We start from the raw sequence: 72089 nt of genomic DNA on the forward strand, positions 1-72089 counted from the left end.
CAAGATAGGAGCGGTGGTTAGCTTTGTCTTCAAGATTTGAAATGCGGATTCTTGTTCGGTCGCCCAAATGAATTTCTTTCCCTTGTAGGTTAACGCGGTTAGAGGACGTGTAACCAAAGAGAAATCCTTGATGAATCTACGATAGTATCCGTCGAGACCCAAAAATTGACGAATGTTAGTAGGAGTCTCCCATTCACTAATGGCTCCGACTTTTGCGGGATCGTCTTTAATACCTTGATCACTTACAACATGACCAAGAAATTGAACTTCCTTCAACCAAAATTCACACTTGGAGAATTTGGCATAGAGTCTTTCTTCTCTCAAGAGTTCAAGCACAAGTCGGAGATGTTGTTCGTGCTCTTCTTCGCTTTTAGAATAGACCAAAATATCATCAATGAACACGATAACGAATTTGCCGAGGTATGGTTTGCACACGCGGTTCATAAGATCTATGAACACCGCCGGTGCATTAGTGAGACCAAATGGCATTACAAGAAATTCATAACTACCATAACGAGTCCTAAAAGCGGTCTTGGACACCTCCTCCCCCTTAACCCTTAATTGATGATAACCCGAGCGGAGATCGATTTTCGAATATACACGAGATCCTTGTAGTTGATCAAAGAGGTCATCGATACGAGGAAGAGGATATCGGTTCTTAACCGTCAATTTATTTAGCTCGCAATAATCAATGCACATTCGTAGGGATCCATCTTTCTTCTTAACGAACAAAATCGGAGCGCCCCATGGTGAATGGCTAGGTTGGATAAAACCACGGTCAAGTAGTTCTTGAATTTGACTTTGCAATTCTTACATTTCGGATGAAGCAAATCTATACGGTGCACGTGCTACGGGTGCGGCTCCCGGAATAAGATCGATTTGGAATTCTACCTGTCGATGAGGTGGAAGACCCGACAATTCGTCAGGAAATACATCGAAAAAGTCACTAACAGTTGGCACATCATCGATATGCTTCTCGTCGATCTCGACTTTCTTTACATGAGCTAGAATCGCGAAACAACCTTTACGAAGGTATTTTTCAACTTTAAGGCACGAGACGAGGTTGAGTCCGGTGCAACTCTTATCGCCATAGACAATCAAGGGTTCACCATTCTCGATAGGAATTTGAATCGCTTTAAGATCACAAAGGATGTGAGATTTCGTTTTGGCTAGCCAATCCATACCAATGATTACATCAAAGCTCCCTAGTTCTATAGGTATCAAATCAATTTCAAACTCTTTACCCATTAAGTTTAACGTACACCCCCGATAAAATTTGTCGGCACTCAATAGTTTTCCCTTGGCCACTTCAATGGTATAAGTAGTATCTAGTGGGAGTGGTGGAGTGCTAAAAGAATGAGTCAAAGTCTTGGATACAAAACTCTTATCGGTACCCGAATAGAATAAGCAAGAGACATAAGAATTGTTGAAAAGAAACGTACCCGTGACTAGTTCATTGTCATCTCGGGCTTCCAAGGTGTTAATGTTGAAAGCTCGGCCGCGCGTATTGGGGTTATCTTTCTTCTTCGGGCATGCATTTCTATAATGACCCGTTTGGCCACATTCGTAACAAATGACTGTTTTTGGTGCATTGGGCCCCTTTCGAGCGACGGGGGCGGCACTTTTACATTCGTTGGCCTTATGAGCAATTCCTTGGCACCGATGGCAAATTAGCTTGCCACATTCACCAAAGTGATGCTTGTTGCATTTGTTGCAAAGAGGTAGGTTTTCGGTATAACCCTTCTTGCCGTCGGAGATGAAAGGCTTCTTGGAAAAGTTGTTGTTGCATGATTGGGGGGCTTCCCATTTTCTTTTGTTGTTATCCGACTTATCCTCGACTTTAGGTGCCGGCACTACAATTTCGTCCACCGTTTCTATCAATTTGCGGGCCATGTTCAAAGCTTCTTGATGATTAGTGGGTTTGGATGACATTACTCCGTGTTTGATGCTCTTTGGAAGACCATCCATGTAAAGTTCAACCCTTAAAGATTCGGGGTTCACAAGGTTTGGGCACATCAAGGCTAGTTCGAAAAATCGTTGATTATAGGCCTTGAGATCATTTCCGACCGCTTTCAAAGTTCTTAGCTCTTGTTCGAGCCTTCGGGTTTCTTCACGAGGGAAATATTCGGTGATCATCTTTTCCCTTAAATTTGCCCAAGAGAGGGCGTGAGCTTCATCGGTACCTACCGATTGTACATAGGTGTTCCACCACGTAAGAGCGACGCCGGCAAATGTGTGAGTGGAGTACTTGACCTTGTCTTGGTCCCGACAACCGCTTATGCTAAAGACGGCTTCCATTTGCTCAAACCATCGGGTGAGCACAACCGGTCCCCCGGTTCCATCGAAAGTGTGAGGTTTGCACCCCATGAAAGCTTTATAGGAGCATCCCTCGTTTGAATTACCGGCTCCATTATTGTTATTGTTGTGGTTGTTGTTATTGTTGTTGTTGTTGGATGAGTGTCCGGCCATGGCCGCATCTACGGCGGTGGCTATCATTCGTTGTAGAGCTTGTTCGGGTGTTTCATGGCGTGGCACACGGCGAGGAGGCATTGTTCCCTTCAAAACACAAGAATATCGTTGATTAGTATTTTCAATAATACTAATCATGATATGGAATATGGATAGAGAGAAAATTTTCCTTGACTCGCCTTAAATTCTTTATGTCATAATGTCGGAACGTTCATATGAGTCACCGTAATATAATCCCGAAAATTATATTACCCTGATATGACCATTCGACATTATTTTATATAGTGAAGGTGGCGTGTCAATCAAATTAAACAACGTGAGATTAAGATGAAATAAGAGTAGATATGAGTAGAAACGTTCGAGTATAAATGCACAAGTAGTCAAGTAATTCCTACTTCAAGTCTATATGCCGGTTGTAGTCTAGACTCACTAATGTACCCTATGACTCGGGGTTGACACCAATGAACTCTAAATCCCTACAACCAACGCTCTGATACCATCTGTAGCGACCCGACAAAATCGTTATTGACTGCACCGTCTACTTAGGTCCCGTTACGTGATCATAAGTCTTTAAAACAACGTTTGACCAAAAGTATGTCGCATTCATTTCAAAAGTATGGATGTTTCAAGGTTTACAAAGTAGTTCGACAACTAGTTACATTACAATGTCTAAAGTACAATTGAAACATATGCGACACAATTTAAAAGTAGCCAAAAGATGCTCCATGTATGTATATATACTCGACATCCAATGCAAGTATCAAAAGTAATGAGCGGAAGCATGTATCACATATCGTTCAAAGACCTGAGAAAAATATAGAAATCTATCAACGAAAACGTTGGTGAAATCATAGGTTTAAGTAAGTAAGTGAGTAAGTAAAATGAACCACAAGATTTATAACATTTCAATAATAGTAAACCATTCCAAAATTGTTATCACGAGCACCCAATTATCAAGGCTTAACTTTTCTTCCATAGAACCCCATCACAATAGTGTTAGAACATACACTGTTTCTCGAAAATATATTTCATCCGAATAACGGCAGCGAACCGTCCGAATGAGGGTTTGTCAAACCCATATGGCCATACAACATAAGTTCTCGCTTACACCCGGCAAGTGTAACTAATGATAATCGAATTGAGGATTTTTGTTCCAACTCGTATGTAGAATGTTTGTTTTTGTACTTGTGTTCACTTTGTAAAATGAAACGTTTATATTTTCTCATCCCAAATGTAAGTTTAAAAGAGTAAAGGTGGGACTATGATCTCACCTTGAGTGCACGAGTGAATAAAGTACTTCACAAGATAACGTGTGCAAGAACGAATGCTAGTCTTGACCTAAACAAGTAGGTCGTATCAATAACGGTAAACACGGTTGGTCAAAAATATTCAATTAGTCCTATGGCTCGTTACGACTCGATTATATAGCATGTGAATCAAATTGTCAAGTTCCATGCAAGATACAAGTATAAAAGCACGTTAGAACGATTTCACAAACATTTGGTTAAGTTTGATTAAAAGTCAACTTTGATCGGGTCAAAGTCAACGAAAAGTCAACACGTTCGGGTCGGGTCCCGAACTATTTTTCTGAGGTTTTTAATCATATATAAGCATGTTAGAACAAGTTACATGTGAATCAGAGGTGCGTAGCATAGCAAGCATTTTTCGTAATTTGACAAGGTAGGTCAGTCCCTGAATGCGGCTATTGCCGCGCCACGACACAGAAAGGCCGCGCCGCGACAATGTGTGAGAGCTGGTACCTGGGCTGTTTCAATTGTTCAAGTCTCATTCAAACATCAAATTATCATAACTAATGAACCGTAAATACCTAAAACGCATACCATACATCGTTGGAAAGGTAATTTAACAAGGAACACAACTAAACACGTTTTATGAATCAAAAATATCATTTGCAATAATCGAAATTCCAAATTGAATGATCAATTAATGCCCATCGTTAATGCTTCAAATTCATAAATGCACATTTATGATTCGGGAATTAAATGCACACATATAATACGCCGTTTCGTAGGTAATTACGCATACAATACAATTTAACACTTACAAACCACATGGCAAGGCATTCAATGCATCAAAAATTCATTTTACTTCAATCAAACCCTAACTCAAAGTCACCAATTTAACAATTATGCTTATGAAGCTTTTCTAAGTTAACCCACATACCAAATTGAAGCTAGTGATGCTAGTAACACATTTAATACATGCACTTTTAACATCTAACAACATTTAAGCAAACATATCACAAGATCAAACACACCAACATTCAAGTTCATGTTAGTTACTCAAAATAACAAGATCGAGCATATAAATCACATATTCATGTTAGACTTGAGCCATAGACACTAATTAACACTTTTATAAGTTAAAAACATCAAGAACACAAAATCTAGTGTTTTTAGAAAGTTACCCAAATGCAATAAAGTTGGTATGGATTCGAAGAGGGAGATGCAAGGATTCCGAATATGTAATTTGTTTGAATTGGTGCTTGCTAGATCTTGAATAAATGATGAATCTTGTTGAGTGAGTTGAGAGAAAATGGAAGTATCAAATGTTAGAAAGGGGGATGAATGGATGAGTGGAGGAGAAGGGTTTGACTAGTTGACCTAGTCAAACCTTTTGTCCTTTGGCAAGTTTAGTTCTTCAAGTTTCAAAGCGGGTGCGTGGATTACCTAAACGAGATAATTTAAAACGCGTTTTAACGGAAGATGTTATAATCATATAACGGACTTAAATAATTAAACGGAAAGTAAAAGGAAAAAGGCGGGATGTTACACGCACTACTTGAAGAAGGAAAGGGGAAGATGCCATTCTCCTCACAATTTTCGGAAGAAGACTGTCTGACCTGTTTTTCTAGCAGGAGGAAAATTCGAGCACCCACCAGCGGACACGGATGGTAATGTAGACTCAAAATGACTTGCTGACTTTCGTTTAGGAGGCATTATAACGCTTATATATAACATTTACTTATGTCAACAACGTAAACTTCATACAAACCAAAACCCAAATAATAAGATACATTAGGTTAAAAAGAACATAAAATTCAATTTGAAACAAATCCCAATCAGATTACACCACAAAACAATTAATAGGGTATTTAATTTCACTAAGGTGCACTAACAGGTACATGATGGGTATATTGAAGCTAATGAATTGGTCTTTATAAATTTACCAAAATCAATCATGCCTACATAATTCTAAGTTTTTTATTTGTTTATGTTACAGGAATTGAAGTTTAATGTTTTTATCCTCATACTACAACATACACATTGGTAGCAGGAGAAAGGAAGGAAAAAAAAATAACACAATACCTTCATACGACAACAATGATGGTGAAATCCGGGAAATCAATGCAAACTGAACTAAGTCACCAAGTAGATCGAGAAACGCAGCAGCAAATTCGAACTAAAGAACACTAAATTGATTATAATAATATAGGTAAAATAAAGAGGCGAGTGAAGGTGTGGAGAAGTCAAAAAGAAAAGAACACTGAATTGAAGAAAAGAAAAGGTTATTGTTATTATTAATTAAAGAAGAAAAAGAAAAGACGTGTGTGATGGGTGAGCAACACGTGGAAGCCAAAGGAAAATAGAGGGGAAAAAACCTCCTGATACTCGTGTAGATCTCGAAGCCTCGCGAAGTGTTTCACAAAAACAACCCAAAACCATGTAACCAGCATAGTAATCTAGTTTGTAAAATCGTGGATTAATTATTAATTAAGTTAGAAACGACTACCAGCAAAACGTGATACGACACAAAAGAACACCATTTTTAGTATATATAGGGAAAAATTCGACCGCGCATTGCTGCAGTTGTATTCAACGCGTGGTCGAATTTGGATATACGTTGTTTGGTATCTAATATATCTAATAGGTTGAGTTGTTTGTTGTACGTATATGTATATGTATGAAATATAGCCCGAAATATTTAGTGTTTTTTAACGATGTTCGTTTCGCGCGTGGTTAGTCCCGTTGTGTTCGTTATATTTTTTCGAGTTGAACGGTGATCTCGGAAGAATTTAACTCGCACCGAGCGAGATGATAGGGCCCGTTAAAAATTCGGGTGGAGGTATTTTCTTTTATTTTAATAAAATTCTATATTAACATTTTCTACCTCTGAAAAAGGATAAAGTTTAGGGGTTGTTGTGTAAGTTTCGGCGCGTGTTTTGGTATATAAGATAATAATAATAGGATTTAATTACACCTAGTGTTAAAATTACAAGGGTTTACTTCGATGATTCTAAAACCTCATAAACCTTAATTTTGAATAATATATTACAAGAGATTGATCTTCTTAACCATTCTTACGTACATATCTTGATTTTGAATTTGTTTATACGTTAATTGAATTTTAACGATCGATGGCATTAACTTTTCAAATTAAAGATAATACTTGTACTAAAGAATAAAGATCTCTTATCCAACTTATAAATATTTTAACAAACAGCTAGCATCTAAACTTAGTGACCAATCTCCTACGTTCTATTGTTATTTGTTTTATATACGATATGTGAATGTGATAAAAGAATAAAAAATGCTGGAGTATTTTTTTATTGGCTCACACAGTGAACCACGTATTTTTTGTAGTGATAAAATCACTTCAGTTTTTTTTTTTAACAGCGATTGGGATCACCCGGGGGACTAAACCACCCGTTGCGATCATCTCCCGTTTCGACTATGCCTATGCAGCGATAATAACCCAGCCCCCATCGCTGTCCGGGAGGAAACCTTGAAACCGATCCAAGGGCACGGCCAAGAAACCCCCCTCCCCTTTACCCCCCAAACGATATGGGAAAGGTGATATGGGTGGATACTTCATAGCAGGGATGAAATTGTGTTTTTAATATGTAGCCAACGGGGGTCGAACTCCTGACCTCCCCTAAAGGAGGCAGACCACCAACCGCTGGACCACATCACAACTTCGATAAAATCACTTCAGTTGTTCTTGTTCTTGTTCTTGTTCTATTCTTGTCCAAATCTTACAATTCCCTTTAAAGTAACGTTTTTGTCTTTCTTTCTTTGTGATTCAATGTTGTATACGTAGCAATGTTTAATTAACTCAATTTTTTTTTTTTTGTTACTCCGTATTATTATAGATCAGGGTAAATGACCCGAAAATATACCATAATTATCCTAATTGACAATAACGTTAATACTACTTTTGATGGAGCGCGAAAATGATTGTATACTTTAGTTTTGTCTCGAAAAGGATTATGATTTAAAAAATATGAAATAAAAGTAAAATTATTCACATGACAGTCATGACATCGCCACTTAGATACCACTTGAACGCCACATCATTATCATCTTCAACCCACATGTAGGGATGGCAATGGGCGAGAAAAAATCTGTGACCCGCGGGTACCCGATCCGCGATGGGTGGAAAAAATCATTAAATCTTACCCGCGGGCACGGGACGGGTAAAAATTTATACCCGCCGACGGGTCGCGGGTATATAGTACCCGTCGCGGGTAAAACCCGACCCGTAAATACATCAGACTTTTCTTAATTTACCCACGAATTAATACTTACAATTATTAAATTTTACTATTTTACTCTCGGTCAATTTCCTTTTACCAAGTCCACCAAATCGAATATCAAGCCTCGCTTCATTCCCAAATCGGTAAGGAATTATGCCTCGATCATACATCACTCGCACCCACAATTTCAATCGACCTTACATGCGCCTAGCGCAAAAGTTCGTCCACCTCGACCACACTCGAACTAATCCATCACGCGGTAAAGCATCACATACGCTATCAATCTCAGGGCACTAACATGTTACACAAGGACAACGTCACTAAGCAATGCGTTCAATAGTTCACCACCCCATTACACATGGTTTCTTCTCATTCCCCTTCAACTTCCAATGAACAACGGCTTTCTAGCACTAGTATGGAGACTATTCGTGTACTAATAAGCCATTACCAACAAGTTCTCTCCCCGCCAACTGTCGCACAACCCGCAATACGCTCACCAACACCGGATGAGCCTCTCGCCTTGACCGCCCGTCAAGGAAGGTCTTGGCATCACAACACACCAAAATCTCTCAAATCAAGGTGACACACCCTCGAAAATCAAGTCGGAACCGAGCGCATCTAAGTGAAGCATTTGGAACCGGCACAACACACCCCACGATCACTCACAAAGCAGAATAATCCATTAGCGATTTCCACGAACACGATTCCCAAACAGAAAAAATGATGCAATCTCCTCGAAACCAAACTCTGAGTCGCTCAACAATACCATCCGAGATTCACAAAAGATCCCACATCACGACCTCTTTGAATCACGACTCGGCGGTCGTAACGCCCGACCTTGAGTCCCATGCCAAAGGCACGTCACTCAACCTCGTTAGGAATCTGCATCCTTATAGAGGTCTTTAGCATTTCCCTCTGACACTTCTTGTCGTTCTACACTATCAAAAACCCCCTCGAGAAATAAAACTCCCCCACCTAGGATTCAACTCCACACTCAAGTCGCGAAGATGGTAACACCCTGCGAACTTATCGTTCACCACATACATGACCATCATCATCAGTGGTCATATAAACACCGAATTTCCAAGAATCAAATTTTAGTCTCATGAATTCATCTAACGCAAGCATCCAGACGTCATACTTACGATGACATCACACCCTTACTAACGCGAGTCGCACTAGTCTCCCTCGGGGTAGACTCTCACAAAATTCCTACTCACATCACCGAGCCTAGGCATAAGCCATCACGCTCCATCCTTCCCACCTATCAGTCGAGTTCACTCGACCTTCCACTCAAATAACCGCTAAAAGCTAACGGGCTATTGCTCACCCTCGTGGAGAAGAGTGACCAATCTGACTCGCAAATACGTCGCCCGTATTAACAAAACATCATCACCGACCTCGACCTAGCAGACAGTATGTTTATAGTCGCCTCATCAATCATCACGACCCACCAAGCTCTTAGGAGTAACAGGATTCACCCATCTCGTAACTCATCAACACACGTAACGCATCGCCACTCCCAAGTGTACATAGCAAATGACCACAGTGTTCATTCGCCCCACTTCGCTTCACACGAAGTATGCACGAAAAGCATCACGAACATAGGCTATTGAAATTGTCGGATCGCGATCAACTGATAATTTCCCATTTCCATCACCATTGCACCAAAGGGTCTCTCGATGATACCCTAGGTACGTCATATCTTCGGAGTCACACATCACACTAGCAGGTATAAGAGAGGCACCTGACGCAGTGTCAACAAACTCCGATTACCCTCTACCGGAGTTTAAAATCTCGGTCCTTAGGGTTCCATACACCTGACATTGTTCAACACGCCACTGTATGACCCGAGGTCATACCTACCCGATAAACCTTACGGTTCACTATACCACCATTCTTTCCAACGAATACACGCCACAACAAACCCTCCTAAACTATGCCAAAATAGCTTAGCTAAATCCTTCACAACACACTAAGGATTGCTTGGTAACACCAAGGCTTACACTCCACCGCATACCGTCACAACCATCAATATGGGGAAGATTCCATAAGGAACTTACTCTAATTCCACAAACAAACAACACAAAGCATCAACATGAAGGGTCTCACTCCCGCGAGTTTAACGACCCAAGCACACACCAATACATCATCGTCGTGGACGACCTACAACCAGAATCGCTACCGAAACCCCCTTTTTAAAACTCAAAAGGGTATCCTGTATCGCGTACAGTCGCGTCGCGGCTCCCTAAGCCCGCGGCGCGGTACTAAATGTAATCTGATATCAAAATGTGCTAAAAACAAAACCATCAGTTCACATTGATACCCGCGGCGTGGCCCCATTTACCCGCGACGCGACTCTAAGTATAATTCGATATTAGAATCTTCCAAACCTATTACATCCCAGTACGGGATCCAAGTCTTTGCCAGACACTCATGTCCAATATCCTGGTTACGATAAATCACTATACCAAAATCAATATCAACAGTACACCCACTACTTAGGGTGACCAGGTACGTGTCAATACCGTGAGCTCACCTACCGACCTTAACTAACCATACCCACCGTAACACTCTTCGACCGAAGATAACCCGATGTGACACAAGCACATCACCCGAGACCACCATAACCTAGGAACCAATACACGATTCCTAAATCATCCTGAAACTACCCCAACCATGCCACATTCATCCGTTCGGTACTCGACATGTCATGCTTGGTGCCAAGATACACGTTTGGAATAATGGTGATCAAGCATTAATACAATTGGGTACCTTACCACTTCCACACGTCCACATAAAGTACTTTACCCGAACTAGTGCAACATTCACATAAAATGAACACGCAACAATTTCTAGTACACCCGAGTGATCAAAGCCCTTATGATGAACTTGATCACTCAAAATCGCCAAATAACCGAATCTCTCAAATAGATTCGTCCCTAGGACACCGCACCAAAATTATACAAATATACACAATATAATAATGTATACACATATTTCACAACCGCATATCATCCTACCACGTAAGGATTTATTCTCAAAGTAGCCTCCTAGTCGACCTACTACTTTAGGCGACTATCTATCTAAGGCACAAGTGCAAACACAAAATCCAGGCCTCACATATACATAAGTCCTAGTTAGTGTAGGTATGCTAAGGCACTAACTATCATCAAACCGGCCCGTATTACTACAAGTCCACATCGTCAAGTCTAAGTCTAGGTACCTATCACAAAGTTACATAGATCCCTTAGACCATGCTCTGATACCACTTGAAATGACCACAACCCATTTTCGAAAAACGACAAATATATTTTTATTTTTTACATGCAAAGGAGCGAAACTACACTTTTAATTTAATAGCCAATTTATAATTTCCAACACATTACAAGTCTTAGTTTATCCAAAACCCCTCGTAACAATGTTTACAAACCATACAATAAATTTTTGAGAGTTTTCAACATCGGAGACTGTGACGACCCGGAAAATTTCGACTTATTCTGAACCAAATTCTCGATATGGTTTAATATTTCTGACACGATAAGCAAAGTCTGTTAAGCTGAATCTCAAAATTTTTGAACTATTCAATTACCCTTCGATTGTTCTCAACGATTCGCGAACAATTATATGTAAATAGATACATATACTATAACTTGAAAACGTAACAAAGTGTTGAGTATACGGTACTGTGCATTAAACTTGTTGGTTTGAATATCTGATTGATTTATTTAACTACTGAGTTAAAAGATTATGCCAATCGATTGAATTAAAAGATATTTATTGAGTCCCTTAAGAATTATAATATTATTACGAGTTTCTATTGTGAGGTCCACGTTGATTTGGGAAACCATTCATGTTTAACGGTATTCAGAATAAATGGTAAAGTGTTTGTTTAAATAACGTAATTTGGACACATACAATAATAAGGAATATTAACTGTTAGAATTAGATATATGAATAAATTGCGATATGTATTTTAAAACGTGTTTATAAATATTAAGAATAGATATTAACTTGGTTATGAAACGTTTGATAAATACTATTATATTAATTAATAACGAGACAATGATTTATAGAAGTAAATGATCAAAACACTCGAAAGATTAAGATATACTTTGAGTGGTATAGTTTATTGATAATTTAAGACTATATTTTGATAAAGGTACGAGTCACGAAACGTAAAGTGATAGTTTTCTAAGCATATGAAAATGCGTTCGAGAAACCGGAACCGGGGCATAAGTCGAGTGACAACGTACGAGACATCGGAACGAAAATTTCAAGTTAACTATGCACGAAAATATAATATAATATAATATATAATTAATTAATTTAAATTATATATATTATATTTAATTATGTCGACAAGCAAAACAACAAAAAATTGTGAGCTGGATTTTAGGGTCATGCGATCGCATGAGAAATAGGCATAAAACCCATGCGATCGCATAGGGTGCTTTTTCAGAAAAGGTTCTATAAATTGCACGATTTCAATGTTGTTTTTCTCACACTCTTAAAATTACTCTGTAAGTATTTATTTATATTATTTATATAATTATTATTATTATTATTATTATTATTAAGATTAAAATTATTATTAATCTTATTATTATTAGTATTATTAATTAGTATTATACATAAAATACTACGACGAGGTTATGAGCGTGTCACCTTCAAAATGGGTTTTCGATCGGGATAGAGCTAAGGAAATTATGGGTAATGTTCGGGGGGTATATTTATGAATTAAACCTAATGTTTATCATCTCCGTTACGTCTACGTACTTTTCTGAAATATTGAATCACAATATTGATACGTAAGCATTTATATTTTATCTTTTATATACTAATAGTGTATCCATGTCTAGTGCTCGAGTATATATATTTATACAAGCTTATATGCTAAATTTCGTCGTTAAACAGTTTATAATGAATCACGAATTAAATACATATATTACCGGTAAAAGGTATATGATATACATGTTTTTGGAAAGCTGGCGAAAAATCAATAACTTTTCATTTAGAAATTGCGTAATTTCGATGAACGAGTCAAAAGTTATGGTTAACTGAATTATAATTGACGTTAATTGGAATTGCTTTTGAATCTGCAATTAGTATTTAAACAACTTGTTTGTAAGATTGATAAATTGGATTTTTGAATATTATCAACCGAGTAAATGAATCCTTAAATAAGGTACGTCTCATTTTGTTGAACTATTGTCAAAATTGACTTTTGAAACGACTTTGGATAACTTTTGTATGTCGATCTCGAGCATTAGGATTGTGATACACTATGACCTGACCTAGCTTGATAAACATTTATTGACCAACATATGTTCTCTAGGTTGAGATCTACGGTTATTTGGTAATCCGAGTTTCGGTCACATTTTGGTGAACGACTTTATATGCTGATAAAGTGAGTTTTATTTGCTCCCTTTTTAATTGTTTTTGCAATATATATTTTTAGGCTGAGAATACATGCACTTTATTTTAAACGCAATGGATAAAAGTACATACTAAATTCTACACCGAGTTTGAACCGAAAATCCCTTAGCTTTTGGTAACTAGTAACTGCCGGTTATAAGAACTGGTGGACGCGAATAGTGGTATATGGATCCATAGGGCTTGACATCCCCGTCTGTTACCAGGTATAGAAACCCTAGCCTGAACTATAAAACAGACGTATGCTATTTGAGTTTAGTACACGTTGGTTTGCGTGTATTGTACATGTTGGTTGCATATATGTTAAAACAGGGGTACTTATTATATATACGTTAAGTTTAGTTACCAGGGTGCTCAATTTCGTAGAATATTTTGATAAACGTTTCTGGATGAAACAACTGAAATCTTGTGATCCACCTTTATATACAGATTATGCGCAACATTAAAACTATGAACTCACCAACCTTTGTGTTGACACTTGTTAGCATGTTTATTCTCAGGTTCCCTAGAAGTCTTCCGCTGTTTGCTTATATGTTAGACAAGCTATGTGTGTGACAACCCGGAAATTTCCAACCAAATTTAAACTTTATCTTTATATTATTCCGACACGATAAGCAAAGTTTGTTAAGTTAAATCTCAAGAATTTTAAATTGTGTTCATACATTCATTATAACCTCGAATAAATTCCGACGATTCACGAACCGTTATATATAAATAAATATGTATATATATGTATATATATTATAACTTGAGAATATTAATAAAGTATTAAACGTATAATACTTTACATGAACGTATTTGTTTCAATATGTTTATCGATGGAATTAGAAGATAATATCAAATGATTGATTTATCAGATACATTGTGATATGATTACGGGTCTATGTTATGAGGTCCACTGTGATTTAAGAAATCTATTCTTTTTTACAACATTCGGAAAATGGTAAAGTGATTTATAAGTAAGAACGTGAAGTGTAACTAACTTAGATGTTGGATATTGAAAAGTTAAGTAACTCGACATTTTTCATTAAGATGATTTCATACGTTTATTTAACCTTTGAACTTTATCCTATGCTTCACCAACAGACTGTAATTTAAAAACTTAAAACCTATTATGAATATATATGATTCTACTTTTCTAAAATGTTTTATGATATAACGATTTCCATTATTTTAACCTTTAAACAAAATGATTCTTAAAAATATATTTGATTTTGGAAAACAAAATTATTATATTTATTTGATTTAGTTTCAAATGTAGAAAAACGTTTTCAGCTTAAAAAGAACTTTATTATTAAAACGTATATAACTTTTATAAATATCTAGAACCACTTTTGACAACTCATTACTTAACTAGTATGATAAAGATAACGATATTTATATTTTATTTTATTAAATATATTTAACGATTTAAATTAATATTATATATATTTATACGCGTATTATACGTACATAGTTTATACTTTTACTATACTTAAACTTTACCTTTACTTTATTTTTACTTTACTTTAACTTTAATAATTCACTTTAATAATTCATACTTTAATAATTTACTTTAATAATTCATACTTTAATAATTCACTTTAATAATTCATACTTTAATAATTCATACTTTAATAATTGACTTTAATAATTCATACTTTAATAATTCAAAAATCTATTATAAATAGAATTCAATAGGTTTCATTATTTCATAGAAACTTGAAAATATTTTTCTCTAAACTCTCTCAATCGATTTACATATATATATTTACTCCGTATTATTTCAAGATATTATTAGTATACATAAAATATTACGACGGAGTGCTGTCCAAGTGATTTCGAAATTGTTTTTCGAGTAGGATATGATTAAGGAAATTATGGGTTATAACTATGGAGGTGATTGAGTATGGTTCATGGGTATGCTCGTGAGGTCAATATAGTGTTTATCATTTCCGTTGCGTCTACGTACCTTTCCTACAATATTGAATCTCAATATTGATACGTGTGTACTCATAATTTAACTTTTACATACTAATAGTGTATCCCTGACTAGTGCTCGAGTATTTAGGATTATGCATGCTTGTACTTTTGATATTGCCCTTAGACAGGTTAGGTTGAATCTTGAATTAGTTACACTTGCGGTTGAGATAATGAAAGGATCCGAAACTAATCATCCAGACGTTGTCCATATTGATTACAAACGAATTACAATAGTTGATAACATTGCGAGGTACTTGCCCTCTATATGATACATCTTACAAACGTTGCATTTATTCTTAAAAGGCAATCTATAGTTACATCCAGAATTGACATAATCGCCTGACATTTCATAATATTCAAATGACCTAAACCGCCATTTACTTAATAATAGTCTCTATGAACTTCAATGACTCGAATGCAACGCCTTATGATATAAGTCCTTAATAGCCTCAAGTAGTATCCTTAGTACGAGCTAATGCACAGCGGAAGACTTAATTCATACCTGAGAATAACATGCTTTAAAAATGTCAACATAAAGTTGGTGAGATATAGGTTTAATGCCGGCAGCGATATATATATATATATATATATAGACCACAAGATTTCATATATAAACATTTTCATAAAAATATTCTAAGTGGTTCAGCACTTGGTAACCATACTTAACATTCAATCACGTTGCATATTCCCTTTAATATGAAATCTTACTACACCGTACCAAGTGTAGTCACAAAACGAAGTACTGTGCAACCGTTGAATACTGGTCGTCCAGTCCGGTTGGGGTTGTCAGGCCCGATAGATCTATCAACAGGATTCGCGTTTACAATACCGCTGTAAATATTAGTTACCAAGCTACAGGGAAGTATGCCAGTTGAAATGTCCCGTTCTTATTGATTAAAAACGTTCCATATTAATTGATTTCGTTGCGAGGTTTTGACCTCTATATGAGACGTTTTTCAAAGACTGCATTCATTTTAAAACAAACCATAACCTTTATTTCATCAATAAAGGTTTAAAAAGCTTTACGTAGATTATCAAATAATGATAATCTAAAATATCCTGTTTACACACGACCATTACATAATGGTTTACAATACAAATATGTTACAACAAATTAAGTTTCTTGAATGCAGTTTTTACACAATATCAGACAAGCATGGACTCCAAATCTCGTCCTTATTTAAGTATGCGACAGCGGAAGCTCTTAATAATCACCTGAGAATAAACATGCTTAAAACGTCAACAAAAATGTTGGTGAGTTATAGGTTTAACCTATATATATCAAATCATAATAATAGACCACAAGATTTCATATTTCAATACACATCCCATACATAGAGATAAAAATCATTCATATGGTGAACACCTGGTAACCGACATTAACAAGATGCATATATAAGAATATCCCCATCATTCCGGGACACCCTTCGGATATGATATAAATTTTGAAGTACTAAAGCATCCGGTACTTTGGATGGGGTTTGTTAGGCCCAATAGATCTATCTTTAGGATTCGCGTCAATTAGGGTGTCTGTTCCCTAATTCATAGATTACCAGACTTAATAAAAAGGGGCATATTCGATTTCGATAATTCAACCATAGAATGTAGTTTCATGTACTTGTGTCTATTTTGTAAATCATTTATAAAACCTGCATGTATTCTCATCCCAAAAATATTAGATTTTAAAAGTGGGACTATAACTCACTTTCACAGATTTTTACTTCGTCGGGAAGTAAGACTTGGCCACTGGTTGATTCACGAACCTATAACAATATATACATATATATCAAAGTATGTTCAAAATATATTTACAACACTTTTAATATATTTTGATGTTTTAAGTTTATTAAGTCAGCTGTCCTCGTTAGTAACCTACAACTAGTTGTCCACAGTTAGATGTACAGAAATAAATCGATAAATATTATCTTGAATCAATCCACGACCCAGTGTATACGTATCTCAGTATTGATCACAACTCAAACTATATATATTTTGGAATCAACCTCAACCCTGTATAGCTAACTCCAACATTCACATATAGAGTGTCTATGGTTGTTCCGAAATATATATAGATGTGTCGACATGATAGGTCGAAACATTGTATACGTGTCTATGGTATCTCAAGATTACATAATATACAATACAAGTTGATTAAGTTATGGTTGGAATAGATTTGTTACCAATTTTCACGTAGCTAAAATGAGAAAAATTATCCAATCTTGTTTTACCCATAACTTCTTCATTTTAAATCCGTTTTGAGTGAATCAAATTGCTATAGTTTCATATTGAACTCTATTTTATGAATCTAAACAGAAAAAGTATAGGTTTATAGTCGGAAAAATAAGTTACAAGTCGTTTTTGTAAAGGTAGTCATTTTAGTCGAAAGAACGACGTCTAGATGACCATTTTAGAAAACATACTTCCACTTTGAGTTTAACCATAATTTTTGGATATAGTTTCATGTTCATAATAAAAATCATTTTCTCAGAATAACAACTTTTAAATCAAAGTTTATCATAGTTTTTAATTAACTAACCCAAAACAGCCCGCGGTGTTACTACGACGGCGTAAATCCGGTTTTACGGTGTTTTTCGTGTTTCCAGGTTTTAAATCATTAAGTTAGCATATCATATAGATATAGAACATGTGTTTAGTTGATTTTAAAAGTCAAGTTAGAAGGATTAACTTTTGTTTGCGAACAAGTTTAGAAGTAACTAAACTATGTTCTAGTGATTACAAGTTTAAACCTTCGAATAAGATAGCTTTATATGTATGAATCGAATGATGTTATGAACATCATTACTACCTTAAGTTCCTTGGATAAACCTACTGGAAAAGAGAAAAATGGATCTAGCTTCAACGGATCCTTGGATGGCTCGAAGTTCTTGAAGCAGAATCATGACACGAAAACAAGTTCAAGTAAGATCATCACTTGAAATAAGATTGTTATAGTTATAGAAATTGAACCAAAGTTTGAATATGATTATTACCTTGTATTAGAATGATAACCTACTGTAAGAAACAAAGATTTCTTGAGGTTGGATGATCACCTTACAAGATTGGAAGTGAGCTAGCAAACTTGAAAGTATTATTGATTTTATGTAACTAGAACTTGTAAAATATATGAAGAACACTTAGAACTTGAAGATAGAACTTGAGAGAGATCAATTAGATGAAGAAAATTGAAGAATGAAAGTGTTTGTAGGTGTTTTTGGTCGTTGGTGTATGGATTAGATATAAAGGATATGTAATTTTGTTTTCATGTAAATAAGTCATGAATGATTACTCATATTTTTGTAATTTTATGAGATATTTCATGCTAGTTGCCAAATGATGGTTCCCACATGTGTTAGGTGACTCACATGGGCTGCTAAGAGCTGATCATTGGAGTGTATATACCAATAGTACATACATCTAAAAGCTGTGTATTGTACGAGTACGAATACGGGTGCATACGAGTAGAATTGTTGATGAAACTGAACGAGGATGTAATTGTAAGCATTTTTGTTAAGTAGAAGTGTTTTGATAAGTGTCTTGAAGTCTTTCAAAAGTGTATGAATACATATTAAAACACTACATGTATATACATTTTAACTGAGTCGTTAAGTCATCGTTAGTCGTTACATGTAAATGTTGTTTTGAAACCTTTAGGTTAACGATCTTGTTGAATGTTGTTAACCCATTGTTTATTATAACAAATGAGATATTAAATTGTTATATTATCATGATATTATGATATATAATATATCTCAGTATGATGTATATACAGTTAAATGTCGTTACAACGATAATCGTTACATATATGTCTCGTTTCGAAATCATTAAGTTAGTAGTCTTATTTTTACATATGTATTTCATTGTCAATACACTTAATAATATATTTAATTATCATTTAACATAATTAACCAAGTGTATCAATATCCTAATATGATTCATATGTACCTAGTAAGACGTTGTTATAACGATAATCGTTATATATATCGTTTTCGAGTTTCTTAAATTAATAGTCTCATTTTTATGTATATAACTCATTGTTAAAATACCTAATGAGATACATACTTATAATAAAAATATGTTAACTATATATATAACCATATATATGTCATCGTATAGTTTTTACAAGTTTTAACGTTCGTGAATCACCGGTCAACTTGGGTGGTCAATTGTCTATATGAAACATATTTCAATTAATCAAGTCTTAACAAGTTTGATTGCTTAACATGTTGGAAATATTTAATCATGTAAATATCAATCTCAATTAATATATATAAACATGGAAAAGTTCGGGTCACTACAGTACCTACCCGTTAAATAAATTTCGTCCCGAAATTTTAAGCTGTTGAAGGTGTTGACGAATCTTCTGGAAATAGATGCGGGTATTTCTTCTTCATCTGATCTTCACGCTCCCAGGTGAACTCGGGTCCTCTACGAGCATTCCATCGAACCTTAACAATTGGTATCTTGTTTTGCTTAAGTCTTTTAACCTCACGATCCATTATTTCGACGGGTTCTTCGATGAATTGAAGTTTTTCGTTGATTTGGATTTCATCTAACGGAATAGTGAGATCTTCTTTAGCAAAACATTTCTTCAAATTCGAGACGTGGAAAGTGTTATGTACAGCCGCGAGTTGTTGAGGTAACTCAAGTCTGTAAGCTACTGGTCCGACGCGATCAATAATCTTGAATGGTCCAATATACCTTGGATTTAATTTCCCTCGTTTACCAAATCGAACAACGCCTTTCCAAGGTGCAACTTTAAGCATGACCATCTCTCCAATTTCAAATTCTATATCTTTTCTTTTACTGTCAGCGTAGCTCTTTTGTCGACTTTGGGCGGTTTTCAACCGTTGTTGAATTTGGATGATCTTCTCGGTAGTTTCTTGTATAATCTCCGGACCCGTAATCTGTCTATCCCCCACTTCACTCCAACAAATCGGAGACCTGCACTTTCTACCATAAAGTGCTTCAAACGGCGCCATCTCAATGCTTGAATGGTAGCTGTTGTTGTAGGAAAATTCTGCTAACGGTAGATGTCGATCCCAACTGTTTCCGAAATCAATAACACATGCTCGTAGCATGTCTTCAAGCGTTTGTATCGTCCTTTCGCTCTGCCCATCAGTTTGTGGATGGTAGGCAGTACTCATGTCTAGACGAGTTCCTAATGCTTGCTGTAATGTCTGCCAGAATCTTGAAATAAATCTGCCATCCCTATCAGAGATAATAGAGATTGGTATTCCATGTCTGGAGACGACTTCCTTCAAATACAGTCGTGCTAACTTCTCCATCTTGTCATCTTCTCTTATTGGCAGGAAGTGTGCTGATTTGGTGAGACGATCAACTATTACCCAAATAGTATCAAAACCACTTGCAGTCCTTGGCAATTTAGTGATGAAATCCATGGTAATGTTTTCCCATTTCCATTCCGGGATTTCGGGTTGTTGAAGTAGACCTGATGGTTTTTGATGCTCAGCTTTGACCTTAGAACACGTCAAACATTCTCCTACGTATTTAGCAACATCGGCTTTCATACCCGGCCACCAAAAATGTTTCTTGAGATCCTTGTACATCTTCCCCGTTCCAGGATGTATTGAGTATCTGGTTTTATGAGCTTCTCTAAGTACCATTTCTCTCATATCTCCAAATTTTGGTACCCAAATCCTTTCAGCCCTATACCGGGTTCCGTCTTCCCGAATATTAAGATGCTTCTCTGATCCTTTGGGTATTTCATCCTTTAAATTTCCCTCTTTTAAAACTCCTTGTTGCGCCTCCTTTATTTGAGTAGTAAGGTTATTATGAATCATTATATTCATAGATTTTACTCGAATGGGTTCTCTGTCCTTCCTGATCAAGGCATCGGCTACCACATTTGCCTTCCCCGGGTGGTAACGAATCTCAAAGTCGTAATCATTCAATAATTCAATCCACCTACGCTGCCTCATATTCAGTTGTTTCTGATTAAATATGTGTTGAAGACTTTTGTGGTCGGTATATATAATACTTTTGACCCCATATAAGTAGTGCCTCCAAGTCTTTAATGCAAAAACAACCGCGCCTAATTCCAAATCATGCGTCGTATAATTTTGTTCGTGAATCTTCAATTGTCTAGACGCATAAGCAATCACCTTCGTTCGTTGCATTAATACACAACCGAGACCTTGCTTTGATGCATCACAATAAATCACAAAATCATCATTCCCTTCAGGCAATGACAATATAGGTGCCGTAGTTAGCTTTTTCTTCAATAACTGAAACGCTTTCTCTTGTTCATCATTCCATTCAAATCTCTTCCCTTTATGCGTTAATGCAGTCAAGGGTTTTGCTATTCTGGAAAAGTCTTGGATGAACCTTCTGTAGTAACCAGCTAGTCCTAAAAACTGGCGTATGTGTTTCGGAGTTTTCGGGGTTTCCCACTTTTCAACAGTTTCTATCTTTGCCGGATCCACCTTAATACCTTCTTTGTTCACTATGTGACCGAGGAATTGAACTTCTTCCAACCAAAATGCACACTTTGAAAACTTAGCATACAATTCTTCCTTCCTCAATACTTCTAACACCTTTCTCAAATGTTCACCGTGTTCTTGGTCATTCTTTGAGTAAATAAGTATGTCATCAATGAAAACAATGACAAACTTGTCAAGGTATGGTCCACACACTCGGTTCATAAGGTCCATGAACACAGCTGGTGCATTAGTTAAACCAAATGGCATGACCATAAACTCGTAATGACCGTAACGTGTTCTGAAAGCAGTCTTTGGAATATCATCTTCTTTCACCCGCATTTGATGATACCCGGAACGTAAGTCAATCTTTGAATAAACAGACGAGCCTTGTAGTTGATCAAATAAGTCATCGATTCTCGGTAGTGGGTAGCGGTTCTTGATGGTAAGTTTGTTCAACTCTCAGTAGTCGATACACAACCTGAATGTACCATCTTTCTTCTTGACAAACAAAACAGGAGCTCCCCACGGTGATGTGCTTGGTCGAATGAAACCACGCTCTAAAAGTTCTTGTAATTGGCTTTGTAGTTCTTTCATCTCGCTGGGTGCGAGTCTGTAAGGAGCACGAGCTATTGGTGCAGCTCCTGGTACAAGATCTATTTGAAATTCAACGGATCGATGTGGGGGTAATCCCGGTAATTCTTTCGGAAATACATCGGGAAATTCTTTTGCAATGGGAACATCATTGATGCTCTTTTCTTCAGTTTGTACTTTCTTGACGTGTGCTAGAACAGCATAGCAACCTTTTCTTATTAGTTTTTGTGCTTTCAAATTACTAATAAGATGTAGCTTCGTGTTGCCCTTTTCTCCGTACACCATTAAGGGTTTTCCTTTTTCTCGTATAATGCGAATTGCATTTTTATAACAAATGATCTCTGCTTTCACTTCTTTCAACCAGTCCATACCGATTATCACATCAAAACTCCCTAACTCTACTGGTATCAAATCAATCTTAAATGTTTCGCTAACCAGTTTAATTTCTCGATTCCGACATATATTATCTGCTGAAATTAATTTACCATTTGCTAATTCGAGTAAAAATTTACTATCCAAAGGCGTCAATGGACAACTTAATTTAGCACAAAAATCTCTACTCATATAGCTTCTATCCGCACCCGAATCAAATAAAACGTAAGCAGATTTATTGTCAATAAGAAACGTACCCGTAACAAGCTCCGGGTCTTCATGTGCCTCTGCCGCATTAATATTGAAAACTCTTCCGCGGCCTTGTCCATTCGTGTTCTCCTGGTTCGGGCAATTTCTAATAATGTGGCCCGGTTTTCCACATTTATAACAAACTACATTGGCATAACTTGCTCCGACACTACTTGCTCCGCCATTACTCGTTCCGACACCATTTGTTCCTTTCGTTCTATTAACCCCTGGTCCATAGACCTCACACTTCGCCGCGCTATGACCATTTCTTTTACACTTGTTGCAAAATTTGGTGCAGAACCCCGAGTGATTCTTTTCACACCTTTGGCATAGCTGCTTCTGATTGTTGTTGTTGTTACGGTTATTATTGTTGTTGGGATGATTGTTGTAGTTGCTGTTGTTGTTGTTGTTGTTGTTGTTGGGCCGTTTGTTGTAGTTGCGATTGATGTTGCGATTGTTGGGATAATTGTTGCGATTATTGTTGTAATTGCTGTTGTTGTTGTATTGGTGATTCTTATCACCGTTTTCCTCCCACTTTCTTTTGACTTGCTTCACATTGGCCTCTTCAGCAGTCTGTTCTTTAATTCTTTCTTCAATTTGGTTCACGAGTTTGTGAGCCATTCTACATGCCTGTTGTATGGAGGCGGGCTCGTGTGAACTTATATCTTCTTGGATTCTTTCCGGTAATCCTTTCACAAACGCGTCGATCTTCTCTTCCTCATCTTCGAATGCTCCCGGACACAATAGGCACAATTCTGTGAATCGTCTTTCGTACGTGGTAATATCAAATCCTTGGGTTCGTAACCCTCTAAGTTCTATCTTGAGCTTATTGACCTCAGTTCTGGGACGGTACTTCTCGTTCATCAAGTGCTTGAATGCTGACCACGGTAGTGCGTATGCATCGTCTTGTCCCACTTGCTCTAGATAGGTATTCCACCATGTTAACGCAGAACCTGTGAAGGTATGCGTAGCGTACTTCACTTTGTCCTCTTCAGTACACTTACTTATGGCAAACACCGATTCGACCTTCTCGGTCCACCATTTCAATCCGATCGGTCCTTCGGTTCCATCAAATTCCAAAGGTTTGCAGGCAGTGAATTCTTTGTAGGTGCATCCTACACGATTTCCTGTACTGCTAGATCCAAGGTTATTGTTGGTATGTAGCGCAGCCTGTACTGCGGCTATATTTGAAGCTAGAAAAGTACGTAATTCCTCTTCATTCATATTCACGGTGTGTCGAGTAGTCGGTGCCATTTCCTTCAAAATAGTTAAATAGAACAAGTTAATCATACAGAATATTAAGAGTAGTTAATAGTATTTCGTAGCATAATATGAACTCATTTATAAAAGCTTTTTCTTCATATTAGCGTTTTATAAGTTTAAATTCGGGTAGTACCTACCCGTTAAGTTCATACTTAGTAGCTAATATACAATTCAACTACTACAATTCTATATGAAAAACTGATTATAATAATATTTCGCGTTCAAACTTTTATACAATATTTTACAAACTTACAATACCGCTTATTTTACATAAAGCATGAAATATAGCACACAATAACTTTGATACAGGATAGTTGTGAAGATAATTCTAGCTAGTACACAAGTCGTTCAGCAAAGGCAATAAAGACACGTAATTCATACGTCCAGAAACAAGTCATGCATTCTGGTTTTACTAGGACTACTTCCCATCCTTGGTCTTGTGCAACATAACCGTTATGGCCATTGATAAGACAGCGTGTTGTAGCATCGTCAAAGGGACGAGGGTTACGTAATGTCCAACAGTCCCGTAATAATCTAAAAACCTCATTTCTTACCCCAATTACCGACTCCGTCACTTGTGGAAACGTTTTGTTTAATAGTTGTAGCCCGATGTTCTTGTTCTCACTTTGGTGAGAAGCGAACATTACTAATCCGTAAGCATAACATGCTTCTTTATGTTGCATGTTAGCCGCTTTTTCTAAATCACGAAGTCCAATATTCGGATATATTGAGTCAAAATAATTTCTTAACCCGTTGCGTAAAATAGCATTTGGGTTCCCCGCAATATATGCGTCAAAGTAAACACATCGTAACTTATGGGTTTCCCAATGTGATATCCCCCATCTTTCAAACGAAAGTCTCTTATAAACCAAGACATTCTTGGAACGTTCTTCGAATGTCTTACAAACTGATCTCGCCTTAAATAGTTGTGCCGAGGAATTCTGGCCGACTCTAGACAAGATTTCATCAATCATGTCTCCGGGTAGGTCTCTTAAAATATTGGGTTGTCTATCCATTTTGTGTTTTTAAACTGTAAAATAGACAAGAGTTAGATTCATAAAAAAAATACTTATTAATACAAGCAATTTTTACATATATCATAAAGCATACGAACACTATATTACATATATTACACCACACGAATACAACTATCTTATTCCGACTTGCTCGTTTCTTCTTCTTCGGTTTTGGTTCGTTTTGCCAAGTTTCTAGGGATATATGATGTTCCCCTAATACGAGCCGTCGTGATCCACATTGGTTTAGAAAAACCTGGTGGTTTAGAGGTTCCCGGGTCATTGTTACAACTTAAGGACTTCGGGGGTTGACGATACATATAAAGTTCATCGGGGTTGGAATTAGATTTCTCTATTTTTATGCCCTTTCCCTTATTATTTTCTTTTGCCTTTTTAAATTCAGTTGGGGTAATTTCTATAACATCATCAGAATTCTCGTCGGAATCCGATTCATCGGAGAATTGGTAATCCTCCCAATATTTTGCTTCCTTGGCGGAAACACCATTGACCATAATTAACCTTGGTCGGTTGGTTAAGGATTTTCTTTTACTTAACCGTTTTATTATTTCCCCCACCGGTTCTATTTCTTCATCCGGTTCCGATTCTTCTTCCGGTTCCGATTCTTCTTCCGGTTCCGACTCTTCTTCCGGTTCCTCTTCGGGAACTTGTGAATCAGTCCACAAATCATTCCAATTTACATTTGACTCTTCATTATTATTAGGTGAGTCAATGGGACTTGTTCTAGAGGTAGACATCTATCACATAATATCAAACGCGTTAAGAGATTAATATATCACATAATATTCACATGTTAAAAATATATAGTTTCCAACAAAATTTGTTAAGCAATCATTTTTCAAGTAAACACGGTCGAAGTCCAGACTCACTAATGCATCCTACCAAACTCGATAAGACACACTAATGAAAAATTCTGGTTCTCTAAGACCAACGCTCGGATACCAACTGAAATGTCCCGTTCTTATTGATTAAAAACGTTCCATATTAATTGATTTCGTTGCGAGGTTTTGACCTCTATATGAGACGTTTTTCAAAGACTGCATTCATTTTAAAACAAACCATAACCTTTATTTCATCAATAAAGGTTTAAAAAGCTTTACGTAGATTATCAAATAATGATAATCTAAAATATCCTGTTTACACACGACCATTACATAATGGTTTACAATACAAATATGTTACAACAAATTAAGTTTCTTGAATGCAGTTTTTACACAATATCATACAAGCATGGACTCCAAATCTCGTCCTTATTTAAGTATGCGACAGCGGAAGCTCTTAATAATCACCTGAGAATAAACATGCTTAAAACGTCAACAAAAATGTTGGTGAGTTATAGGTTTAACCTATATATATCAAATCATAATAATAGACCACAAGATTTCATATTTCAATAAACATCCCATACATAGAGATAAAAATCATTCATATGGTGAACACCTGGTAACCGACATTAACAAGATGCATATATAAGAATATCCCCATCATTCCGGGACACCCTTCGGATATGATATAAATTTCGAAGTACTAAAGCATCCGGTACTTTGGATGGGGTTTGTTAGGCCCAATAGATCTATCTTTAGGATTCGCGTCAATTAGGGTGTCTGTTCCCTAATTCATAGATTACCAGACTTAATAAAAAGGGGCATATTCGATTTCGATAATTCAACCATAGAATGTAGTTTCATGTACTTGTGTCTATTTTGTAAATCATTTATAAAACCTGCATGTATTCTCATCCCAAAAATATTAGATTTTAAAAGTGGGACTATAACTCACTTTCACAGATTTTTACTTCGTCGGGAAGTAAGACTTGGCCACTGGTTGATTCACGAACCTATAACAATATATACATATATATCAAAGTATGTTCAAAATATATTTACAACACTTTTAATATATTTTGATGTTTTAAGTTTATTAAGTCAGCTGTCCTCGTTAGTAACCTACAACTAGTTGTCCACAGTTAGATGTACAGAAATAAATCGATAAATATTATCTTGAATCAATCCACGACCCAGTGTATACGTATCTCAGTATTGATCACAACTCAAACTATATATATTTTGGAATCAACCTCAACCCTGTATAGCTAACTCCAACATTCACATATAGAGTGTCTATGGTTGTTCCGAAATATATATAGATGTGTCGACATGATAGGTCGAAACATTGTATACGTGTCTATGGTATCTCAAGATTACATAATATACAATACAAGTTGATTAAGTTATGGTTGGAATAGATTTGTTACCAATTTTCACGTAGCTAAAATGAGAAAAATTATCCAATCTTGTTTTACCCATAACTTCTTCATTTTAAATCCGTTTTGAGTGAATCAAATTGCTATAGTTTCATATTGAACTCTATTTTATGAATATAAACAGAAAAAGTATAGGTTTATAGTCGGAAAAATAAGTTACAAGTCGTTTTTGTAAAGGTAGTCATTTTAGTCGAAAGAACGACGTCTAGATGACCATTTTAGAAAACATACTTCCACTTTGAGTTTAACCATAATTTTTGGATATAGTTTCATGTTCATAATAAAAATCATTTTCTCAGAATAACAACTTTTAAATCAAAGTTTATCATAGTTTTTAATTAACTAACCCAAAACAGCCCGCGGTGTTACTACGACGGCGTAAATCCGGTTTTACGGTGTTTTTCGTGTTTCCAGGTTTTAAATCATTAAGTTAGCATATCATATAGATATAGAACATGTGTTTAGTTGATTTTAAAAGTCAAGTTAGAAGGATTAACTTTTGTTTGCGAACAAGTTTAGAAGTAACTAAACTATGTTCTAGTGATTACAAGTTTAAACCTTCGAATAAGATAGCTTTATATGTATGAATCGAATGATGTTATGAACATCATTACTACCTTAAGTTCCTTGGATAAACCTACTGGAAAAGAGAAAAATGGATCTAGCTTCAACGGATCCTTGGATGGCTCGAAGTTCTTGAAGCAGAATCATGACACGAAAACAAGTTCAAGTAAGATCATCACTTGAAATAAGATTGTTATAGTTATAGAAATTGAACCAAAGTTTGAATATGATTATTACCTTGTATTAGAATGATAACCTACTGTAAGAAACAAAGATTTCTTGAGGTTGGATGATCACCTTACAAGATTGGAAGTGAGCTAGCAAACTTGAAAGTATTATTAATTTTATGTAACTAGAACTTGTAAAATATATGAAGAACACTTAGAACTTGAAGATAGAACTTGAGAGAGATCAATTAGATGAAGAAAATTGAAGAATGAAAGTGTTTGTAGGTGTTTTTGGTCGTTGGTGTATGGATTAGATATAAAGGATATGTAATTTTGTTTTCATGTAAATAAGTCATGAATGATTACTCATATTTTTGTAATTTTATGAGATATTTCATGCTAGTTGCCAAATGATGGTTCCCACATGTGTTAGGTGACTCACATGGGCTGCTAAGAGCTGATCATTGGAGTGTATATACCAATAGTACATACATCTAAAAGCTGTGTATTGTACGAGTACGAATACGGGTGCATACGAGTAGAATTGTTGATGAAACTGAACGAGGATGTAATTGTAAGCATTTTTGTTAAGTAGAAGTGTTTTGATAAGTGTCTTGAAGTCTTTCAAAAGTGTATGAATACATATTAAAACACTACATGTATATACATTTTAACTGAGTCGTTAAGTCATCGTTAGTCGTTACATGTAAATGTTGTTTTGAAACCTTTAGGTTAACGATCTTGTTGAATGTTGTTAACCCATTGTTTATTATAACAAATGAGATATTAAATTGTTATATTATCATGATATTATGATATATAATATATCTCAGTATGATGTATATACAGTTAAATGTCGTTACAACGATAATCGTTACATATATGTCTCGTTTCGAAATCATTAAGTTAGTAGTCTTATTTTTACATATGTATTTCATTGTCAATACACTTAATAATATATTTACTTATCATTTAACATAATTAACCAAGTGTATCAATATCCTAATATGATTCATATGTACCTAGTAAGACGTTGTTATAACGATAATCGTTATATATATCGTTTTCGAGTTTCTTAAATTAATAGTCTCATTTTTATGTATATAACTCATTGTTAAAATACCTAATGAGATACATACTTATAATAAAAACATGTTAACTATATATATAACCATATATATGTCATCGTATAGTTTTTACAAGTTTTAACGTTCGTGAATCACCGGTCAACTTGGGTGGTCAATTGTCTATATGAAACATATTTCAATTAATCAAGTCTTAACAAGTTTGATTGCTTAACATGTTGGAAACATTTAATCATGTAAATATCAATCTCAATTAATATATATAAACATGGAAAAGTTCGGGTCACTACACCAGTGGTACAACTCAACGTAGAATATATTTTTCAGTTACTTGTGTCCATATCGTAAAACATAAAATACATGTATTCTCATCCCGAAATATTTAGAGTTTAAAAGTGGGACTATATACTCACTGTTGTCTTGAAGATATAAATATTTTGACTTGGTCTTCCGGTTGATATCACAAACCTATCCATATATAATATATCAATATATTTTCATTTTTAAACAATCGTCACATATATATACTTGTTATACTTTTAATACTTTTAATAATTCCTTAGTCCGTAGTTAGCAGTCCGATGTTAGTAATTCAATTTTAATGGTTCATTTTTAGGTGTTTAATAAACCCCCAATGAAATGAATAAAACCCCCATCGTATATGTATTGGTCGAGATTAATCTTGACCCACGGTACCGGTGTTGTCAAATGACGTGTTGCGTACATAATGTACCGGTGTTGTCAAATGACGTGTTGCGTACAATCATGGGATCTTATGATTAATCTTCTCGTATTGTTTACGGGTGATCCTGAACCATATAAAATTGAATTATGAGTACATATATATAAAATATCATGTTATCTTAGAAAGATGTGATTTATTTAATTTCTCCCAATTATTTTCGTGGCTAAACTAGTCTTGGATATCCGATTTTGTTTCGGTCATAGTTTCTTCGTTACAACTCCGTTTTTGTTGATTCAACTTGCCATCTCCTTGGATCGAGTCCCTCTTTAAGACTATGAACTGTAAATACCTTAGTTTGTATTCAAAATCACACGGCATAGGTGAAACTTTAGTGAAACTTATGAAGTTAAACATTTTTGTTACAAAAATATCATTTAATGACCATTTTTCTAAAAATACCTATACTTTGAATTAAATCATGAAATTTTTATGTGTTAACATATTTATAGTAAAAATCATTTTTCCAGAAAATAAACCTCCAATTCAAAGTTTAAGATGGTTTTTAATTATCCAACCCAAAACAGTCCCCGGTTGCACTCCGACGTCGTAAAAAACAGTTTTTAAGGTATTCTTTGAAAAACCAAGTTTTACCTTGTTAAATTAGCATATATTTAAGTTATATTACAGGTATTGAAGTATTTTAAAAGTTAAGTTAGAAGGATCTATTTAGTTTGCAAACAAGTTTGAAAACTTTCAAACTATGTTCTTGTTGTTAAAATTTTATACCACAAAATAAGATAGCTATATATATATGAATCGAATAAGGTTATGAACATAGTTACTACCTCAAGTTCCTTGGACAAGGTTGCTGTAAAAGAGGAGTAAGAACCTAGAACCAAAAGGGTGATGGAAGTGGATGAAAGATTGGAAGTAAGTTTGTGTTCTTGGAAGGATTTCTTGAAGTGTTTTTGTATGGTTTTCTTATGGTGATTAAGTAAGGTTTTTGAAGCTAAATGATGGGGAAAATGCTTGTAGATGATCAAGTATGAAGTTAAGAGTATTTTAAGAGAGAAATGGGAGTGTAAGTATGAGAAAATGGGGTGAAGAAATGGTGTGCATGCATAAAAACGTTTTTAGTATATAAAGAAAAAAAATGATACCTAACTTTGTTTTCTTGCTAAATAATTCATGCTACTTGACAAATGGTTGGTTCCACATGTTTCTTAATCATTTAAGGCTGCTAAGGAGCGGATTTTTATTGGTATATACCAATAGTAAATACATCTAGAAGCTGCGTATGATACGGGTACATATACCCTAAATATACGTGTAGAAATCTTTGAGAAAACGGAACGAGGATTCAAATATAGCTATCTTTTGTGAATATACTTATATTGTTTTATGTATTTAAGTCCTTAAAAGTGATTAAATACATTACTTATACGTTATATGTATAAACATTATAAGTCATAAGTATTTATATCAAATAACGTTATGTATGGTTATTGTTTTGAAAACTTAAGTTAGTAGTTTCAAAATATACTTATAACTTATTGTTATTAATACAAAATGAGATATTAAAACATCCATAAACCATGTTAAATATGTATATATACATATATATACACAAACGTATAATTATCATATGTTATATAGTTCGTGATATCATCGGTCAAACTAGACGGTCAAACGTTGTGTAAAACTCTTTTCGAAAACATAAGTCTCAACAATTTGGATTGCTTATCATGTTGGTAAGGTTTAATTTATGTAAATATTAATCTTATAAGTATAGAACGATCGAAAAAGTGCGGGTCAACTTTAGGGTTTTTGCTTATCGTGTCGGAACCATATAGAGATTAGAGTTTAAATTTGGTCGGAAATTTCCGGGTCGTTACAGTACCCATCCGTTAAAGAAATTTCGTCCTCGAAATTTGGTAGAGGTTGTCATAAATAACAATAGGAATGTTTTCATGACGAATATGAGGTAATAATGAAATTTTATCATTATTGAAAGATTTAGATAAAACGATTTGGTTATGTGAGACGCACGAGCGAAGCTATCACAAAAGAGTGAAATAAGTAAATATAGAATTGTTGTAACCGATGACGTGATTATGATCGATTTCCGGGATTTAAGGGTTTTAAAGAAAATCTTATGTAATAAGATTTAGTTTTGCGGCGATCAGGATCTTCTTTGATTTAACGCGGCAATCTGTTTTGATTTCTTTGTCGAATATTTCACTATAAATTTACCTCCTTCCCTTTCTTTCTTCCCACATCTTCTATTCTTTCTCTTTAGTTCCTACTTTAAGACATTCGCTAATATGCTCCATCCCATTCTAACCCTTGTTATATTTCTAACTTTCATATCTTTCATTCTTCTTTTTCATCTATCACCAGAAGAATCTATTCTCTTTTATCCTTTCCTTGGAATTATAATGTTTTTAATTCTCCCGTGCCTTTACGTTGCAATACGTATTGATATGCACGGTTTGTAGTTTCGGGGTTGTTGTTAGGTTTTATACCTTCCCTTATATTTCGATGTTCCTACTCCCGTCCCTTAAAATCATTGTCATCCACAGTTAATGCTCTCTCTTATTTGCTGTGGTTTATGTTCCTATTTCTATTCCGAGGTTTTGTCCCTTCATTTCTTCTTCCCGTTCTCGAGCCAAGCGAACAATGGTCCGAAATTCGTAGGTAGGAAATTTGGAATGAACCTAGCTATTGGTTTTAGAATGAAATTGTAATGGCACGATCTTGATTCGTTAAATTACTCGAATATTCCAAAAAAAATAGAACTATCAAGGTGATACGTTCTAATATGTTTGGAGACTTGATAGAAGGTAAGAGCCGTGTAACATGGCACATGATGACGGTACTGTGAATCATCACATTCCATTAGAAACTTAACATGACTTACTGTAATATAATGAAGTTGATCAAGTTTCATTATATTATACTAATTCATGCATCAGTTCCCAACACTACTTTAAAACATTCATATTTTAAACTTGGAGGTTTCAAAATTTAGAAATTGACACAGTTTATTTTATGTTGTAATGCAGATATTTCGGAGAGATAAATATTCTCAAATAAGAATAGTTGTGAAAATATCTCCAGAAATATGGAGAATATGTATAACGGAAGATATGAAGATATCTTATAATATCTAAGATAAGATGATGATGAAGAATATCATCGGGAGAGGTTTAGAATAAGGGGTAGGGTTTTTACTAATGGTTTCAGCAGTCACTGAATCGTTTGAATCCTTTGAAAGCAGATTCAGTTCTTGTTATTTATCCACAACCTCTTTCATACTTTGCTCAAACCGTTTTCCGGTTCCAACTCTTCTCTTTTTCTGAGTTTTATCGACACACTGTGCTTCATCATCAAACTTTTGACTGTTTAAAATCGTTTACAATTTTCGCTGCTTCATCAGCATTTAAAGAACTACTTCATAATTCTGGGTGTTTTTCAGAAACTTCACCTTCGGAGTATGAAATCCTTAGGAATAGACGTTATAGGTATGACTGAGAAGTTTTGCGAGATTTTTAAAATACTAATTGCGGATTCTGCCAAAAAGATGACAAGCTGCTGGTACATGATGTCGTGGAATATGAAAGGTTCTCCGGTAACAATGGTGAAAGGACAAGGTATATATATCGAGGTTATAATAAGAGTGGTCCTACTGAGAAATCAAAGTGGAGCTGTGATAAAATTGACTTATATTGAAAAGAGAAATGTAAGGTTGTTTTTGCCAATGAATGATAAGGAATTTGACGCGGATAAGTTTTAACGATAACTTCGGTTTTGAAAGTTTCAGGTGTATAACTGTATGCATAAATCTTTCTTCCGTAAACGAGGTGCGGCTGGTTCAACTTCTCGATTGAAGTGTTTTCAAGAATCATGAAAAGATTTGAACGAGGATTATAATTGTCGAAGTACAAATGAGGTTTAGGATGAAATCAAGTGGCAAACTTGAAGAATTATTTAGTTTCATATGTTATAATCAATATTTTAATTTAATTCATTTTAATTGTCCAAAGTTAGCAGTCCAATAGTCCGATGGTTCAATGATTCATATATAATTTAATATATAATATTCGAATTAAATAATACGTATCGTGACCCGTATACCGGTCTCGGTGTCGATCACAACTCAAAGTATATATATATTTTGAAATCAACTCCGACCCTGTATAGCCAACTCCCGCCTTCACATATAGAGTGTCTACGGTTGTTCCGAAATATATATATAGATGGGTCGATATGATAAGTCGAAACCTTGCATACGTGTCCCGTTATTTAAAGTGCGTAAAAGTAAATAACAGAAATTAAATGATGATAAATAAAATTGCGAGAATGTAAATTGCGATAAATTAAATGTTAATCAGTTAACTGAGAACAGTTAGCCGGAACAGTTAGCGTGAAATCCTATCACAATTTCAATTAATTAATTCGTTTGTTTCTAACACTTTTTATTTTTGTCCAATGTTTTCTTCATTATGCCACTTGTTGGATTCTGATAGATCAAAATCCAAATATGAAATTTGAATAGAAATGGTTATTCTGTGGTGAACGGATACATATATCGGTAGTTGTAAGTAGGATAGTAAATGACCGTTGAATCAGATTTAGAGAATGTACAACGTAACTTATTAATGTGAATTCTAAATATTCCTCGGGTACTACCCACCCGTTAAAATATTTTCATCATTAACAGTTTGTACGAAAGAATTTTTAATTACAATCTTTATAAAAATATACTTGCATATATATTTTCTTCAGATGTAATCATAGATTCAATGAGTCAATGAAGTATTAAACTCATTTGATTTATCGTTAATACTAGATTACATAACTTCTAAAGCATTAGAACGAAGATAATCGATGTAGAACGATATATAGAACGAAGATCATACTCGAAGTTCCGATGAGGTTTTTGAGGTATGTGATGTTGATATCCGAGATACAGTTTGTGATGTTGAGATTTTGGGGGTGACAAGAGTACTGTCGGCGTTGTTGATAGTGATACAGATTATGCTGCTGGTGCTGCTGCTGGTGTTTGTAACCTTCGCACCGTATTTTCTAAAGCCACTACCCGAGCGCGAAGCTCGTTGACTTCTTCTATTATACCGGGATGATTGACAGTTGGAACGAGCGAATGAACAAGATTCGAAATATGGGATAGTATGTAGTCATGACGAGATACTCTAGAAATGAGCGAGAAAATGGTGTTTCGAATAGGTTCGCCGGTAAGTGCTTCAGGTTCATCGTTAAGAGGACAATTTGGTGGATGGAATGGATCACCTTCTTCTTGCCTCCAGAAATTTAGTATATTACGAACCCATCCCCAATTCATCCAGAATAGATGATGGGAAATTGGTTGATCCATTCCGGTAACGCTGTTCTCGGAGCTCGAATGGAAATCCATATCGGCGAAGCTATCGAAGTCGGAGGAATTTGAGCTGGATGAAGAATCCATCTTGTATGGTCGGAGAAATGAATTTTTGGTTTGGAATAGATTATAGGAGTTAGGTTTGGTACTCTTCAATACATAATTTACATATGTATATATAATATCAAAATCCCATGAATTACGGAGAATCTTTGAAATACGTCAGGCAATGTCTATAGTAACAGATAAGCTAGGATATGAATTTTGTCTATACACTATCGATGCACTAAATGCAGTAAGATGTGTCTAGACTTAAGAATGATAAGCAGGCAGTTCCCTAAGGATGATAAGCAGATGATTTCCGACTAGGATTGATAAGCAAAACTTTTGACAGGCAGACACGGTCAAAGTCCAGACTCACTTAATGTATCCTAACAACTACTAGTTAGACACACTAATGCAAGGCCTGGTTCGCTAAGACCAACGCTCTGATACCAACTGAAAGGATCCGAAACTAATCATCCGGACGTTGTCCATATTGATTACAAACGAATTACAATAGTTGATAACATTGCGAGGTACTTGCCCTCTATATGATACATCTTACAAACGTTGCATTTATTCTTAAAAGGCAATCTATAGTTACATCCAGAATTGACATAATCGCCTGACATTTCATAATATTCAAATGACCTAAACCGCCATTTACTTAATAATAGTCTCTATGAACTTCAATGACTCGAATGCAACGCCTTATGATATAAGTCCTTAATAGCCTCAAGTAGTATCCTTAGTACGAGCTAATGCACAGCGGAAGACTTAATTCATACCTGAGAATAACATGCTTTAAAAATGTCAACATAAAGTTGGTGAGATATAGGTTTAATGCCGGCAGCGATATATATATATATATATATATAGACCACAAGATTTCATATATAAACATTTTCATAAAAATATTCTAAGTGGTTGAGCACTTGGTAACCATACTTAACATTCAATCACGTTGCATATTCCCTTTAATATGAAATCTTACTACACCGTACCAAGTGTAGTCACAAAACGAAGTACTGTGCAACCGTTGAATACTGGTCGTCCAGTCCGGTTGGGGTTGTCAGGCCCGATAGATCTATCAACAGGATTCGCGTTTACAATACCGCTGTAAATATTAGTTACCAAGCTACAGGGAAGTATGCCAGTGGTACAACTCAACGTAGAATATATTTTTCAGTTACTTGTGTCCATATCGTAAAACATAAAATACATGTATTCTCATCCCGAAATATTTAGAGTTTAAAAGTGAGACTATATACTCACTGTTGTCTTGAAGATATAAATATTTTGACTTGGTCTTCCGGTTGATATCACGAACCTATCCATATATAATATATCAATATATTTTCATTTTTAAACAATCGTCACATATATATACTTGTTATACTTTTAATACTTTTAATAATTCCTTAGTCCGTAGTTAGCAGTCCGATGTTAGTAATCCAATTTTAATGGTTCATTTTTAGGTGTTTAATAAACCCCCAATGAAATGAATAAAACCCCCATCGTATATGTATTGGTCGAGATTAATCTTGACCCACGGTACCGGTGTTGTCAAATGACGTGTTGCGTACATAATGTACCGGTGTTGTCAAATGACGTGTTGCGTACAATCATGGGATCTTATGATTAATCTTCTCGTATTGTTTACGGGTGATCCTGAACCATATAAAATTGAATTATGAGTACATATATATAAAATATCATGTTATCTTAGAAAGATGTGATTTATTTAATTTCTCCCAATTATTTTCGTGGCTAAACTAGTCTTGGATATCCGATTTTGTTTCGGTCATAGTTTCTTCGTTACAACTCCGTTTTTGTTGATTCAACTTGCCATCTCCTTGGATCGAGTCCCTCTTTAAGACTATGAACTGTAAATACCTTAGTTTGTATTCAAAATCACATGGCATAGGTGAAACTTTAGTGAAACTTATGAAGTTAAACATTTTTGTTACAAAAATATCATTTAATGACCATTTTTCTAAAAATACCTATACTTTGAATTAAATCATGAAATTTTTATGTGTTAACATATTTATAGTAAAAATCATTTTTCCAGAAAATAAACCTCCAATTCAAAGTTTAAGATGGTTTTTAATTATCCAACCCAAAACAGTCCCCGGTTGCACTCCGACGTCGTAAAAAACAGTTTTTAAGGTATTCTTTGAAAAACCAAGTTTTACCTCGTTAAATTAGCATATATTTAAGTTATATTATAGGTCTTGAAGTATTTTAAAAGTTAAGTTAGAAGGATCTATTTAGTTTGCAAACAAGTTTGAAAACTTTCAAACTATGTTCTTGTTGTTAAAATTTTATACCACAAAATAAGATAGCTATATATATATGAATCGAATAAGGTTATGAACATAGTTACTACCTCAAGTTCCTTGGACAAGGTTGCTGTAAAAGAGGAGTAAGAACCTAGAACCAAAAGGGTGATGGAAGTGGATGAAAGATTGGAAGTAAGTTTGTGTTCTTGGAAGGATTTCTTGAAGTGTTTTTGTATGGTTTTCTTATGGTGATTAAGTAAGGTTTTTGAAGCTAAATGATGGGGAAAATGCTTGTAGATGATCAAGTATGAAGTTAAGAGTATTTTGAGAGAGAAATGGGAGTGTAAGTATGAGAAAATGGGGTGAAGAAATGGTGTGCATGCATAAAAACGTTTTTAGTATATAAAGAAAAAAAATGATACCTAACTTTGTTTTCTTGCTAAATAATTCATGCTACTTGACAAATGGTTGGTTCCACATGTTTCTTAATCATTTAAGGCTGCTAAGGAGCGGATTTTTATTGGTATATACCAATAGTAAATACATCTAGAAGCTGCGTATGATACGGGTACATATACCCTAAATATACGTGTAGAAATCTTTGAGAAAACGGAACGAGGATTCAAATATAGCTATCTTTTGTGAATATACTTATATTGTTTTATGTATTTAAGTCCTTAAAAGTGATTAAATACATTACTTATACGTTATATGTATAAACATTATAAGTCATAAGTATTTATATCAAATAACGTTATGTATGGTTATTGTTTTGAAAACTTAAGTTAGTAGTTTCAAAATATACTTATAACTTATTGTTATTAATACAAAATGAGATATTAAAACATCCATAAACCATGTTAAATATGTATATATACATATATATACACAAACGTATAATTATCATATGTTATATAGTTCGTGATATCATCGGTCAAACTAGACGGTCAAACGTTGTGTAAAACTCTTTTCGAAAACATAAGTCTCAACAATTTGAATTGCTTATCATGTTGGTAAGGTTTAATTTATGTAAATATTAATCTTATAAGTATAGAACGATCGAAAAAGTGCGGGTCAACTTTAGGGTTTTTGCTTATCGTGTCGGAACCATATAGAGATTAGAGTTTAAATTTGGTCGGAAATTTCCGGGTCGTTACAGATAAGGTATAAGATATGCATGTCCTTGGAAAGCTAGCGAAAAATTAAGAACTTTTCCTTTAGATATCGAATGGTTTCGATGAATGGATTAGAAGTTATAATCAATTGAATTTTTGATATTTTTATTAAAAATGATTATTATTATTATTATTGTCGTTTTTATCGTCGTTCTAGTTTATCTTATTATTATTATCATTATTATTATCTTTATCAATAAAAGGGATTTATCATTAAAAATTGTTATTTTTTTTATTATTACTATCGTTATTATCGTTAAAGTTATAATTAGTATTATTATTATTATTATCCAATTATTATTATTATTATTATTATTATTATTATTATTATTATTATTATTATTATCATTATTAATATATATATCATTATTTAAAAATAGTTATTGTTATTATTATTACTACTATATTATCATTAAGATAATTATTAGTATTATCGTTAATAATATTATAGTAACTATCATTATTAATATTAGTGTAATTAAAACAAATATTTGTAACACCTAATTATTTTGATTACTATTATTATCATTATTATGAACACGATATAAAAGACGATTAAAAGCTATTAAACGAAATGATTAGGAAATAATGAGTAAGAGTATCATGATGAAATTAAAATATTATAAGATATTGATTTAGATAAAATTATCGTTCTTATTATTTTTATCATTACTATTATTATTAAAAGTATCGTTAGTATTAAAACTATCATTTTAACAAAAATAATCATTTTAATAGAAATGTTATTGTTACTATAAAATATCATTATTATTATTATTTTAAATAGAATTATTATTTTAAATATAATATTAAAAATTATCGTAAATATTAAAGTTATCATAATTAGAATTATCGTTTTATCATAATGTCATCCTTGTAATTATAAATATTGATATTTTTATAATAATAATTATTATTACAAAATAATACAACTTTTACTTACTATCATTATAGATATTATTTTATCAAATAAATATGTGATACAAACATATTTTACTACGTCTAATAACTTACTTTAATAATACCTATCATATTATCTTTATGATATTAAATGAACCCTATAAATTTTATTACTTAATATATATAAAAGTATATTTTATTATATAAATTTAATATAAAATTTTATTTATTCATAAATAAATTATATTATTTACTCTAATAAATCTTTTAAAAATATTTAAAAATATCAAACGAAGATATTTAAACTCTATATTAATCATGTATAGATTTTTGAAAATTATTTTGAGTCAAATTTACTTTTGTTGACTTTTTCATATTAGTCTCGAGCATTAGGATTGTGGTACACTATGATTTGACCTAATTTGTTAGACAAATATTGACCAACACATAAATATATATAATTAATTTAGGTTCGTGAATCCGAGGCCAACCTTGCACTTGTTCAATGACGTTATATGTATTTTTACTACGAAATACAGTATGGTGAGTTTCATTTGCCTTTTTACCCTTTATATTTTTGGGCTGAGAATACATGCGCAATTTTTATAAATGTTTTACGAAATGGACACAAGTAATCGAAACTACATTATATGGTTGAATTATCGAAATCGAATATGCCCCTTTTTATTAAGTCTGGTAATCTAAGAATTAGGGAACAGACACCCTAATTGACGCGAATCCTAAAGATAGATCTATTGGGCCCAACAAGCCCCATCCAAAGTACCGGATGCTTTAGTACTTCGAAATTTATATCATGTCCGAAGGAGGATCCCGGAATGATGGGGATATTCTTATATGCATATTGTGAATGTCGGTTACCAGGTGTTCAATCCATATGAATGATTTTTTCTCTATGTATGGGACGTATATTTATGAGAACTGGAAATGAAATTCTTGTGGTCTATTAAAATGATGAAAATGAATGATTATGATAAACTAATGAACTCACCAACCTTTTGGTTGACACTTTAAAGCATGTTTATTCTCAGGTATTAAAGAAATCTTCCGCTGTGCATTTGCTCATTTTAAAGATATTACTTGGAGTCTTTCATAGCATATTTCAAAGAACGTTGCATTCGAGTCATTGAGTTCATCAAAGATTATTATTAAATCAATTTATAGTTGGATAGTGGATATTATGAAATGGTATGCATGCCTGTCAATTTTCGATGTAAAGAAAGTTTGTCTTTTAAAAACGAATGCAATGTTTGTAAAATGTATCATATAGAGGTCAAATACCTCGCAATGTAATCAACTATTGTGAATCGTTTATAATGTATATGAACGGGTCCTTTCAATGTGCATGGAGTCTTACATGGCATATTTTTCAAAGAAACGTTGCATTCACCAAATCATCACCATGTATCTTATTTTGACTGCATTGTCAACGGAAGTACTATTGTAAACTATTATTTACGGTGATTGTCTATATGTAGAATTCATCAAATGTCGAAACCTTTGATTTAAATATTCATTTATGGTGTGCCTTTTCAAAATAATGCAATGTTTACAAAACGTATCATATAGAGGTCAAATACCTCGCAATGAAATCGATGAATGACTTGTTCGTCCATATGAATTTGGAGCGATCGTCACAGTTGGTATCAGAGCGTTGGTCCTAGCAAATCAGGTCTTGCATGAATGTGTCTAACTGATAGTTGTTAAGATGCATTAGTAAGTCTGGACTTCGACCGTGTCTGCATGTTAAAAGTTTTGCTTATCATTTCTTGTCGGAAATTACATGCTTATCATTCTTAAGTCTAGACACATTTTCCTGCATTTATTGCATAAACAGTGTATAGACAAAAATTCATATCTTAGCGTATCTGTTACTGTAAACTTTTCCTGATATCTTTCGAAAATTTCTCCGTAACTTATGGGATTTTGGTATTATATATACATATGCAAATTATGTATCGGAGAATACCAAACTAAATCCTATAATCTATCTCATATCAAAATCAATTCCCTGATTATACAAGATGGATCGCGTATCTAGTTCAAATTTCTTAAACTCCGACAGCTATTCCGATATGGATATTCACCTGAATTCCGAAGACAGTGTAACCGGAATGGATCAACCAATTAGCCATCATCTATTCTGGATAAATTGGGGATGGGTTCGTAGTATACTTAATCATTGGAGACAAGAAGAAGGTGATCCCTTCCATCTACCACATTGCCCTCTTGGCGAAGAACCTGAAGTACATACCGGCGAACCTATTTGAGGCACCATTTTCTCTCTCATTTCCAGAGTGTCTCGTCACGATTATATATTATCTCAAATTCTAGATCTTATTCGTCCACTCGTCCGAACCAACAATCACCCCGGTGTAATAGAAGAAGTCAGCGAGCTTCACACTCGGATAGTGGCTTTGGAGAATGTGGTGCAAAAGTTACAAGCACCAGCAGCAGCACCGGTAGCAACAGTACCACCATCAGCAACACCAACAGTACCATCACCACCACCAACAACAACATCCGCATCCCACACTTCAACATCACAATCTGTACCTCGAACATCAACGTCATACGCACCATAAATACCAAGGAATACCAACAACAACAAAAGATGAAGTATTGATTCATAACTTCATCGAAGAAATATTTTGCAGAGAATATGTAGTTTCTAAAAGTTTTGGAGATTATATATTCTAGTCCTAGTCAAAAACCAGATGAGATTAATATTATTTTAACTCATTAAATCCATGATTACATCTAAGGAAAATATATATGTAGGTATATTTTCATAAAGATTGTAATTAAGAAAATTCTTTTGTACAAACTGTTAATGGTGAGAATATTTTAACGGGTAGGTAATACCCGAGAGATATATAAATTCACAATTAATATGTTACATTCTTCGATTCTGATTCAACATATCATCAACTATACTCACTACTTTCACACAATATATATTCTTTTATAAAAATCAAAACAACCATCCTCATCCAAATTTGATTACATATTTTGATTTTGACAAATCAAAATCCGAGTCAAGATTTAACAAAAGACATTATTCTTAGATTCCTAAATCTTTCAAAGCTATGCTTTGACTTCAAAACTGTGCTAGAACATTATATGTATATTAACGATTACAATCCTTGTTCAAACCCTTTGAAATTCCTGAAGACACTTCAAATAATGAATCATCGAGATGATGATCCAACCACATGTTAACCGCGGTCTTGTACCTGAAAAACTGATAATGCTAAAAACGAACATATATTTCATAGCATTATTTCTCAAGAAAGACAAGCTTTTAGTTGCAATTGTTCTATTTACAAGTGATATTCGTTTAAATAATAAAAGGTGAAGACAAAAGACAGATTCGACGAATTGAAGACGCAAACGACCAAAAAGCTCAAAAGTACAAAAGAAAATCAAAAAGGTTCCAATTATTGATAAGAAACGTCTCGAAATTACAAGAGTACAAGATTCAAAACGCAAAGTACAAGATATTAAATTGTACGCAAGGACGTTCGAAAATCCGGAACCGGGACCAGAGTCAACTCTTAACGCTCGATGCAACGGACTAAAAATTACAAGTTAACTATGTATATAAATATAATATAATATATAATTAATTATATTAATTATATATATATTATATTTATAAATAAAACCGTCGGCAGAGAAAGACTCCAAAGGGACTGAGCTGTAAATTCATTCTCCGCGACTCGCGGAGTTTGAAGAGGATTTCACCGCGAGTCGCGGAGCCCCAAAATGAAATTCTGCCTATAAAGCCAACCGAATTCTGATCGCAAAACATCATCTTTTTCTTCCTCATTCATACGTAAAATTTATATTTATATTTATAATTTATATTTTAATTTTAATTATAATTCTAATAATAAGGGTATGTTAGCGAATATTGTAAGGGTGTAAGTCGAAATTCTGTCCGTGTAACGCTACGCTATTTTTAATCATTGTAAGTTATGTTCAACCTTTTTACATTAATGTCTCGTAGCTAAGTTATTATTATGCTTATTTAAAACGAAGTAATCATGATGTTGGGCTAATTACTAAAATTGGGTAATTGGGCTTTGTACCATAATTGGGGTTTGGACAAAAGAACGACACTTGTGGAAATTAGACTATGGGCTATTAATGGGCTTTATATTTGTTTAACTAAATGAAAGTTTGTTAATATTAATATAAAGATTTACAATTGGGCGTCCCTATAAATTACCATATACACTCGATCGGACACGATGGGCGGGGTATTTATATGTACGAATAATCGTTCATTTAACCGGACACGGGAATGGATTAATAGCCACTAGAATAATTAAAACAGGGGTGAAATTACATTCAAGGGTAATTGGTGTAATTGCTAACAAAGTAGTAAAACCTTGGTTTACACGCAGTTGATAACCTGGTGTATTCATTAAACAAAGTATTAAAACCTTGTTACAATTCGAATCCCCAATTAGTTGGAATATTTAACTTCGGGTATAAGGATAATTTGACGAGGACACTCGCACTTTAAATTTATGACTGATGGACTGTTATGGACAAAAACCAGACGGACATATTAAATAATCCAGGACAAAGGACAATTAACCCATGGGCATAAAACTAAAATCAACACGTCAAACATCATGATTACGGAAGTTTAAATAAGCATAATTCTTTTATTTCATATTTAATTTCTTTTATTTTATATTTAATTGCACTTCTAATTATCGCATTTTTATTGTTATTTTATTTAATTGCACTTTTAATTATCGTACTCTTTAATTATCGCAAGTTTATTTTATCGCACTTTTATTATTCGCAATTTCATTATCGTTATTTACTTTACGCTTTAAATTAAGTCTTTTATTTATTTAATATTTTACATTAGGTTTTAACTGCGACTAAAGTTTTAAAATCGACAAACCGGTCATTAACCGGTAAAAACCCCCCTTTATAATAATAATATTACTTATATATATTTGTATTTTTATAAAAGTAAACTAATATAGCGTTGAGCTTTGTTTAAAGATTTCCCTGTGGAACGAACCGGACTTACTAAAAACTACACTACTTTACGATTAGGTACACTGCCTATAAGTGTTGTAGCAAGGTTTAAGTATATCCATTCTATAAATAAATAAATATCTTGTGTAAAATTGTATCGTATTTAATAGTTTTTCTTAGTAAAATATAAACTATTTCGTATACCTTAGCTTTGACATCAAGTATTTTTGGCGCCGCTGCCGGGGAACTTTCTAAACGCCGGAAGCGCAACGCTAATAAAAAAAAAGATTTTTAGTTAACTTTTATTAAAATTCGTTTTTGTAAAAATACGTTTTAATTATTCAAAAATATAAAAAGAAAACAAAAATATAAGTATTTTTAAGATTTTGTTAAATATTTAAGTTTTATAAGTTTCTTTATTTTTATTTTAGTTTATAAAAATATAAGTTTTATTTAAATATCTTTTATTTATATAAAAATTAAAAACAGAAAATAAAATAAATAAATAAATAAATAAAGAAAAACGCGTTGAAGATATAACCTGTCAGCTGAATTTCGGAACCCCGCGACTCGCGGGGTTTGAAGTTTTAAATACCGCAACTCGCGGGGTGACTCTGACACGCGACAGAACCCTAATTCAGCATTAATTACGGGTTATTTAATAATTATTATTATTAACCCTAATTATTATTATTATTATAATTAATTTTATTTTAACTTTTACTTTTTATTTAATTTATGTATTTAGTATTAATTAGTTTTACTAAATTGTAAAATTAATAGTTTAATAAAATAAATAATATAAAAATAATATTTTTATAAAAATTGTAATTTTTACAACTTTTTGTATATTTTTATAGTTTGTCCCTTTTTAATCGTTGTAGCATAACTTTTGTATTTTTAGCTCATATTTAATTTTAAACTTAGTTTTTGCCATAGTTATTTTTACTCCTAGATTTTTAGGCTTTGCCGTAGAATTCCTTAAGTGCTTTTTCTTTAGACTAAGATTTAGGTGCTTTAGAATTTTGCGACGCCTTTTTAAGTTTTAGTTTCTTTTTAAGTTATTTCCATTTGGGATATAGTTTTTCTTGTAAGCTTTAATATTTTTAGACACCTTTTACTATGTATCAATTATCATTCCAATTAGTAATTTCAATTTGCGATTATAATTTTAAGATAGTTGTAGTAATAAGATTAGGTTAGTCAAGTATTTTTAAGTTTTATAAGTTTCTTTTATTTTTTTTCGTCACCTTTTATTTTTCAACCATTTTTCTTTTTCGACCTTTTGCGACGAACTCTTTTTCTCTCTTATTTCTCGCCATTCTAGTTTTTAGTATTTAGAATTTTTTCTACTTCTTATCTAAATTTTCTTAAAATTACGAAAATTTATTTTAAGTGGTTAAATTGATAGACATCAAAATTTTCTGGTTCGTAGTAATAGTTAAATTTGTACGTGGACCGGGTTATTGGAGCCAAACAGTCCTCAATTATATTGAGACCAAACGAATCCTGCCCCTCTGCTGCATCTTTTGGCTATTCGAAACGTGGGCAAAATCAGAAAAGTCTATTGATTGGATAACTTATTATAATTTTTCTTTCCTTTTAAAAACTAATATGATATTCAGTGAATGCACCGAGCAAGACGTTCATCACCTTTTGTACGTTCACCACCTGTAACTAGATCAAGACATTTAGCAAATATTACCGCCGTTGATTTTTCTTTAGAATCGTCATCCAGTCGACCAAGTACTTCAGTTCAAATTTCCGATAATCCATTTTTTGAACCCAACCTCACAATTGAGAATCCGGAGAATATTCAGGAACGGTTCGTAGATCCTGAACCATTAAACTTTCCTCCGGAGCCACCAATTATTCAAACAGAGATTGTTGAGGAACGAACCATTAAATCAGAATCCTCTAGTGATTCCGATTCAACAAATTCAATTATGGAGAATCTGGAACCTTTAAGTATGGAAGACCGAATGAGAGCTAAACGCACTGGCCAAGGTCACGCAATTACTCATCCAGACATTAATGCGCCAGATTATGAAATCAAAGGACAAATTCTACACATGGTGACTAATCAATGTCAATTTAGTGGTACGCCGAAGGAAGATCCAAATGAACATCTACGTACCTTTAATAGGATCTGCACACTATTTAAAATCCGAGAAGTGGAGGATGAACAGATATATCTCATGTTATTTCCCTGGACTTTAAAGGGAGAAGCCAAAGATTGGTTGGAATCGTTACCTGAAGGGGCGATTGATACATGGGATGTTTTAGTTGACAAATTTCTTAAACAATTCTTTCCTGCATCTAAAGCCGTAAGACTTCAAGCAGAAATTGTTACGTTCACACAGAAGCCAAATGAAACTCTATATGAGGCATGGACAAGATATGGAAAGTTGTTAAGAGGATGTCCGCAACATGGTTTAGACACCTGTCAAATAGTACAAATATTCTACCAAGGATGCGACATCACTACAAGGAAAGACATAGATATAGCAGCTGGTGGTTCTATTATGAAGAAAACCGAAACTGATGCTTACAAAATTATTGATAATACTGCTTCCCACTCACATGAGTGGCACCAAGAAAAAGATATCATTAGATCATCTAAAGCAGCTAGAGCCGATTCTAGCCATGACTTAGATTCCATTTCCGCAAAGATAGATGCTGTGGAGAGACGAATGGAAAAGATGACTAAAGATATTCACTCAATACGAATTAGTTGTGAGCAGTGTGGAGGACCACATTTGGCAAAAGATTGTCTCAGTATTGAATTAACAATGGAACAAAGAGAGAATATTTCATACATAAACCAAAGGCCTGGAAATAATTATCAGAATAATTATCAACCGCCAAGACCGATTTACAATCAAAACCAGAATTATAACCGAAATATTCCATACAACAACCAACAAGGTCCTAGCAATCAACAAGTATCCAATAATAATTACAATCAGCAAAGACCTAATTTTCAAAACAAACCACCACAACAAACCGATGATAAAAAGCCGAATTTAGAAGATATGATGACGAAGCTAGTTGAAACTCAAACGCAGTTTTTCACATCTCAGAAACAAACCAATGAACAAAATGCTCAAGCATTTAGAAATCAACAAGCTTCTATTCAAAATCTGGAACAAGAAGTGAGTAACCTAGCAAGGTTAATAGGTGAAAGAAAACCGGGAAGTCTACCTAGTGATACAAATGCTAACCCCCGGAATGAAACAGCTAAAACTATTACCACAAGAAGTGGTACAACACTTAAACCACCTGAAATACCTGTAACTTCTGATGAAGCTATTCCTACTCCACAAGAACCACAACCTGATCAAGATAAGGAAAAAGAACCGGTAGTTGAAAAGGTTAATGAAGATAACACATTTAAGGATAAACCTTATGTTAAACCATACCAACCACCACTTCCTTACCCGAGTAAAATGAAGAAAGAGAAACTTGAAGCCGAGCAATCCAAATTCTTGGATATGTTTAAACAGATAAATGTAAATCTTCCTTTCATTGATGTGATTTCAGGAATGCCAAGATATGCTAAATTCTTGAAAGATCTAATCTCAAATAGAAAGAAAATGGAAGAACTCTCGACTGTTACTATGAATGCTAATTGTTCAGCAGTGCTGTTGAATAAGATACCAGAAAAACTATCTGATCCAGGAAGTTTCACAATTCCATGTTTTCTGGGTAGTCTTAGTTCAATAGAAGCATTGGCAGATTTAGGTGCTAGTATAAATTTAATGCCGTATTCACTATACGCTAAACTAGACCTTGGAGAATTGAAACCAACAAGAATAAGCATACAACTAGCCGATAGATCAATAAAATATCCTAGAGGGATAATGGAGAACATGCTAGTTAAAGTTGGTACTTTAGTATTTCCAGTAGATTTTGTTGTTTTGGACATGGAAGAAGATTCTCAAGTTCCTCTCATATTAGGAAGACCATTCTTAAACACGGCTAAAGCAATGATAGACGTGTTCGGTAAGAAACTGACCCTAAGTATAGAGGATGAGAGTGTTACCTTTTCAGTTGATAGAGCAATGCAACAACCACAATCTGCAGATGATACATGTTATTATATTCAAACTATAGATGCACATGCAGAATTATTAGAAGAATTTCCAGAATTACAAGGAACAGGAGAATGTTCTTTAGGAGAAGGTAATGAACCAATTAATGAAGCTGAAATGTTAGCTACACTTATAGCTAATGGATATGAACCAACAACAGAAGAAATTCAAATGCTGAAAGAAGAAGACAGATATCGATACAAATCATCGATAGAAGAACCTCCGAAATTAGAGTTAAAGCCACTTCCAAACCATTTGGAATACGCTTATTTACATGGTGAATCTGAATTACCTGTAATAATATCGTCTTCTCTTACTGAAAATGAGAAATCACAACTCATTTCTGTGTTGAAAGCTCATAAACCAGCCATTGCATGGAAGATTCATGATATTAAAGGAATAAGTCCTTCGTATTGCACACATAAAATCCTTATGGAAGAAGGTCATAAAACGTATGTGCAACGCCAACGAAGACTAAATCCTAATATGCAAGATGTAGTTAAGAAAGAGATTATTAAACTGCTAGATGCAGGTTTAATTTATCCAATTTCTGATAGTCCATGGGTAAGCCCAGTTCAATGCGTGCCTAAGAAGGGTGGCATGACTGTCATTACAAATGAGAAAAATGAGCTTATTCCTACTAGGACTGTAACAGGATGGCGTGTGTATTGATTATAGAAAATTAAATGACGCCACCAGAAAAGATCACTTTCCCTTACCTTTCATTGATCAAATGTTGGAAAGATTAGCCGGAAATAGTTACTATTGTTTTCTAGATGGATTTTCCGGATATTTTCAAATTCCAATAGCACCCGAAGATCAAGAGAAAACCACGTTCACATGCCCTTATGGTACTTTTGCTTACAAACGCATGCCATTTGGACTTTGCAACGCCCCTGCAACCTTTCAAAGGTGTATGATGGCGATTTTTCACGACATGATAGAAGAATGCATGGAAGTTTTCATGGATGACTTTTCAGTCTTCGGTGATACATTTAAATCATGTCTAGTTAATCTGGAACGAATGCTAATTAGATGCGAAAAATCAAATCTAGTACTTAATTGGGAGAAATGCCATTTCATGGTTAAAGAAGGCATCGTTCTTGGACATAAAATTTCAAAAGAAGGAATTGAAGTGGATAGAGCTAAAGTAGATGTAATTGCTAAACTTCCACATCTCACCAATGTTAGAGGAGTTAGGAGTTTTCTAGGGCATGCCGATTTTTACCGACGTTTCATAAAAGATTTTTCTAAAATTGCCACCCCTATGAATAAACTCCTAGAAAAGGATGCTCCATTCGTCTTTTCAGATGAGTGTATCAAATCTTTTAATATTCTTAAAGAGAAACTCACTAATGCACCGATCATGATAACACCAAATTGGAATCTACCATTTGAACTAATGTGCGATGCAAGTGATTTTGCAATGGGAGCCGTTTTAGGACAAAGGATTGAAAAACGATTTCAACCTATTTATTACGCTAGTAAGACATTACAAGGAGCACAGACGAATTACACAACTACTGAAAAAGAACTCCTTGCTATTGTCTTTGCTTTTGACAAATTTCGTTCATATCTCGTTCTATCCAAAACGATAGTCTATACCGACCATTCTGCTCTTAGATACCTATTTTCAAAACAAGATGCTAAACCAAGATTAATCCGTTGGATCTTACTCTTACAAGAGTTTGATATTGAAATCCGAGATAAAAGAGGAGCAGAAAATCTCGCCGCTGATCATCTTTCTCGTCTTGAAAATCCCGAATTAGAAGTTCTAAATGAATCGGCCATACAAGACAACTTTCCTGATGAATATCTATTGAAGATAGATTATAAAGAAATTCTATGGTTTGCAGACTATGCAAACTACTTAGTTTGTGGATTCCTTGAAAAAGGATTATCGTACCAAAAACGAAAGAAATTCTTCAGTGATATAAAACACTATTTCTGGGAAGATCCACACCTGTTTAAAAGTTGTCCCGATGGAATAATACGCCGATGTGTATTTGGAGATGAAGCTAGTAAAATTTTAAACCATTGTCACACAAGACCAACAGGAGGGCATTATGGGCCTCAACTAACAGCAAGAAAAATTTATGAAGCTGGATTCTATTGGCCTACAATTTACAAAGACGCACACCTTCTTTGCAAATCCTGTGATGCATGTCAAAGGGCCGGAAAAATAAGTCAACGTGATGAAATGCCACAAAATGTCATCCAAGTATGTGAAGTATTTAACATTTGGGGTATTGACTTTATGGGTCCATTTCTGAAATCTCATAATAATCTATATATACTCGTAGCCATTGATTATGTATCTAAATGGGCGGAAGCACAAGCTCTCCCAACTAACGATGCACGAGTTGTAGTCAACTTTTTAAAACGTCTTTTTGCAAGGTTTGGAACACCGGAAGCTTTAATAAGTGATCGGGGTACTCATTTCTGTAATAATCAACTTGAGAAAGTTCTTAAAAGATATGGAGTAACTCATAAAATCTCCACCGCATATCATCCACAAACAAGTGGACAAGTTGAAAATACCAACCGAGCTTTAAAACGTATTCTAGAGAAAACCGTAGGATCAAATCCGAAGGAATGGTCCATTAAATTGGAGGATGCACTCTGGGCTTTTAGAACAGCCTACAAAACTCCAATTGGAACCACACCTTTTAGACTTGTTTATGGAAAAGCATGTCATCTTCCAGTAGAAATTGAACACAAAGCATTTTGGGCTTTGAAGACATGTAATCTTGATTTACATGAAGCCGGACGTCTACGGTTAAGTCAACTAAACGAATTAGAAGAATTAAGACATGAAGCATACGATAATTCGTTAATCTATAAAGAAAGAACGAAGAAATGGCATGATAAAAGAATCAGAAGTTCAAAAGAATTTAAAAAAGGAGACAGAGTTCTTCTTTTCAATTCACGATTCAAGCTATTTCCTGGAAAATTGAAATCAAGATGGTCTGGACCATTCATAGTCAAAAGAGTTTTCCCATACGGAACGATAGAATTAATAAATTCAAATGGGATTGAATTTAAAGTTAATGGTCACAGAGTTAAACATTACATACATGGTCCGATGGAAGTCGACAGCGAAGTTAATCACAATTTCGACACCACAGCTTACTAAGTGTGGGGAGAATCAAGTCTTTAAAGGATAATATGTATTTCTGTTAGAGTTAGATTGTCTGTTTTCGTGTAGTTCTCGAAAATGGAACCCGAATGGTCTTTCCCTAGCAGACCCTAAAGAACTAGTCTTCTCCCCCCATTCTGAATTTTTATTTTTTTTAGGTTTTTACAAAATGAAGACTGACTGTGAACTAAACCATGGTCTAATGCTACACGCTTTGATCACTAAAATAAATAATGACATACTACCGAGTGAAATAGTATCAGTAATCAGAGAAAGAATGGACGGAGTTAGAAAAGAATCCAGATGCGAAGATAATAAGTTACCATTTGGTAAAGGAAAATCAAAATCCGCAGCGAAAAGAAGAGCACGACACCTAGAAAGATGTCACAAATGCGGAAAATGGTCACATGAAGGTAAATGTTCAAATAATCAAACCTATTCAAATACCGAATTTGTTACTTTATGCAGAGACGGACCGTTCATATGTTTAGAAGAAAAGACACTGAATGCTCGAGGTTACGCCTATGTAGCCATGGAAAATCAATTAAACCGACTATCTTATGAATGGAATAGATCATATAACTAAGAAATCTATTCCACAGGTATGTCTGTACAGTTTTTATTTTTATTTTTATTTTTAACCTTTTGATAATAAACGCTAATTTGTTCGCTAAAAAGTATTAAATTGGTATTGAATAAAATTAGGTTTGGCGACCGAAATTATTGATATCATTCAAAAATTTATTACATCACTGCGAAATTTAACGTTTATTCTTAAGGTATAAATATCTTTAATCAATCAACCCAAAATATTTCAAAAATTCGTCATGAGTTAAATTAGGTCTTGGAACCGCAATTACTTTACCGAAAAGAGGGGCGCATATTTTTGATAATATTTGATTGATTAAAGTGGGATAAAAAGACAAAAAGATTTTTAAATTTATTTATACCATGTTTTTAAAATTAATATTTAAATCTTAAATTAATATTGTAAACTTTGTAAAAACAATATATTTAAAATTGTAAATATTTGAAAAATTAATATAAGTTTGATATGAATTTATAAATTTTTAAATTAAAGTTTGGTGTGAATTTTTAATATAAATTTTGAATTTTATATTTAAGTTGTGTGAATTTAAAAACAAAAATTTACTTTATCTCATTAAGTTAAGAATATGAAATTTTAAAATTTGTCGTAAGTTGAAGACTAGGTCTTTGAACCGAAATTGCTTTACCCGAGGAAGGGACGAGAACTTTTATTATCATTATTTTTAATCTTATTGAATTAAAGTATGCCAAAAACAAAAAAAAAAAAAAAAAAAAAAAAAAAAAAACCCAAAAATCTTAGCTTTTAAAACAATCGCTACAAAAAGACAAATTTTAAAATTTTGTCGAGGGACGGACTAGGACATCGATCCGAAACGACCTCGTCCTAAATAACAAGGGAAACAAAATTTTAAAAATTAAGTACTTAATTGTTTTAATAAGTTAATGATTATAAAAAAAAAAAAAAATAGCAAACTCTGCGACTCGCGGAGTTTGAAGGGTTATTCACCGTGAGTCGCGGAGGGGTCGGATTACAGAAAAAAAATAAGAGCTGAAACAGCTCAGTCCACACAAAAACCACAGAAGAAAAAACCTGCGAAAAACTGCACGCGAAAAACCCGAAAAATACACCCCAAAATCACAATTTTTAACCGTTAATCACCAAATCTTTTGCTAAAATCATGTTGAGAAGGATGCTATCTAAGAATTACTCAAGAAAAACGGTAAATTTCTACACCTAAACACCATTTAATCCGAAATTTGGTGTTCTTGAGCAATTTTTTTCCCAATTTGATTTTGATGCTTTTTAGTGTAATTATGCTTAAATTGTTTATGTATTATGCTTGTATAATCTAGATTGATGCTGTTTAACATGATTAGAAGCCTTAAACTTCAAATTTTGAATAATCTAGGGTTTGTGTTCTTGAGCAAATTTGGGGCTTTTTGATATAAACAGGTTATGGCTGATTTTTGTCATGAATTGTTGCTAAATTGAGTAGTGTAACATGTCTAGGTAGTTAAATGATCCAAACTTTGAGCCTAAACATGATTTTGAGAATTAAAGTGGACTTTTTCAAGTCTAAAATTCATGAACTTGATTTTTGAAAGATAATGCCATTTGAGACTTGTTTAATTGCTAGTAATGATTATTTTGACATGTTATTTGAGTTGAATGATTATGAACTTGGCGAACATTTTCGTATATGCTTATTTGAAAAAGTGTAGATTTGATAAAAATGTGAAAATGAGCTGAAGTTTGATATAAATTGATAATGTCATTGTAATTATTTTGATTGATGATTTTGCTGACACTAATGCATATTTGGATGCACAAAAAAATTGTGTTTGATGTGTTTTGCAGAATGAAAGGGGTGAATCTTCATCCCAAGCCCGCAATGCTCCTGCTGAGAATTTGGAACAACAGGAGGTGGATAACTACTACAAGCAGGATATAACTCATCCAGTCATGACCTTTTCTGATATGCACTTGGAAGAGTTGCACCCGAACCTGAGATTTGACAGACTTTGGATAGATTATCCAAAATATCAAAGGGGTTTGCATACTCTTCATTCTAAGGTTGTTGAGGTACCGAGGGTCATAGAATGGGGACCCTTAGAAGCTGTAGAATTGGCCGGGCCAATTAGGGAATTACTTGTACAGAGGTATGGTAATTCTTCTTTTAATGACTCGGTATGTTTATTCACCATACGTAGACCTGTATATAAAGTATGGTGTGAAGAATTGTTATGTAGTATAGAGTTGAATGATCGGGTAGCTAGTTTAACCGATCGTTCTTTTATTAGATTTTTGTTAGGCGGTTCGATGCGCCACATGTCTTTACTGGACATGGCTCAGGCTTTACGTATATATACGCCTGAGGAGTTAGCGTCTGCCGATTGTAGAGGATTGATACTAAACGGTAGAAAGATAGATGAAAATTTTGATACACACGGTGTGTGGAGTCAAATGACAAGCCATCACCATTTCAAAGGGGGAAATTACTCTTATTTGGATATAGATAGAGCCGAATTAAGAGTGATACATAGGTTTTTAGCTAATTCGATTACACAAAGGGGTAAAAACAAGGAAAAAGTAAATGAACAGGATTTGTTTTACCATATGTGTATTCGAGACCCACAAAGCGCTGTAAGTATACCATATTGTGTGGGTTATTATTTATCAGCTATGGTTCGGGGGATGCGACCGCATAGCATAATAAGAGGTGGTATTTTTATTACTTTGATTGGTGAATATCTCGGTGTGGATATAAGTCGGGGGGGATTATTAGTAGAAGAACCAGAACCCCGCGATACTATAGGTTTAAATGTATACCATGGTGCGAAAGTTTTGAAGAGGCGAAATAACGCCGCAGTACGATACCATGGTAGACATCCACAGGTGGAGAGAAACCAACAGCAAGGTAATGTAGGAGGGGGGAATGAGATGCAAGAAATGCAAAGGTTTATAGCTTCTCAGGAATACGAAAATGCTAGACAGAGAGCATTTGAAGATTGGCAAGTTCATCAGAACCAAATCATAGCTCATTGCCAACATATAGGTAGAAACTATATTCCTACACCGAAACCCATCTTCCCTCCTTGGTCTATAGAGATGCAGCCACTGTATCCTACGTATGACCCTGCCGAAGCATTCTATAGCACCTATGGTTATGCCTGGAACCCCTATTGATACCAGTATCATCCCTAGTATACTTAGTTTTATTTTTTGTAATTTGTAATTATTGATACGTTTAATACTTTTGTTAATATTGTAATCATTTTTATAATTATCTAACTTTTATTCTTAGATTTTAATAATTTTTGAATGTGGGGTAATATACCAAACTTCAAAAATATGTATATATGTTTGCAGTTTATCTTATGTACACAACAGGGTAAAACAACGCATTTTCAAAGACTGGCATTAAGTTCAGCAAAAGCAACTAATTTTGACGACAAGATGCAAAATATATGTGAAATAACAACAAGACGGAATGAACAAATGATGTGCACCATTTATCATTCAGCAAACAAACGCCAATATATTTGGAAACTTTGGTAAAAATTTAATCATTTTCACACAAATCACCCTCAATAATTTAAATTGTTACTGATTTCTTGCAAATGAGGGCATTGCAAGATCTTAAGTGTGGGAAGGGGTTAAATTCTTTCGGATTTTAAAATTTTTATCTTAAACACTTGGTTACCATTAAAAATACTAGTAAAGCAGTAGTTGTATTAGAATCTAGTGCTCTCTGATAAAAAAGAACAGCCCTAGTCTTATATACTAACTACCCAATTCTAGTAAAATTGTTCAAAATTTTCAATTAAATGAACTAAAAATCATGTTTATACATATTTATGAACGATAAAACTAGGTTTTAACACCGAAATTATTGTTACCTCAAAAAAGACATAAATTGAGAAACAAACCAAAATGTTAAAAATTCATTTAAAATGGAATAGAGGACGATAAAAAGGAAAATAAAAGCCAAGTGTGGGAAAATTTACCAAGTTATCTTAAACATATGTCACATATTTCTGTAACAAATAACTGAAAATACTTTTGCTTTGGACTAAACTAAACTGTTTTACCCGATAAAAGAAAAGAAGAGATGGATCTACACGATGAATCAATTCCATCATTAAAAGGAAGTAAAGTCTTCCGAAAAAGAAACGCGCTTCTTGATCTAGGTCATGAAGTTGTCGTCCAGACCAGCTGTAGGTTGACGAAAAATCTAGAAAAGTCATCTCTAAAATCAGCAGGAAATCCACGGACCTCAGCATCAAACAGGGTCGCCAGGTGGTCAGATTTATCCTAACCATGAGAAGGATTTATCTCGTACAATGGGGAGGCATCGTGAAAATTAGCTTGATAAGACTAATGAATCAGATTCCCAGAAAGGATAATCTCCTTAAAGATTAAAAATCAGCTTTTAAGACTGATATTACTCAATCCTAGAGATTGACGTTAAAGATTGAGAATTCAAACTCATGGAATTCAATGATATCTAAACTCGAGCTTGAACGAGAAAATATTTTGATCAAAATTACAAACCGATTTGTTTTCTGAAAACCCTATTTTCAATGCGTTCATTACCATTGAACGTAAAATCCTAGGAATTCACCTGGAATTCATTAGGTCACCTGAACCAAATCGGGTGTCAACCGTAAGAACGGTGGTTGCATAGTGGTCAAAGACAGGACCTTGTGCCAGACCGAAAAATTATAAGGGTGAGCTTTACTATTGCTCCTACCAAGGATAGTAATTGCGTCCGACACGTTATAGACCATAAATTAAAAGCATGTCAGGGGACATTGCCTTAACAGTTGCTTGTTCAACGCTTTCCTTTACAACCGGACGGTAGTTTATCGAAAGGTAATATACGGGACAAGTAAACTGGACGTGTTGCTTTCCAAATACAAGGTTAGCAAGTGGGTGACACAAAACCGCAAGTTTTGAGCTAAAATTTTCAAATCTGAAACCTACCAAACCCACAAAAATATTTTGCAAACACCGGTAAAAGGTTATCCCGGAAAACTTATCTAGGGTAAAAACTAGATTTAATTTTCAAAAGATCAAATGTTTTCATAAAGATCCAATTTCCTTAATGGATCTAAATTTTTATAGTCATGTGGGACTGTAAACCATATCGTTACTACCATTGTTTATACCGCCGTATAGAAATCACTGATGTACAAAGTGTGAAGAATAAAGAAGTGATTCTAGTATTTCAAGACGATATTGCTTGAGGACAAGCAACGCTCAAGTGTGGGAATATTTGATAATGCTAAAAACGAACATATATTTCATAGCATTATTTCTCAAGAAAGACAAGCTTTTAGTTGCAATTGTTCTATTTACAAGTGATATTCGTTTAAATAATAAAAGGTGAAGACAAAAGACAGATTCGACGAATTGAAGACGCAAACGACCAAAAAGCTCAAAAGTACAAAAGACAATAAAAAAGGTTCCAATTATTGATAAGAAACGTCTCGAAATTACAAGAGTACAAGATTCAAAACGCAAAGTACAAGATATTAAATTGTACGCAAGGACGTTCGAAAATCCGGAACCGGGACCAGAGTCAACTCTTAACGCTCGACGCAACGGACTAAAAATTACAAGTTAACTATGTATATAAATATAATATAATATATAATTAATTATATTAATTATATATATATTATATTTATAAATAAAAACCGTCGGCAGAGAAAGACTCCAAAGGGACTGAGCTGTAAATTCATTCTCCGCGACTCGCGGAGTTTGAAGAGGATTTCACCGCGAGTCGCGGAGCCCCAAAATGAAATTCTGCCTATAAAGCCAACCGAATTCTGATCGCAAAACATCATCTTTTTCTTCCTCATTCATACGTAAAATTTATATTTATATTTATAATTTATATTTTAATTTTAATTATAATTCTAATAATAAGGGTATGTTAGCGAATATTGTAAGGGTGTAAGTCGAAATTCTGTCCGTGTAACGCTACGCTATTTTTAATCATTGTAAGTTATGTTCAACCTTTTTACATTAATGTCTCGTAGCTAAGTTATTATTATGCTTATTTAAAACGAAGTAATCATGATGTTGGGCTAATTACTAAAATTGGGTAATTGGGCTTTGTACCATAATTGGGGTTTGGACAAAAGAACGACACTTGTGGAAATTAGACTATGGGCTATTAATGGGCTTTATATTTGTTTAACTAAATGAAAGTTTGTTAATGTTAATATAAAGATTTACAATTGGGCGTCCCTATAAATTACCATATACACTCGATCGGACACGATGGGCGGGGTATTTATATGTACGAATAATCGTTCATTTAACCGGACACGGGAATGGATTAATAGCCACTAGAATAATTAAAACAGGGGTGAAATTACATTCAAGGGTAATTGGTGTAATTGCTAACAAAGTAGTAAAACCTTGGTTTACACGCAGTTGATAACCTGGTGTATTCATTAAACAAAGTATTAAAACCTTGTTACAATTCGAATCCCCAATTAGTTGGAATATTTAACTTCGGGTATAAGGATAATTTGACGAGGACACTCGCACCTTATATTTATGACTGATGGACTGTTATGGACAAAAACCAGACGGACATATTAAATAATCCAGGACAAAGGACAATTAACCCATGGGCATAAAACTAAAATCAACACGTCAAACATCATGATTACGGAAGTTTAAATAAGCATAATTCTTTTATTTCATATTTAATTTCTTTTATTTTATATTTAATTGCACTTCTAATTATCGCATTTTTATTGTTATTTTATTTAATTGCACTTTTAATTATCTTACTCTTTAATTATCGCAAGTTTATTTTATCGCGCTTTTATTATTCGTAATTTCATTATCGTTATTTACTTTACACTTTAAATTAAGTCTTTTATTTATTTAATATTTTACATTAGGTTTTAACTGCGACTAAAGTTTTAAAATCGACAAACCGGTCATTAAACGGTAAAAACCCCCCTTTATAATAATAATATTACTTATATATATATTTGTATTTTTATAAAAGTAAACTAATATAGCGTTGAGCTTTGTTTAAAGATTTCCCTGTGGAACGAACCGGACTTACTAAAAACTACACTACTTTACGATTAGGTACACTGCCTATAAGTGTTGTAGCAAGGTTTAAGTATATCCATTCTATAAATAAATAAATATCTTGTGTAAAATTGTATCGTATTTAATAGTTTTTCCTAGTAAAATATAAACTATTTCGTATACCTTAGCTTTGACATCAAAAACCCTCGAAATCAAAGTCATAGTTTAACACGTATCCGTGTCAGACCCTTTGGCATTTATTAGCTAAAATAACTTTTCAATCCCTTTTCAAAATAGACAGTTTTGTCACCATTCCAGCAAATCACATTCAATTGTTCATTCGAATAAGCCTTATAATAACAATTACCCCTTCATCATTGTTACCAGGGAACCTTTCATGTTCCACCACATTAGCAGTAAATCTACCAACAACTTCATTGATCTTTGACCTTCTGAAAAATCCTTATACTCATAGAAACCCTATCATGTACTCATCCACGTCTTGAAACGGTAATTGCCATACCAACTACCGGGAATTAGCAATCAGTATTTCAAATTTCGCAGCAATTCTACGCTAACAGTTATATATATACATATAATGTCTATCTTCTAGATTTACATACTTCGAATGTGAAGTTTCTGAAAAACACCCCAAACTACGAAACTAGTTCTCCGAAATTTGGAAAAATGCTGATGAAGCAGTAAAAACTGTAAATGACCTTAACAGTCAAAAGTTTGATGATAAAGAATAGTATGGTGATAAAGCTGAGAAAAGAGAATGTTTGGAACTGGAAAACGGATTGAGCAGACCATGAAGGAGGCTGTGGACAAATCACAAAGACGAAATCTACCTTCAAAGAATCCAAATGATTCAGTATCTGCTGAAGCCATTAACGAATACCTAGCTTCCGAATCTAAACCCTTGCGGACAATATTCTCCATCATCCTCTGATATTAGAAATTCTAAGATATCATCGTATATTTCATTATAAATATCCTCCATATTTCTGGAGATAATTCTATAATCATTTTTATCGGAAATCAATATTCTCCTTGCGATATCTGTGTTATATCATAAAAGAAACTATTTTAGTTTCTAAATTCTGAAACTTTCGAGTTTAAAATATGAACATTTTGAAGTGGTGTTGGGAGCTGAAGCATGAGTTAGTATAATATAATGACACTTGATCAACGTGATTATATTACAGTAAGTCATGTTGAGTTTCTAATGAAACATGATGATTTATAGTCCATACCGTCATCATGTGCCATGTTACACTACGCTTACATTTTACCCAATCTCCAAACATATTAAGAACATATATTCTTGATAGTTCTATCTTTCCAGATATTCTAGTAATTTGTCAAATCAAGATCGTGCCATTACGATTATCTTCTCAGAACATTAACTATGTTCATCCAAAACTCCATACCTACGAATTCTGGACCATTATTCGCTTGACTTAAGGTCGGGAAGAGAAAACGAAAGCATGAAGCTCCGAAATATAATGAAGAATATAAGCCCGATAACAACCCCGAAATTTACAAACCGTGTATATCAATGCGTATAGCAATATAAAGACACGGGAGAATGAAAAACATTATAATCCCAAGGTAATGGTAGAAAAAAATAACTTCCTCTGGTGGTAGATGAAAAAGAAGAATGACAGATATGAAAGTTAGGAGTATATCAAGAATCAGAACTGTCTGAAGCATTTCACAATTTGTTAGAAGTATGAAATAAGGAAGAAGATTATAGAAGTGGTGAAAATAAATGAAACGAAAGTGGTCAATTTATAGCGAAATATCAGACATAGCAACCGAGGTAGATTACACATTCAATCAAAGGAAATCTTAATTTCCTTAATTACCGAAGAATCAAATTTTATTACGAAGATTTTCTCCAAATTCCTTGAATTCCGGAAATCAACCGTGACTACGTCACCAGTTAAGGTGAACATGTATTTACTCATATTCACTCTTTTATGATAACTTCTCTCATACGCTTCGAGTAATTGGATTGTTCTATCTATATTATTCAACGGTGATAAAACTCTATTTATCGACTCATATTCGTCATGAAAACATTTATATTGTTAGCCATGACGACCTCACTCAAATTTCGGGACGAAATTTCTTTAACGGGTAGGTACTGTGATGACCCAGAAAATTTCGACTTATTCTGAACCAAATTCTCGATATAGTTTAATATTTCTGACACGATAAGCAAAGTCTGTTAAGCTGAATCTCAAAAATTTTGAACTATTCAATTACCCTTCGATTGTTCTCAACGATTCGCGAACAATTATATGTAAATAGATACATATACTATAACTTGAAAACGTAACAAAGTGTTGAGTATACGGTACTGTGCATTAAACTTGTTGGTTTGAATATCTGATTGATTTATTTAACTACTGAGTTAAAAGATTATGCCAATCGATTGAATTAAAAGATATTTATTGAGTCCCTTAAGAATTATAATATTATTACGAGTTTCTGTTGTGAGGTCCACGTTGATTTGGGAAATCATTCATGTTTAATGGTATTCGGAATAAATGGTAAAGTGTTTGTTTAAATAACGTAATTTGGACACATACAATAATAAGGAATATTAACTGTTAGAATTAGATATATGAATAAATTGCGATATGTATTTTAAAACGTGTTTATAAATATTAAGAATAGATATTAACTTGGTTATGAAACGTTTGATAAATACTATTATATTAATTAATAACGAGACAATGATTTATAGAAGTAAATGACCAAAACACTCGAAAGATTAAGATATACTTTGAGTGGTATAGTTTATTGATAATTTAAGACTATATTTTGACAAAGGTACGAGTCACGAAACGTAAAGTGATAGTTTTCTAAGCATATGAAAATGCGTTCGAGAAACCGGAACCGGGGCATAAGTCGAGTGACAACGTACGAGACATCAGAACGAAAATTTCAAGTCAACTATGCACGAGAATATAATATAATATATAATTAATTAATTTAAATTATATATATTATATATATTATATTTAATTATGTCGACAAGCAAAACAATAAAAAATTGTGAGCTGGATTTTGGGGTCATGCGATCGCATGAGAAATAGGCATAAAACCCATGCGATCGCATGGGGTGCTTTTTCAGAAAAGGTTCTATAAATTGCACGATTTCAATGTTGTTTTTCTCACACTCTTAAAATTACTCTGTAAGTATTTATTTATATTATTTATATTATTTTTATTATTATTATTATTATTATTATTATTATTATTATTAAGATTAAAATTATTATTAATCTTATTATTATTATTAGTATTATTAATTAGTATTATACATAAAATACTACGACGAGGTTATGAGCGTGTCACCTTCAAAATGGGTTTTCGATCGGGATAGAGCTAAGGAAATTATGGGTAATGTTCGGGGGTATATTTATGAATCAAACCTAATGTTTATCATCTCCGTTACGTCTACGTACTTTTCTGAAATATTGAATCACAATATTGATACGTAAGCATTTATATTTTATCTTTTATATACTAATAGTGTATCCATGTCTAGTGCTCGAGTATATATATTTATACAAGCTTGTATGCTAAATTTCGTCGTTAAACAGTTTATAATGAATCACGAATTAAATACATATATTACTAGTAAAAGGTATATGATATACATGTTTTTGGAAAGCTGGCGAAAAATCAATAACTTTTCATTTAGAAATCGCGTAATTTCGATGAACGAGTCAAAAGTTATGGTCAACTGAATTATAATTGACGTTAATTGGAATTGCTTTTGAATCTGCAATTAGTATTTAAACAACTTGTTTGTAAGATTGATTGGATTTTTGAATATTATCAACCGAGTAAATGAATCCTTAAATAAGGTACGTCTCGTTTTGTTGAACTATTGTCAAAATTGACTTTTGAAACGACTTTGGATAACTTTTGTATGTCGATCTCGAGCATTAGGATTGTGATACACTATGACCTGACCTAGCTTGATAAACATTTATTGACCAACATATGTTCTCTAGGTTGAGATCTACGGTTATTTGGTAATCCGAGTTTCGGTCACATTTTGGTGAACGACTTTATATGCTGATAAAGTGAGTTTCATTTGCTCCCTTTTTAATTGTTTTTGTAATATATATTTTTAGGCTGAGAATACATGCACTTTATTTTAAACGCAATTGATACAAGTACATACTAAATTCTACACCGAGTTTGAACCGAAAATCCCTTAGCTTTTGGTAACTAGTAACTGCCGGTTATAAGAACTGGTGGGCGCGAATAGTGGTATATGGATCCATAGGGCTTGACATCCCCGTCTGTTACCATTTATAGAAACCCTAGCCTGAACTATAAAACAGACGTATGCTATTTGAGTTTAGTACATGTTGGTTTGCGTGTATTGTACATGTTGGTTGCATATATGTTAAAACAGGGGTACTTATTATATATACGTTAAGTTTAATTACCAGGGTGCTCAATTTCGTAGAATATTTTGATAAACGTTTCTGGATGAAACAACTGAAATCTTGTGATCCACCTTTATATACAGATTATGCGCAACATTAAAACTATGAACTCACCAACCTTTGTGTTGACACTTGTTAGCATGTTTATTCTCAGGTTCCCTAGAAGTCTTCCGCTGTTTGCTTATATGTTAGACAAGCTTTGTGCATGGAGTCTTACATGGCATATTTTTCAAAGAAACGTTGCATTCACCAAATCATCACCATGTATCTTATTTTGACTGCATTGTCAACGGAAGTACTATTGTAAACTATTATTTACGGTGATTGTCTATATGTAGAAATCATCAAATGTCGAAAACCTTTGATTTAAATATTCATTTATGGTGTGCCTTTTCAAAAGAATGCAATGTTTACAAAACGTATCATATAGAGGTCAAATACCTCGCAATGAAATCGATGAATGACTTGTTCGTCCATATGAATTTGGAGCGATCGTCACAGAGACCATAAGACCCATAAAAACACTAAGTGGTCAACATAACCAGATTACAACAAATCACGAGTTAAGACTCCAATCCCAACCTGATACCAAGAGAACGATCCCCGGGATTTTACCAATCCCCCACCTAAGTCCAAAGGCTACAAGCCTATCCACCAAGCACAATCCCTCCTAAGAGTCTACTCTAGCAACTAGATAGCTTCAAGCTAAATCTTCTGGTACCTATAAAAAGGTAAACAACGAGGGAGTAAGCAAAAGCTTAGTGAGTGCAATACTTATATGCATACATACATAACCTGCTTCCTTGCACAACCAACACAATTCCGTATACAAGCTAGTAAAGCAACCGCATACTAACACCAATCTGTATATAAGTTAGCATCACTGACGCAAATAAGCACAACCGAGTACAAGCTAGCATGTTAATTGTATAAATAAGAATATAACACGCTACACCACCAAAATACAACACACAACGCAAAAATGGTTAACCATTCCCAAATGTGCTAATCATCAAATGAATAGCACTAACAACTCGTGTACACGGCCAACAAAGGCACCTCCAGGATGACAACACCATGTACACCCAAATGTGGGCAACGAAAAGTGTGGTCTCAATTGGTAACACTTCCCGCATCCTCACAAGTGGCCAACAAAGAGTGGGCTTCAAGCAATCGCACTCACCACTTTCCCCCAAATGCAATGTGGCCAACAAAGAGCGAGTCATTTTTAGAGACATCACTCACTATAATGCACCAAGTGGCCAACAAAGAGTAAAATCCTTTAAAATCGGATAGTACTCGCCACTAAACCCGCAAGCAAACAACTTATATACATGCACATATAAATACTCCACTCACCTTGGAATGCAAGCACATTCCATGTGTATATTACCAATGCCACTGTATCCAAGCAATAAATCACCTATATAAATAAAGGCACACAACACATAAACACTTATTCTCTAAAAGAGAATCTAATACCAACATCCTCATCCAAGGGTTTCTACCTTGCTCACTAACACTCGCCCATTTAGAAATCTAAATGGACATCACTAAATTACCACTACGGGTGGTAATTCCAACATTCCAACAAGCACAACTATACTTATGCTCTTGAACCTACAAAACCAACCCGAAAGTGCAACTTTACCTAAATTGCACTTAACCACCAAAACTAGTCAAGTTTGACCCATAATCACCATTACTAGTGATTATGTCATAAAATCCCCAATTTAACACTTAACACGAATATTTGACTTTCAATTGACCAAGGTTAGGTTTAATCAAGTTAACCCACTTTGACTAGTCAAATTACACCCAAAACACCCACAATCACCAACAACTAGTGATTGTGTTTCAAAGTCATCATTTGGCACCAAAAACCTAGTACACTTGACCCATTTCAACACAAAATCCATTTTGACCCAAATTAGGGTTTATACCCAAAATTAAGTTAGTACAACACCAAAATTATTGGTACACAAGGTATCTAGTGTTTAAACCAACACATGCAAGACCCAAACTTTCAATTTCGTCAATTAAAACCCTAGGTCTCCTAAATTCAGGTTTACATACATGAATCACACCCAAAATACCCAATTAAGCAAGAAGTGGGGTTTACAAACCCATCACTAACTCAAACCCTAAATTTCTATCAAGACCCAAGTAATCAAAATTGGAGTTAGGACTTACCACCACTACTCAAATGTAGATAAGAACGAGAGGAACAACGTTTATTCTTGCAACTTTGATCGATTCGCACTTCTTCTCCTTGATTTGCCCTTTTCTCTCTCTAAAATGGAGTTTTCTCTTTCTAGAAGGGTGAGAGGTTAGAGATGAAGTGGATGAGGTGAAAGTGAGGATAAGGATTGAGTTTGGTCAGTTTTGTGGCCAAAAACCCGGCCACCACGCGAAAGGACCAATTTACCCATCATTAAACCCTTTAAAAACGTGACCAAAAAGTGCCGATATCAGGTCACCCACGGCGCGGCTCCTTCCACCCGCGGCGCGGCAACAAGTACAATTCAGGATCAGAAGGTTTTAATCACTCACCCCTTCAGTATCTGGCCTTATCCGCGGCGCGGCTCCTTCACAAAACCAATTTTTGTGTAAAATTTGAAAAATGCACAAGTGTTGGTAGACTTTTAGTGGCACTTTTCAGGTGCATAAAATTCAGGATGTTACAACTATCCCCTACTTATAATGGATCACGTCCCCGTGATCCGCACCACAACTGCATGACATCTACACCAATACTACCACGGCTACCTGCCGACAACACGAAACTCCGAAGCTGAAACTTCACACACTTGGCGATTTAAAATCTCGCCACTTGCTCGAACTTACCGACACATCTCATCGCGAAATACAGTACGCCGTAATTCCAACATCCGACATACATTTAGGAAAATGGAAGGCTTCATGTATTTCTCATGACTGCTCTCGGTCAATTTCCTTTTACCAAGTCCACCAAATCGAATATCGTGCCTCGCTTCATTCCCAAATTGGTAAGGAATTATGCCTCGGTCATACATCACTCGCACCCACAATTTCAATCGACCTTGCATGCGCCTAGCGCAAAAGTTCGTCCACCTCGACCACACTCGAACTAATCCATCACGCGGTAAAGCATCACATATGCTATCAATCTCAGGGCACCAGCAGTCCATTAAATCTACCCACAACAATTGCTCGTCCTCAAGTCACACGAGGACAACATCACTAAGCAATGCGTTCAATACTTCACCACCCCATTACACATGGTTTCTTCTCGTTCCCCATTAAATTCCAATGAACAATGGCTTTCTAGCACTAGTATGGAGACTATTCGTGTACTAATAACCCATTACCAACAAGTTCTCTCCCCGCCAACTGTCGCACAACCCGCAATACGCTCACCAACACCGGATAAGCCTCTAGCCTTGACTGTCCATCAAGGAAGGTCTTGACATCACAACACACCAAAATCTCTCAAATCAAGGTGACACACCCTCAAAATCAAGTCGGAACCGAGCGCATCTAAGTGAAGCACTTTGAACCGGTACAACACACCCTACGATCACTCGCAAAGCATAATAATCCATTAGCTATTTCCACGAACACGCTTCCCAAACAGAGAAAATGATGCAATCTCCTCGAAACCAAACTCAGAGTCGCTCACCAATACCATCCGAGATTCACAAAAGATCCCACATCACGACCTCTTCGAATCACGACTCGGCGGTCGTAACGCCCGACCTTGAGTCCCATGCCAAAGGCACGTCATTCAACCTCGTTAGGATTCTGTATCCTTATAGAGGTCTTTAACATTTCCATCTGACACTTCTTGTCGTTCTACACTATTAAAAACCCCCTCGGGGAATATAACTCCCCCACCTAGGATTCAACTCCACACTCAAGTCGTGAAGATGGTAACGCCCCACGAACTTATCGTTCACCACATACATGACCATCATCATCACTGGTCATGTAAACACCGAATTTCCAAGAATCAAATTTCAGTCTCATGAATTCATCTAATGCAAGCATACAGACGTCATACTTACGATGACATCACACCCTTACTAACGCGAGTCGCACGCGTCTCCCTCGGGGTAGACTCTCACAAAATTCCTACACACATCACCGAGCCTAGGCATAAGCCATCACACTCCATCCTTCCCACCTATCAGTCGAGTTCACTCGACCTTCCACTCAAATAACCGCTAAAAGCTAACGGGCTATTGCTCACCCTTGTGGAGAAGAGTGACCAATCTGACTCACAAATACGTCGCTCGTATTAACAACACATCATCACCGACCGCGACCTAGCAGACAATATGTCCATAGTCGCCTCATAAATCATCACGACCCACCAAGCTCTTAGGAGTAACAGGATTCACCCGTCTCGTGAGCTCGTCAACACACATAACGCATCGCCACTCCCAAGTGTACATAGCAAATGACCACAGTATTCATTCGCCCCACTTCGCTTCACACGAAGTATGCACGAAAACCATCATGTACATAGGCTATTGAAATTGTCGGATCATGATCGACCGATAATTTCCCATTGCCATCACCATTGCACCAAAGGGTCTCTCGATGATACCCTAGGTACGTCATATCTACACCAACATCGGAGTAATACATCACACTAGCAGGTATAAGAGAGGCACCTGACGCAGTGTCAACAAACTCCTATTACCCTCTACCGAAGTTTAAAATCTCGGTCCTTAGGGTTCCATAGACCTGACATTGTTCAACACGCCACTGTATGACCCGAGGTCATACCTACCCGATAAACCTTACGGTTCACTAGACCACCATTCTTTCCAGCGAATACACGCCACAACAAACCCTCCTAAACTATGCCAACATAGCTTAGCTAAATCCTTCACAACACACTAAGGATTGATTGGTAACACCAAGGCTTACACTCCATCGCATACCATCACAACCATCAATATGGGGAAGATTCCATAAGGAACTTACTCTAATTCCACAAACAAACAACACAAAGCATCAACATGAAGGGTCTCACTCCCGCGAGTTTAACGACCCAAACACACACCAATACATCATCGTCGCGGACGACCTACAACCAAAATCGCTACCGAAACCCCTTTTTTAAAACTCAAAAGGCTATCCTATTTTGCGTACAGCCGCGTCGCGGCTCCCCAAGCCCGCGGCGCGGTACTAAGTGTAATCTGATATCAGAATGTGCTAAAAACAAAACCATCAGTTCACATTGATACCCGCGGCGTGGGCCCATTTACCCGCGACGCGACTCTAAGTATAATTCGATATCAGAATCTTCCAAACCTATTACATCCCAGTACGGGATCCAAGTCTCCGCCCGACACTCACGTCCAATATCCTGGTTACGATAAATCACTATACCAAAATCAATATCAACAGTACACCCACTACTTAGGGTAACCATGTACGCGTCAATACCTTGAGCTCACCTACCTACCTTAACTAACCATACCCACCGTAACACTCTTCGACCGAAGATAACCTGATGTGACACAAGCACATCAACCGAGACCACCATAATCTAGGAACCAATACACGATTCCTAAATCGTCCTGAAACTACCCCTACCATGCCACATTCGTCCGTTCGGTACTCGACATGTCATGCTTGGTGCCAAGATACACGGTTGTAATAATGGTGATCAAGAATTAATACAATTTGGTACCTTACCACTTCCACACGTCCACATAAAGTACTTTACCCGGACTAGTGCAACATTCACATAAAATGAACACACGACAATTTCTAGTACACCCGAGTGATCAAAGCCTTTATGATGAACTTGATCACTCAAAATCGCCAAATAACCGAATCTCTCCAATAGATTCATCCCTAGGACACCGCACCAAAATTATACATATATACACAATATAATAATGTATACACATATTTCACAACAGCATATCATCCTACCACGTAAGGATTTATTCTCAAAGTAGCCTCCTAGTCGACCTACTACTTTAGGCGACTATCTATCTAAGGCACAAGTGCAAACACAAAATCCAGGCCCCACATATACATAAGTCCTAGTTAGTGTACCTATGCTAAGGCACTAACCATCATCAAACTGACCCGTATTACTACAAGTCAACATCGTCAAGTCTAAGTCTAGGCACCTATCACAAAATTACCTAGATCCCTTAGACCATGCTCTGATACCACTTAAAACGACCACAACCCGTTTTCGAAAAGCGACAAATATATTTTTTTTTACATGCAAAGGAGAGAAACTACACTTTTAATTTAATAGCCAATTTATAATTTCCAACACATTACAAGTCTTAGTGTATCCAAAACCCCGCGTAACAATGTTTACAAACCATACAACAAATTTTTGAGAGTTTTCAACATTGGAGACCATAAGGCCCATAAACACACTAAGTGGTCAACATGACCCAATTACAACAAATAACGAGTTAAGACTCCAATCCCAACTCGATACCAAGAGCACGATCTCGGGGATTTTACCAATCCCCCACCTAAGTCCAAAGGCTACAAGCCTATCCGCCATGCACAATCCCTCCTAAGCATCTAGTCTAGCAACTAGATAGCTTCAAGCAAAAGCTTAGTGAGTGCAATACTTATATGCATACATACATAACCTGCTTCCATGCACAACCAACACAATTCCATATACAAACTAGTAAATCAACCGCATACTAACACCAATCCGCATATAAGTTAGCATCACTAATGCAAATAAGCACAACCAAGTACAAGCTAGCATGTTAATTGCATAAACAAGAATATAACACGCTACACCACCAAAATACAACATACAACGCAAAAATGGTTAACCATTCCCAAATGTGCTAATCATCAAATGAATAGCACTAATATCCCGTATACACGGCCAACAAAGGCGCCTCTCGGATGGCACCACCATCTACACCCGAATGTGGACAACGAAAAGTGTGGTCTCAATTGGTAACAATTCCCACCTCCTCACAAGTGGCCAACAAAGAGTGGGCTTCAAGCAATCGCACTCACCACTTTCCCCCAAATGCAATGTGGCCAACAAAAAGAGAGTCATTTTTAGAGACATCACTCACCACAATGCACCAAGTGGCCAACAAAGAGTAAAATCCTTCAAAATCGGATAGTACTCGCCACTAAACCCGCAAGCAAACAACTTATATACATGCACATATAAATACTCCACTCACCTTGGAACGCAAGCACACACCATGTATATATTACCAATGCCACCGTATCCAAGCAAGAAATCACCTATATAAATATAGGCACACAACATATAAACACTTATTTTCTAAAAGAGAATATAATACCAACACCCTCAACTAAGGGTTTCCACCTTGCTCACTAACACTCGCCCATTTAGACATCTAAATGGACATCACTAAATTACCACTACGGGTGGTAATTCCAACCCATTCCAACTAGCACAACTATACTTATGCTCTTGAACCTATAAAACCAACCCAAAAGTGCAACTGGACCCAAATTTGCACTTAACCACCAAAGCAAGTCAAGTTTGACCCATAATCACCATTACTAGTGATTATGTCATAAAATCCCCAATTTAACACTTAACACGAATATTTGACTTTCAATTGACCAAGGTTAGGTTTAATCAAGTTAACCCACTTTGACTAGTCAAATTACACCCAAAACACCCACAATCACCAACAACTAGTGATTGTGTTTCAAAGTCATCATTTGGCACCAAAAACCTAGAACACTTGACTCGTTTTAACACAAAACCCATTTTGACCCAAATTAGGGTTTATACCCAAAATTAAGTTAGCACAACACCAAAATCATTAGTACACAACGGTTCTAGTGTTTAAACCAACACATGCAAGATCCAAACTTTCAA

The sequence above is a fragment of the Rutidosis leptorrhynchoides genome, chromosome 4, assembly GCF_046630445.1.
Source record: "Rutidosis leptorrhynchoides isolate AG116_Rl617_1_P2 chromosome 4, CSIRO_AGI_Rlap_v1, whole genome shotgun sequence".
Taxonomy (NCBI): Eukaryota; Viridiplantae; Streptophyta; class Magnoliopsida; order Asterales; family Asteraceae; genus Rutidosis; species Rutidosis leptorrhynchoides.